Source organism: Xenopus laevis, chromosome 5S (genome assembly GCF_017654675.1).
Source record: "Xenopus laevis strain J_2021 chromosome 5S, Xenopus_laevis_v10.1, whole genome shotgun sequence".
Classification (NCBI taxonomy): domain Eukaryota; kingdom Metazoa; phylum Chordata; class Amphibia; order Anura; family Pipidae; genus Xenopus; species Xenopus laevis.
In genome coordinates, this window is record NC_054380.1 from 41,301,407 (window position 1) to 41,354,316 (window position 52,910).

General features: G+C 39.5%; 1 protein-coding gene across 4 annotated transcripts; it reads left to right on the forward strand.

The window, feature by feature from the left end:
• Positions 1 to 8,602: 8,602 nt before the first annotated feature.
• trim67.S (tripartite motif containing 67 S homeolog) lies at positions 8,603 to 43,533 on the forward strand. 4 transcript variants are annotated; one of them, XM_018265227.2, is made up of 10 exons: positions 8,603 to 10,155; positions 20,472 to 20,567; positions 24,746 to 24,868; positions 30,480 to 30,590; positions 36,274 to 36,433; positions 38,604 to 38,761; positions 39,434 to 39,572; positions 39,754 to 40,057; positions 41,493 to 41,655; positions 43,175 to 43,533. In XM_018265227.2, the coding sequence occupies exons 1-10, from the start codon at positions 9,274 to 9,276 to the stop codon at positions 43,235 to 43,237; spliced, it is 2,199 nt and encodes a 732-aa protein (XP_018120716.1). In that variant the 5' UTR covers positions 8,603 to 9,273; the 3' UTR covers positions 43,238 to 43,533. The 4 variants fall into 4 exon arrangements, with proteins under 4 accessions (XP_018120716.1, XP_018120719.1, XP_018120718.1 ...); XM_018265230.2 differs by having other exon boundaries at positions 38,616 to 38,761; XM_018265229.2 differs by having other exon boundaries at positions 36,274 to 36,427.
• Positions 43,534 to 52,910: the final 9,377 nt, after the last annotated feature.

Sequence of the window (52,910 nt, forward strand, 5' to 3'; positions counted from 1 at the left end):
ACAGTGGGGACACTGAGGACTGAGCACCTGGGTGAAGGAATTATGGAGAGCTGGAGCAGTCTTTTACGGTTTGTGTCTTAAGGTGGCCATAGATGCAAAGATCCGCTCGTTTGGCGATGTTGCCAAACGAGCGGATCTTTCCCCGATATGCCATTAGCAGGCATGGCTATTTCGGGGGTAATGGCCGAACGATCAGATTACGATGTGCCATGAGCTCCGGCGGGATCGGTCGGGTCAAAATCAAACCTGACCGATCGACCAGACGACCGATCTCCGCCGGGCGAAAGATGTCGGCACACGCCACACACGATCCGAAAATCGTACGAATCCTCGATTCGTACGATCGGATCTGTGTGTCTATGGCCACCTTTACTGGTAGCTATCTCCATACCTTCAAAACACAAGCGGTATTTGTATCATACATTTTGGAAGTTGAAAAAAATCCTGTCTGCAAATTTCATTCTGCATTTACACACAAGCCCATTTGCTTTATTCCCAAACGTGGAAAGTTCCTGATGGCCGAAGTCTTACTGGTGTGCACAGCATTATATTGGCAGATTATGAAGACTCCAGGCAGTGTCCCAAGGCCCAGAAATGTCTGCATCCGACTTGAGTTCTTAACTACATGCACATGTATCCGACACTGATCTGATTACCCTGAATATTGAAAATAGCCACACTGTGATCAGATAACTTAGGCAAAATTCTTTTATGGCATGCAAACACTGTGGTAAAGGATCCAGCTTGGAAGAGTATTCCTTCTCCATTGCCACATTATTGTTTTTATACTTATTTTGTCCTTTAATGAAACTTGTGAATATTCTTAGGCATTCTTTCTTGACTGAGGAAAGAACTCAACATTTAAAGGGCATGTCAATTCTAAAATAGAATAAAGCTAGAAATGCTGTATTTTGTATACGAAACATAAACATGAACTTACTGCACCACAAGCCTAATCAAACAAATAATTTATGCTTTCAAAGTTGGCTACAGGGGATCACCATCTTGTAACTTTGTTATACATCTTTGCAAGACCAAGACTGTGCACATGCTCAGTGTGGTCTGGGCTGCTTAGGGATCGTCATAAATACAGCTTTTCCCCTGCTGTTCATAAGTATGATTGTTTCCCTGCTCAGCAGTTAGGGACCATCTGACAATTCCTATCCACAGCAGTAAATGAAGGGAGAATTTCACTGCATACAGTCAGGTTTCTTATAAAAACTGTACACATTTTTAATTAAAGAATATTAGAGATAGGTTTCTTTTTCATTAAAGAAAGTAAAAATGGGATTTTATTTTTTTGCCTTTACATGCCCTTTAACTTTAAAATGAGCTAGGAAGTTTGGTGACTTCTTGCTAGCAGGTGCAGTATCCTCTATATAATTTTGTCAGCCAACAACCAATTATGATTTCATTTATGTATAGGTATAAGACCTGTTATCCAGAATGGTCAGGACCAGGCATTTTCTGGAAAAGGGATCTTTCTGTAATTTGAAACTTCATACCTTTAGCTTGTAGAAATCATATACCCAAATAGGCTTGTTTTCCCTCCAATAAGGATTAATTATAACTTGGTTGAGACAAGGTACTGTTTCATTATTACAGGGGAAAAACTGAAGTATGTTCCAAAACTTTGAATTATTTAATTAAAATGGGTCTATTGCACACAACCTTCCGATAATCAGAGCTTTTTAATAGATTTCCGAATAATGGATCCCATACCTGTACTATAAGGAAAAATGTTAACCTAAAACAGGATTGTTCTGTTCTCACTTCTCCAGCTGTTGACATACAGAGATTTCCAACATTTGTGAGGTTTTTAGAGTTTTTATTTCTTCTTCGAATAAACTCACATTTTAAAAAAAACTCGAATGTTTGTTTATTTATTAATAAATCTGAGAATAAAAAACGGTGACTGAATATAATCGTGAAAAACTTCAAAGATCGTAAACTTCAAATTTGTGAGTTTAAAAGCTAAAGAACTCAAAAAAAAAGCTTGAATTTTGCCTAGGACAACTACCCTACTTCTACATTCGAGTTTATCAAGTTTTTTTTGTGCTTAATAAATACCAAACATCTGAGTTTTTGACATCATTCGAATTTGTCCGTTTTTTTGTGCAAAAAGATTCTAATTCGAATGTTGATAACGCACTCCCAGGTAGATTGGTATTGTCTAAACCAGGCCCAAGTGGAATGCTTTAATTTAGCACCTAACATGCATTAGCTAGTCAACACCACCAGATGGCGACATGTTCTTTTCCTTTGGTTCTGCAGCTCTCAGCGTTTGCAAAAAATAATTTTTATATTATTTAATACTGAGTTGCAAATTTTTCAATTTGTTTAATTGCTTAATTTAAAAATGTAAATATTAAATGTTATTTAATTGTAGCTTAAAATGCTTTTTTCCCCCTCAGATACTACTCTTTAACTGCAGAAAGGAGCCAAACTGCACTTAAAGGAGAACTAAAAGCTAAAAATGAAAATGGCTAAAAATGCCATATTTCAAGGACTTCAAACTTGTCACAGGGGGTCACCATCTTGGAAAGTGTCTGTGACACTCACCTTCTCAGTGGGCTCTGAGCAGCTGTTGAGAAGCTAAGCTTAGGGGCCGTCGCAAATTATCAAGCAGAAAATGAATTTGGCCTGTAATATAAGATGATGCTACAGGGCTGATTATTAAATTCTGCTGCTAGTTGCACTGGTTTCTGAGCTGACATCTAGTAATTATCTGTATGAATTACTAATCAGCCTTATATTGTGATATTTATATTCTGTGTACTGTATATTGTGAGTGGGTCCCTAAGCTCAGTAAGTGACGGCAACACAGAGTATGTGCAGTGAATCCGCAGAAAAGTAGATGAGGAGCTACTGGGGAATCTTTAGAGACACAGATCTTCACTGCTAAAGGACTGTGTTCCCTTGGGGTGGTACAGAAGCCCAAAACATAATGTACAACATTTCAAAATGCATCAGTTAATAGTGCTACTCCAGCAGACTTCTGCACTGAAATCCAATTCTCAAAAGAGCAAACAGATTTTTTTTATATTCAGTTTCGAAATCTGACATGGGGCTAGACATATTGTCAGTTTCCCAGCTGCCCCCAGTCGTGTGACTTTTGCCTGCACTTTAGGTTGGAGCTACTTTCTGGCAGGCTGTTATTTCTCCTACTTAATGTAACTGAATCAGTCTCATTGGGACTTGGCTTTTACTATTGAGTGTTGTTATATCTACCAAGGAGCTGTTTGTTATCTTGTGTTAGGGAGCTGCGATCTGGTTTCCTTCCTATTGTTATGTTGTTAGGCTGCTGGGGGGGAGGGGGTGATATCACTCCAACTTGCAGTACAGCAGTAAAGAGTGACTGAAGTTTATCAGAGCACAAGTCGAATGACTTTGGGCAGCTGGGAAACAGTCAATATGTCTAGCCCCATATCAGATTTCAAAACTGAATATAATAAAATCTGTTTGCCCTTAAGTTTAATTACCATGTCCATTTTATAAAATTTGGCAGGTTATGAAAGTTTGAACACATTTCTGAGTTTTAAGGCCATGTTTTGTGTGTTATTATAGTTTTGCTAATGAAGCTGAATTTGCTCTTCAAGGTGTACGTCACAGTTTACCCAAGAGACCTGCTTATCTTACAAATTGGTACTTCGAGGTTGACTTTCTCGTTAAAGAATAAAGGGCCACTAGCTGCTGTCTGCACCTCCAGAAACCTCTACAAACAGTCCCAGGGGCAAAGAACTCCCCCTTCTAACTTCCTCAAATAAATCTGATGAACCTTGCCCCATTGATCTGTATTGGAACAAAGGAACCAAACTCAAGCACAGGTTTCACACAAATCTTGGCTTGATCCTCTATGTGGGCAATTTCAGAGTCTCCTCTGCTGTGGATTTCCATTCGCCAGTCCCCCTCCACCCTGACTGCCTGTGAACAGCTCCAAGTGTTCCCTCCTGAATCTTGCCTTCTGGGTTTTTATTAACTTTTTTTGTCCCCGCCTTATCATACTAAAAGTCCAAAATTCTGTGTGAAATATAATGTGGTGCTCAATCTGTAAATTTAGCTGCTATGAGTAACAGGAATCCGCATAAAACAAAAGTCAGATGACACTCCCGACAGAAAATGTGCTAAATCCTTTGTGAATCGAATCATTTTTGAATCGATCCGAGTGCAATACCGCCAACGATTTACATTCCAGCCAGTAGGAAGGCAGTTCGAGGAGATTAGTCGCACGAAGAAGAAGCGATTTGTCGCTGGGCGACTAATCTCCCGAAATAGCAGAGTATGTCTCTGCCCTCAAAGTATCTCACTTACAATTAGTGCAACTTCAACCAATGAAGTAAACATTTCACTTTCAGTATTTTTGGTGTTTTCTACTCTGTTCTGCTCTGTTAGATGCACTAATCCTCTTTTCTTTCTACTTCCTGTGCAGTGAAATCACTCTCAATCCTGCCCCTTTATCACAAATGATGACTAATTCATTCCAACACGTGTACTGGCTCTTCAGCATGAGTGAACACAGCCCCTCTTATTCTCTGCATCTGCTTTTCCTTATGGAGCATTTATGATGTAATCAATGACATGATCATGAACATCATGCAAGATAAAATTCATTTATACAGGGTATCCATGTGAGAACCCTATTATTTAAGATGCACAGTAAATTCACAAAATAGATACAGATCATAATCCGTCCAATCCCCGTGGCCATTGGTTTAGGAATTTTTTAATCTGAACATGTATTTTGTTGATTAATTTTTTATTAAAAAAATCCAATATCCACCCTTTTTTGGTTTTAAAACATATTCTGTAACAAAAAAACCTAACGTGGAGTTAAACTACCCTCTTCCTAAAATCTTTTTGTAATATGGATGCCTTGATATTGTGTTTTTGGCCTAAAAACCCCCTGTACCCATGTGTATCAGTCTTAATATTACAGGGTTAAAGGGGTCCTGTCACCTAAAATAATTATTCCAAATCCTATTTTATCACGTTAGTCAAGCAAAATTAACCTCAATTACAGTGTACACATTATTAGTTTCCTTTGGCCTGGGACTTCATAATTTTAGCAAGCAGGCAGGGCATTGTTATTAAGGCAAGCCTTGCATCATCTCAGAATCTTGTTTGTGCACCAGAATGGGGGACCTGATGTCCATCCCCATGCCCTGGTTACACAATTAAATGGTGAAGAGAACTGGGGGAATGTGGGGAGAGCAGTGACATCTAGAAAGTGCTGAATGGAAAGTAAAAGTAATTGCCTGTAATTGCCTTCTCTGTCTCTATGCCTAAGGTATAGAGGAGGGGCAGACAATATTTGATTGACATCTGAGATTTTTAAATGAGTTTAAAACATCTCTGAATGCTTTAATAAAAAATAGAGTTTGGATTTCATGTTTAATTTGAAAAGGACTTTTATTGAACTGTTTTATATGTTTGGGTGACAGGTCCACTTTAATTGCTTATAAATAGTGATTGGTGAATAAATTTGCCAGGCGCAAATTCACTGCAAATTTCCATGTTTCGCCACCAGCGAATAAATTTGTAAAACTTCCGTGAAAATTCACCAGGGTCAAAAAAAACTTGGATGTGCGTCGCAAAAGTCGACATTATTTGGACGCCCATTGACTCGAACCCAGCGTCAAAATTGATGCAATCGTCAGAAATGATGCGGGTGCCAAAATTCACATTTTGCCACATTTTGCTGGAAATTCGCTCATTTTTCTGCGAATCGAAACTGGACAGATTCGCCCATCACTACCTATACAAAACCAATACAAATACAAGAAGAGTAAACCTGTATATGATAGTGGCTCTTTGGGAAGTTAAACTACGGAGAAACAATAAGGGTTAGCGTCATGTGTAACAATACTAAAAGATTTAATAGGTGATGATGTTTTCTTTGTGTGATGATACCATGCTTAATACTACATTTAACAATCCCTATAGGTCAAAACTTTTCAAACATGCATGCACTCAACAGTTAACGTTTAATTCAACATGAATGTTGTGAATGAAGTGCAAGCTAGGGGGGAGAGAGTTCATGTGCTGCCCACTTTTCACTCAATGTAGGCAGAGCTGTATTCACAGTAAGCCTCCATTCTAATAGTCGCATGCCAGGTTACAAAAGGAGGGACAAGGTACAAAGTTCAAAACACATGGTACTTTTTCTACCATGATAAGTTTGTTTAGAGTTAGCAGCCTGACACTCTTTCAATTTTAAATGTCAAATTTTAAGTCCTGCATCTGTCTTTGAACTACTGTATACGTTCCACAGTGTATAAATAATTTTTCAATTCACAGTACATTTGCAGTCCAAGTTTATACTATTGAGTGTTCTTAGATCTACCAGGCAGCTGTTATCTTGTGTTAGGGAGCTGCTATCTGGTTACCTCCCATTGTTCTTTTGTTTGGCTGCTGGTTAAGTGTACAGATTTATATAAAGTGATTCAGTGCTGAATTGATACTTGAAGAAATAAAATTGATTTCTTCGTTGCTATATAAATTCATTAGGAATTCATTCCCAGTGCTTGTTTCAATTATGAACAGTGAAGGGTTAATAATTAATTAATATTGCATTAAAAGAGTGCTAAAGTGCCAAAAAAGTTAATTAAATTGCCCAATTCATCAAATTTAAAAAAAAAAAGGTCTAATGGCTCTGGTTTCGTGGTAGAAGTAGGAAAAGGAAATATAGATAGGTGGAGAAGGCTAACTACGGGACCCCACAAAGAGGGAGAAGTCAGTGCTTCTGGGACTGTGGTCTCGAAATTTACCTTATCTAGCTATTGTTGAGAGCTAACTTCCTATAAAACCACAAACCCCAGAGCACTTAGGGTCAGGCCACACAGAGCGTTTTGGGGAGATGTGGCAACTACTAATCGCCTCGTTTTTGACAATCTCCCCAAATGCCTTCCCTGAATATGCACTGGCTAAAATGAAAAAAAAATGCTGGCGCCAATCACACGCGGCGGTTCGTTTTCTGAAGTCGCCCGTAGTTGTCTCATGAGGAAACTTCGGACGACTTTGGAAAATGAATCGCCGCGTGTGATTAGCGCCGGCGTTTTTTTTTTTCATTTTAGCCGGCGCATATTCAGGGAAGGCATTTGGGGAGATTGGTCGCTGCAGAAACGAGGCGATTAGTCGCCAGGTGACCAAATCTCCCCAAAACACCCTGTGTGGCCTGACCCTGAGGTGACTTCGGAAAACGAACCACCGTGTGTGATTAGTGCCGGCGCAGGAACAGGGAAGGGGTTTGGGGAGATTGGTCGCCACAAAAATGAGGCAAGTAGTCGCCAAGCAACCAAATCTCCCCAAACACCCTGTGTGGACTTACCCTTATAGCGAAAACAGATTATAAGAATAAAGATAAGATTTCTTGAGTCAGAGCAAAAAAACAGGAGCAACAAATTTGCTTTCCAGAAAAATGGTTAAAAAGAACCACCCTAAGGTTTTAGCTAAAATGGTATGAACAGTCTGTATAAAATTAAGATGCTCTATGGAAATGAAGTAATCATCTTATTGAATAATAGGGTTAATTTATCGAAATGTGGAAATTATATTAATAATAAGGAAAGCAAAAACGAATTTCTGCTGTTGAAGGGTGGTGCAGTACATGCACAATAATCCAGTTCCTGTTTTATATGCAGCCAGTAATGTTCAAGGGAGTCATGTGTGTATTTTTGTGTACAATGATGTCACCCCGCAACAGAGTAGGGACAGTTATGGGTATTTTACAGCTGCACCAATCCAAGGGCAGGGATTAATGGAGGGATGGGCAGATTTGTAAATGGATAAGAGGAGTTACAGCTACTGTACTACACTGCTGAACAGGATTTTCATTGGATAGATTAATAAAGAGACCATGTTAGATAGAGAAGCAGGTGTTTCTTGTATGAGCTCATTCTGACCATACATATTGTTTGTCTTGCCCATCATGTTTAAATGCAAGCACCAATTCCAATTCAGATCTGACAGCAGCACACAAAGACATCCAGATAATTCTTTTTAACACATGGCGGTAACTGTATTTCACCAACAACAATACAAAACATTTCTGTAACAAAATGAATGTATGAGCTACAAATGTATATCTAACAATACAGGCCCATTTCTAGGGCTTTTATTCTTACCCATTGCAAGTAATTAATGCTCATGGGTATCTGATATTTGCCAGCATCAGGTGAGAACAGCAAAAGGGAACATAATTACTTATATCTAGTCCATTTGTCCAGTGTTGAGACTGATAAAGAGCTTACATTGTTTTTGTAGACTCCAGGGGCCTCACGTTGGTGCTTTTCACTGAACAGAGATGACTTGAAAAGAAAATCAAGCTATAAATACAAATGTGAAAACAAGAACAAAAGCCCCTGCTTGGTGTATGTGGAATAGAACATGCCACAAATATCTCCACCAGGAACAAAATGTAGGGAGTGTAAACCCATTTTAATGATATAGTTATGAATATAATAATATCAAACACCTTTTCCTGTTTATTATTCTGATGGGAGAATTTCTAGCGAGCCTTTCACTCTTTTCTCCTCCCTCCTGTCTTTTTAATTCTCTTCCCTTGGCAAGATCCCTCCTCCTCCTCTTCCCTTCGCTCATCTGCGCTGCCAGACAAATGATAACAGCTGGACCCATCACAGTTCGGCCGTGTGATTGAATGGGGTTTAGTCGCAGCGATCAGAAGACGCTGCAGCTGAAAAAGCCGCGACTCCGGCATCAGACAAGGTCAGTGAAACGGTGGGATTTGCCGGCCCTGCGCTGTCCCCCCGGCTGTGGTGCTGAAATCCACGTCCATTCTGTCTGTGTTGTGCGCTCAGCGCTGGAGGAGGCGCGTCCAAGAACAAGGGAAGGATTGAATATTCCACTGGATACATTCATTGATTCTTCCCAAGGCTGCACAATCATCATTGCTACATGCGATGCTCCACTATCAGGCTGTTTATTCTCTCTCTCTTCTTTATCCACCCTATCAGCTCTTGAAATGACTGTAGCAACGGCACCTGCTCTCCATGGTATGATCTCAGCAGTTTAGTAGCAGGGTTTAGTAGCGTTTAGTAGCAGGGTTCAGTAGCGTTTAGTAGCAGTACCGTCTTCTTTTCATCGTCTGCAGCCGTGTCATTGCTTATTGCTGTACTCATCAATCTCATCACACACAGTCCCCCCTCCCTCACTGTATTCCCTCAGGTGCCTGCTTTGCCCATTCCATGACCCGCCAGTAAGTCTGACCCACACACACACACACACACAGAGAAGGAAGAGGATCAGGCTGGGGCTATGGAGGAAGAACTCAAGTGCCCAGTGTGCGGCTCATTTTTCCGGGAGCCGCTTATATTGCCTTGTTCACACAACGTGTGCCTGCCCTGTGCCCGCACCATCGTGGTTCAGACCCCAGAGAGCGAGCACTTGCCTCATGCTGGCCGGCCTCTGATGCTCATGGGGGCGGATTACGATTTCCCAGACCACCTGGATAAAATGAGTCTGTACAGCGAGACAGACAGCGGCTACGGCTCATATACGCCCAGCCTGAAGTCGCCCAATGGTGTGAGGGTCCTGCCGCCTGCACCGGCTCCTTCCTTGTCTTCTTCCTCCTCCCGGGCCCTTCACGGGCCCCTTTGCAGCTCATCCTCCATCACGTGCCCACAGTGCCACCGCAGCGCATCGCTAGACGAGAGAGGCCTGCGCGGATTTCAACGCAACCGCTTGCTGGAAACCATCGTACAAAGATACCAACAGGAGCGCGGCTTTACGCCTGGCGCAGAAGGCAACGCTGCAGCGGCAGAAACAGCCTGTGGTGCAAGTACCAGTGCCAGGTGCCAGTTGTGTGATAACAACCCAGCAGAGGCGGCTGTCATGTGCGAGCAATGTGATGTGCTTTACTGCTCCTCCTGTCAGAAGAAGTGTCACCCTACTAGGGGTCCCTTTGCTAAACACAGGCTGGTGCCCGCCGCCCACATAACGCAACCAGGCCCTAATGCCCACAGACCCTCTACAGCTAACGCGACGCGCAAGTTCCCCACCTGTGCGGATCATGAACTGGAGAACTACAGCATGTACTGCCTGAACTGCCGGACCCCTGTGTGTTACCAGTGTTTGCAGGAGGGGAAACATGGCAAACATGAGATGAAAGCGCTGGGCATCATGTGGAAACAACATAAGGTAATCCTGCACCTCTTTACATAACACTGAATTCCACCTCCAGTGTCGGACTTGGACACCAGGGCCCCACCAAAAGACCATAGACCAGGGGCCTACTCTCAGAACTATTATAATTCTTCTCCTCACACAACCTCTATTCTGCTAGTCTCTTTTCTCTACATACTATAATTTATTATCCAATCTATTTAGTCTCTTTGTTCTCATAGAAATGTTTAGAAGCAAGAGGCCCACTGACACCTGGGACCACCAGGAGTTTATCTGTTATTCCTGTGGGCCAGTCTGACATTGTCCACCTCACCTGATAAAAAAGCCTTTTCGCTAATATTAAATAAATTGGTATTCTAAGTAACTTTTCATCACAAATTAAAGAGGTGGGTTCATCTTTAAGCTAATTTTTAATATTTTATAGAATGACTAATTCTAAGCAACTTTTCAATTGGTCTTCTTTTTCCAGCGTCAGACTGGCCCGCTAGGACACCAGGAAAACTCCCGGTGGGCCCAGGTGTCTCTCTTGTTTCTAAACATTTGGCCTATTTCATGGTCATTCCCTATTTCTTTATGGGGAAACATGCTTAATAATGGGAGAATATTGTAAGTATATATAAAAGACTAGGAGAATAAAGAGGTTGAGTGAGTAGAGGAGGAATAACAGTTTGGAAAGGTCCACTGTCTTAGGTTTTCTGGTGGGCTCACGGTTTTAGGTTTTCTGGTGGGCCCCTGGCATCCCAGTCCAACACTGATTTTTTCTTTCTTATAGTTTTTTTTAATTAGTTGCCTTTTTCTTCTGACTCTTTCCACCTTTCAAATGGGAGTCACTGACCCCATCTAAAAAAAAAACGAATTGCTACAAATGTATTGTTATTGCAACTTTTAATTACTCCTCTTTCTATTCAGGCCTCTCTTATTCATATTCCAGTCTCTTATTCAAATCAATGCATGGTCGCTAGGGTCATTTGGACCCTCACAAGCAGCTTAAATTGCAAACTGGAGAGCTGCTGAATAAAAAAGCTAAATAACCCAAAAAACACAAATAATAAAAACTGAAAACCAATTGCAAATGGTCTCAGAATATCACTCTCTACATCATATTAAAAGTTAATATAAAGGTGAACAACCCTTTTAATAGCACATTTTTCCAAATATAACTGCTGTTTAAAGGACCAGTAACATAAATTTTTATTGTAATTAACGAAAAAAAAAAAACCCACCAAGACACTTTAACTTTAAATTCACAAAGTCTTTATTAAGAAATAATGATGACAGGGCAACGATCCATCGTGCGGCAATTGATTTCTCCTCCCTGGCTATCTCCTATAGAAGGCAGGGAGGAGAAATCGAGCACCGCACGATGGATCAGACCCCTGTCATCGTTGGATCGTCGCCCTGTTGCCGTTTCTCAAGAGGAGTGCAAGCGGAGAATCGATAAGTTACTTGTTAATAAAGAGTTTGCAAATTTTTATGTTAAAAGTGTCTTGGTGGTTTTTTCTCTCTCGCTAAGTAGAAACAAATTTTAAAAAAAACCCATTATGTTACTGGTCCTTTAAAGCACTATCTTTGTGTCCCATTCCATTTTCTGTCCTGGTGGTAACTTCTAACTTTTGAACAATGTAGCAGAATCCAGCTGCTTAAAGGGTAAGTTAACTTTTAGTATGTTAAAGAATGGCTAATTCTAAGCAACTGTTTTAGATTTTGAATGATTTGCCTTTTTCTTCTGACCCTTTCCAGCTTTCAAATGGGGTCACTGACCCCATCTAAAAGCAAATGCTCCATAAAGCTACAATTAAATGTTTTTGCTACTTTTGTTATCACTGATTTCTTTATTGGGCCCTTCTCCTATTCATATTCCAGTCTCTTATTCAAATCAATGCACGGTTGTTAGGGTAATTTGGATCCTAGCAACCAGGTTGCTGAAATTGCAAACTGGAGAGCTGCTGAAAAAAAAGCCAAATAACTCGAAAACCACAAATAACAAAAAACACAGTCAATTCAAAAAAGTGAACAACCCCTTTAACAGGCCTGGGAAGTGTGCAAGGCTGACTCATGCTATTTTGTTTTAGGAGACAGAACAATAGTTGCAAAGGGAGAGAAAATGTTGCTTTTAGTTGAAATTACATTTTCAGACAAATGTAAAATGTAAATGTTTTTAACTAAATACTTTGAAAAGTTGTTTAGAATTGTATTTCCTTTCAATAGGCACCATTTTAAGTTTGGGGTTATGTCCATTTTAATGGGTCATAACTAGGGATGCACCGAATCCACTTTTTTGGATTCGGCCGAACCCTCGAATCCTTCGTGAAAGATTCGGGCAAATACAGAACCGAATCCGAACCCTAATTTGAATATGCAAATTAGGTGTGGGAACGGGAAAACATTTTTTACTTCCATGTTTTGTGACAAAAAGTCACGCAATTCCCCTCCCGCCTCTAATTTGCATATGCAAATTAGGATTTGGACTCGGTTCGGCCGGGCAGAAGGATTCAGCCGAATCCGAATCCTGCTGAAAAAGGCCGAATCCTGGCCAAATCCTGAACCGAATCCTGGATTCGGTGCATCCCTAGTCATAACATTAAACCACCTCTGGTTTATGCACCTGTTGGTACTGCCTAGATCGCTTGTGTCATTATGGTGTCAAGGGGACACTCACATGCTACCCACAGCCTACTGCTGAATGCAGCACTGCTGAACAAAGGCAGGGCAGTATTCATGTAAGAAGCGAATAGGGCGATAAGTATTGTACAGGCTGCAATTTGCAAAAACATAGCAGTTAGAAGTGCTCTTCACTTAGTAATGAGGCCTTGTATGCTATCATAACATCCACCAGGGGCGATCCTGGCCCCTCCGCCACCTGAGGCAGCAGCAGTTGCTGCTGCCCCCCCTCCCCTGGAAATTCGCTCTTAAAATACGAGGAGCAGCATTTTTGCTGCCCCTGGTACCTAGTGGGGCGCTGCCGCCTGAGGCGACAGCCTCAACTCACCTCATTGGCGAAGCACCCCTGACATCCACAATGTATGCTCTTATCTCAAAGGAGAAATCAACCAGTGGGGACTAACTACCCCCCCCCCCCGTGGAGATGCCCCATACTCCATACTTACCGCCGCCGATTCTTCCAGTGAAGTTCCACGCGTCCATCTTCTGTGTCCTCGGTAAGTTGACTGCGAGATTGTCAATTTCCGTGTAATTCTGCGCATGCGCAGTTGCGCAAACAGGCAAACTGCTCCGACTGTGCATGCGCAGAAATACCGATCTCGCAGTCAGCTTACAGAGGAGCTGGAAGATGGACGCGTGGAACTTCCCTTGAAGAATCTGCGGCGATGGGTAAGTATGGAGTATGGGGCATCTCCCCAGGGGGGTAGTTAGCCTGGGGGGAGGAGGGAGTGGGGTCTACCTGGGGTGGGGGGTATAGGTGTTTTTCAGAACAGGTTGAGTTCTCCTTTAAAGGGGTCCTTCACTTTTGAGTTAACTTTTAGTATTATGGAGAGAATGATATTCTGAGACAATTAGCATTTGGTTTTCATTTTTTATTAATTGAGGAGTTATTTAGCTTTTTATTCAGCAGATCTCTAGTTTGCAACTTCAGTTATTTGGTCGCTAGGGTCCAAATTACCCTAGCAACCATGCATTCATTTGAATAAGCCAGGATAAGAATAGGAGAAGCCTGAAGCAAAATATAAGTAATAAAAAGTAGCAATAACAATACATTTGTAGGCTTACAGTCTATCTGTTTTTTTTTTATAAGAAGAGGGCTCTGGCAACAAGGAGCAAAAGGGAAACTGTTATTATCACCTGCTCAGGGCACCAATTCCCTTTTTATATATGAAGTGGTTTTTAGCATGTTCTGGGCTGTGACCTTTCATGCTGTGGTCCCTAAATAAATGAGCCCAAGGTTTGTAAATTTGGTAACAGTCGCTTGATTAGAAAGGGCTGCTGGCCTTCCCCTGGGCCACTGCACATAACACACTGTAACAATCTGCCAACCTTGTAAGAATTTATATACATTTATTGCACAACAGAATACTGTCAATTTGTTTCCACTGAGTTCCATTCATATATCCAGTTATAACCCTTATATTTCTATATACACAATACCTTTGAATAGCCTTTAAATCATTTTAAACGGTGCTCATTCATGTCATTGGTTATAATCGGTGCTCACTGATGTCATTTGTGTCACAATCTACCCTATACTTTTAAAATATGAGGATATTAGAAGTCACCTCAGAGTTTCATGACCTGAATAAAAGCCACCAGCCTCCTGCCTTTATAAGCTCATGGAATTCCTTGGTGACTTATAATATCCTTATAATACACAAAAGCCATGAATATCTTGTAAATGATACCCTTATAAACGGTGAGTTCTGATGTCATCAGTTATAAACGGTGAGTTCTGATGTCATTTCTGTCACATAACTCAGTGAAACTTGTGTATTATAATAAATAAAGTACCCCCTGTTGTAAGATATGAGGATATTAGAAGTTACCTCGGAGTTCCATGACCTGTATAAATGTATATATGGTCATGAAACGCCTCGGTAACTTATAATATCCTATTTTACAAGGGGGGGTAGTTTATTCACTATATATTATACTACAATATTCACCATATAATTTGCATTGTACGAGTTGTATCTACCATAAAATGTCTAAAGTACAGTGAATATCATGTGTATTTGTGTGTTTCCTGTATTGCTCTAGTAGTCAGGGGACAGAACTAAGGGTAGGAAGAACAGGCACATGTCTAGCAGGGGCCCTAGAGGGGTTGTTGGGGCCCCTGGGGAGGCAGTTTGGGTGAGACTCCAATCCGACCCTTGTTCAGGGGATCGATGGGGTAGACAGTTTGCTGGTTGGGTACATGTCTACCTGATTACACAGGTACAGTTCTCTAACTCTTACATGGCATTCAGTTGGACAAATGCATATTTTTTCCTTACCACACCCATGTACTTACAAACACAATTAAATAGATTGCAATGAGTAGACATGTTTCCCAGTTGTAGGCATATTGCTGGAGAGCCTGCAATTGTCATCTTCTGAGCAAATATAAGAGAGTGTCCAGGTTTTCAGTCTGATCATTATGCATATGTGGGCACATGGGTATGTGTGAGACTGTGCATCTGTGTGTGTGTATATCTATACACAGGGGCGATTCTGTAGCAGGAGCCGTCTGAAGTGCCCTTGCCCCCCAGCACTTACCTTTCCTGCGTGGCAGGGTGTCTTTGGGGGCACATCTCTCACATTAGAAAAACAGAGTTTATGGTTTAAAAATTGAAAATTTGGCTCTTAAAGGTACCAGGAGTGGCTTTTTGACAATTCACCTCATTGGCACAGCTCCCCTGTCTATACATGCATATGCACTGGGCCAGTGGGGGTTAAAACTCTGAAAAACAACTGAAATTTCTAATGCCCAGTTATTGCTATACTGAAAATAGCAACATCATCAGTTGGCCTTATTCCAAATGGACATCCAGGTTAACTGGGGGATTAACCACTAAGAATGAAGCTTGATTTCAGGTCATGTTGTACGACACACAGCATCCTTAGCCTACTATCAGTTTGCAGTCTATGCAAAACCAAGTTAGCATAAAAGAACGCTTCTCTCATACTCATAAAGCTGAAACCAACCCTTTGGCTTTTTACAACTCTCCAGCCAACAGATAATTATTTTGATGCTCTACTCAAAGACATTTTATCTTGCTCTATTTAGGAACAGGGAAGAATTATCAAGCATTCCTCTAGGCTCATGTTTAAATTTTTTCTTGGACTATAGTCCACTGTCTATAGAAAAAATGAAGTCAGCAAAAAGGGGTAAGACCCCCTCATGTTTAAAAGGGCAACTAAAGTTTGTAAACAGATCAAGGCAGCAATAATGCACATTACACACAGGGTTTGCTGTAAAAGCCCATAGGCACAGCGGTACTATCACAATAAGATATTTAAAAGATAATTAGAGTTTGTAGTTCATCCTTACAACACTTGACTAATAAGTATTTAGTTCAGCATGGCTGCCTTTGAGCCAGTGCAGCCTTTACCTGATCTCAAAACGAACTAAGCAAGCAGCATGTGTATTCAGTTAAGGGTAAATAGGAGGTCCAATCCCTAAATACAATTATTTAACTGGGGAATATTTAACAACCTTTTCACACACCCATTTTACACTAGAGATTAAGATATACGATAGGGGGTTTAATTCTACGTGTTATAGAAATACTGTATATAAGCAGAATATGAATGTCTGTGAGGGATTTTGTTCTTGTACTGGAAAATTATTTCAACCAGATTTCATTATGTTCTCCATTACAGCCCTTTCTTTGTTCCTGCAGTGTTATCTGTTGGTAAAGGCCACTTACGTTTTTCCTTTCTACTCTCATGGAAAATCAATACATGATAAATGCTTTTAATAAAAGAAAGACATTCATTGTAGTAAAAAATGATCTAATCCATGTGTTTAATTTCAGTAATGCTTAGGTTCATCATTTCTAACTGAGGGCTAAATGGGTGTTGGGTTGTTATAAGGAGTCAAAGAGACTCTCTCCTCTCCATTGGGAGACATGGCTGGAGCCAACTAATATGTATTTCAAAATATTGCTTAGCTAGGCTTCATTCTCAAGGTAATAGTACCAGAACATCACACTGTCAAAAGCTCAACATGTCTGCCAGAGAATAGAGGACGGGACATGGTGGCCATTTAATTAATCTCATCCATAAAGCTTCCAGGTGTATGGGGTAAAGCAAGCATGTATGAATGTATGTTTATATTCAAGTAACTGTTTGTTGTCACACATAAACAAATAAATACAGCTTTGATGGTTCTAAAAGCCAGGATACAAACCTCTCTAGTAGTGGTGCGGAGGAGAACAGGGCCAGACCTAAACAGATTGTGGTTACAGGGGATTCAATTATTAGGAAAGCCGATAGGGTAATCTGTTGTATGGGTTGCTAAAATAAAATAGTTAGCTGTCTCCCTTCAGCAAATGTCAGCAAATTATTGAGTGTGGTTTGGAGTGAACAGCTTTCTTGGTATGTATTGGTGCTAATCACAAAATTAATGGTAGATGTTGGGGTAAAGCATGAGTTCATGGCTCTAAGACCGAAGCCTATATAAGGGTATTCATTTTTGGAAATTTTGCCTGCACTACTTACAACTTTAGGACAGTGAGATATTGCTTTATAATCTCTATAGCTGTGATGGAGTGTACCCTAATAGAATGGGGTCTGTTGTGCTAGGTGAAAGAATGGCTTAGAACAGTGATCCCCAACCAATAGCTTTGTGAGCAACATGTTGCTCGACAACCCCTTGAATGTTGCTCTCAGTGGCAAGTTTTGGTTGAATAAAAACCAAGTGTACTACCAAACAGAATCTCCTGTAGGCTGCCAGTCCACATAGGGCTACCAAATAGCCAATCACAGCCCTTATTTGGCACTGCAAGGGACTTTTTCATGCTTGTGTTGCTCCACAACTCTTTTTACATTTGAATGTGGCTCATGGGTAAAAAGGTTGGGGACCCCTGGCTTAGAGACTAAAGGAATGTTTAAACTAGGCAAAGCAGCAGGGACAGAGTTGTGGGATAAGAATTGGGTTATGGGGAAGAGTGATGAGGGGCACATAATATACCTGATAAGGAGTCACTGTTACAAAGAGATCTGGCAAAAAGTAAGTATAGATCTATCTCTCCATTGAAAGTAGTAGTATCTTCCCTCTTTGTGCAAATGCAGGGAGCTTATCAGATAACATGGGAAAGCTAGACTTAACTGCATGTACTGAAAATTAACTAAGACACTGAGGTTATGGGCACTGAAGGCTCCGGCTGTTGTCAGCCTGTGTATTTTTTGCAGGTGTGCTGAGGTCTGTAGTGTGTGACCACACACAGGCTGAACAGATTCAAATCAATGGAGCAAGGGCACTTAGCAGATCTGATTCTCTCAGCCTGCAAGAAATTTGCACACTACTGAAAACATTAATATTAACAATTTCTATCCAGCCGCCACATGAGGGCACAGGGTTCACAAAATGTTTGCAAAGGCAAAATTCTTTGCAATGCGAACATTTAGTGGAACAATTATTTTATTTATTTATGACCATAACTGCAACATTGCATATATTTATGTATGAACTATGTATCAGCTGTAATAGCTTGCTGCTCCATTTTGATCATCAAAAAGTAGTTGGGAAAGATGTTCTGTATCCCAGGGCTGACATTGTCAGAATGCTCACTTACTTATTTCTTGCATGATTCAGCTTTTCTTCAGCATAGATAACTTGATTGGTTTAACATCAGCAATGACATATAATGTATGTATGTTCAGGACTTGCATTTAAGTGATTTAAAAAGCTCTTGCTCAGTCACCTCCAACAAGGAACCCCAGGCAGTGGTCTAATCTGAATAAATGACCTCCCTACCTCTAACCTAAAGGCCAGGGCCACATGTATTTATATACTGGTAATGAGTTGGAAAATGAACATACTCAAACATAAACACGAATGGCCAATCCTACTGACCTTTAGCTATTGCTTCAATCAAAATATTCGTTTGTTCAGGGCCGGATTTAAAAAAAGTGCGCCCCTAGGCCACTTGGCTCACCCTCCCTGACCCACTCCCCCCCTCATACCCCACCTGCTCTGCTCGCACCTGAACCGCTTCCAGACTTATACACAACACCCAACCTGCTCTAGTTGCACAGCCTCACTGCTCACCTTTGCAGCTCCATGTTTGCCTACACTGGACTGGACAGGGGTGGGAGATTCAAACAACTGTCAAAATCTCCTGCCCAGAATGCGTCAAGCAGGCAGCATGCCACCCCCCCAGCTCTCTGCTGTCCTAGGCCCGGGCCTTACTGGTCTGCCTACAAATCCAGGCTGGTGTTTATTTCATTGGGTTATACATAAAATACCCACAACCCATCAAAACATGTCTGGAGGTGAAGGGACCCTTCCATCGATTCAAAGACAAAACAAAATAACGGTGAAACAGCTGTTTGTCAAAAATAAGCTACAATAGTGGTGAAATGGATGCCAAGGATCATTCTCCTTGCAGGGCTGTGGGTCCCCTTCCCCATGCTACACATTTATCCTGGGTGATATTAGGAGCCGAATAGGATCAATCAAACCTCAGCATATAAATATATCCCTGGGTGTTTACCCTGAGATGCTTTGTAAAAGACTTTTGTGACTTTGGGAATAATAAATATACACAGTATTTCACCTTTTATAATGTATGAAGTACATTGAACTAAGTATTTATTTGGTGTATTTATTGCACATTGGGTTTTGCCAGCAGTGTTTTATCACAAATTGTGGTCCCTATAGGACACTGTAAGGACACCATTTGCTCATTTAGGCGCTCTTTATAGCAGGACTACATTATACCAGTACTATTGACTACATAGCATATTTCCCAGGGGTTCCCAATTTTTTTTTTACCTGTTAACAACATAACAATGTAAAAAAAAAAAAGTTGGAGAGCAACATAAGCGTGCAGATAATTCCTGGGGTACCATAAAGTTTGTAATTGGCTATTGGTAGACTTTATGGAGACTGGCAGCCTAAAGGAGGCTCTATTTAACAGTACACATGGTTTTATGGTTTACCTTCAATCCTAGAATTCAAACATAAACACATTCTTAGGGGCCACCGGGAGCAACATCCCATGGGTTTGTGAGAAACATGTTGCTTGTGAGCCACTGGTTGGGAATCACTGATTTTACCAATACATGATACAGCACTGTTGTGGAGACTGGAGAGAGCTTGGAAAAGAGTATGTATCCACAAGCAATAAATATCCATATTAAGAAATGACTTTATTATAATCCAGGTAGTATTTTTGTATGGTCATACATCTGTTGCATTAAGTGGCTGTAGAAATCTTTTTTTAACTGAATAAAAATGGCCTCTCCCCTCCAAACGTGGTTTTATGGGTTGTGGGTATTTGATGCATGTCTCAATTAACATATAAAGGCTGAAATAATAGTGTTTGGTCAAACTAGTAACTGTATAATTTACCCACTTCTTGTTATGACTCTGAGCTGTAACAATGGCTATTACTTGTACCTTGATTATTGATATATGAAAACATATCCTTTGGTGCAACAAAATTAAACAATCTCATAAGAAAGTAATTCCTGAGGCAAATAATACACTATTGTGACTAACTGAAATGGGTTTCCAGAACTGTTTACAATGCAGATAAAACATAGTTCATTAGTACCAGAGCAGTGATTGATATTGGACCATATTGATATCAGTGCATAAGAATAAATGCTAAATATGTGCATTCTCATCCTTTCATTGATTTATACAACTATGGTTTTCCCATGTTTTGCAGGCGCAGCTCTCCCAGGCCTTAAGTGGTATCTCTGATAAAGCAAAAGAAGCCAAAGAATTTTTGGTTCAGCTGAAGAGTATTCTACAACAAATCCAGGTATTCATTTTCTTTTCCAAAAAATAGATAAGATGCTGAAAAATTTTCTCATGTACAAATGTTGTGCCACAAATCATTGTTGCTGTTGAGGGAATTAAGGCAAAGCAGGCAATAATCTTCCAACCTCTTTCTAATCATTGGTACTATCCTTAAATTACCTCTGTTTTTTTCCTCTATAGCCATCATAGTAGTATCTATGATAAACTGAGTCTGTGTAGTGATTCCACACATTCTGATTTTGCAATATTTGCTTTTAAAGGAAAACTATACCCCCAAAATGAATACTGAAGCAACAGATAGTTTATATCAAATTGAATGACATATTAAAGAATCTTACCAAACTGGAATATATATTGACATAAATATTGCTCTTTTACATCTCTTGCCTTGAACCACCATTTCGTGACTCTATCTGTGCTGCCTCAGAGATCACCTGACCAGAAATACTACAACACTAACTGTAACAGGAAGAAGTGAGGAAGCAAAAGACACAACTCTGTCTGTTAATTGGCTCATGTGACCTTACATGTGGTTTGTATGTGTGCACAGTGAATCTTACGATCCCAGGGGGCGGCCCTTATTTTTTAAAATGGAAATTTTCTATTTACGATTACCCAATGGCACATACTACTAAAAAAGTATATTATTATGATAATGGTTCATTTACATGAAGCAGGGTTTTACACATGAGCTGTTTTACTCAGTATCTTTTAATAGAGACCTACATTGTTTGGGGGGTATAGTTTTCCTTTAATTTTTGCTGAAGGTGGCAGTGAGGTACAAGCCTAAATATAACAACATATAGAGCAGGAGCTGCTCAGTTGCATCCCCATCTGCCCAGTTTTGTGGAGAGGCCACCAAGTCCCGGGCCTAGGATGGTGTAAGAAATATCCATTTGGGTATACTATGTTATGTTACATATGCATTTGTGAATTTATGCAGTGTCTGCAAAGTTAGTCTTCCAGGAAGCTTACATTCCATGTCACACCCTTACACAAATTTCAATATCAAAGGGTTGTCTTGGAGTTGTAGCTGGTTCCTACCGGAGCTATAAAACTGATTTTGTATGCAAAAACTTGCTCAACAGGATGTAGGCAAGTTGGGTGTTTATCATAGCATCTTGGCAGTTGGGAGGGTTTCTGTGGGGGCAGGTGAGAACCCAGAATAAAATAACGCTGGACAGAGGAAAAGGTAGCTGGGCAGCTGGGAGGAAAAAGGAGGCAGCTGGGGAGCTGGAGAAGCCGGAGGACAGGACAACATGTAAGGACTGCCGTCCAGAGGGGAAGCCATGATGCAGCTGACCTCTATTCCATTGCTATGGTGGTAACAACAATGTAGACTAGTGATGGGCGAATTTGGGGCGCCAGCGAAAAGGCGCCGGCATCCAAAAAAATTTGCGCCTGGTGAATAAATTCGGCCATCACTAATGTAGACTTGTATAATGTGTAACTGTAAATATTGTAATTATTGTTTAGTCTAAGTGTAATCATTTATGTCTAATAGTGATGGGCGAATAAATTCCCCTGGCACGAATTTGCGGCGAATTTCCACATTTCGCTGCCGGAGAATAAATTTGCGAATCTCCCACAAAAATTGAAAATATGCTGGCGTCAATTTCCGATTTTCGCGATTTTTTTTCGGGAAAACATTCTAATTGCTAGATTTTTTTGTGAAAACATTCAAATTGCTAGATTTTTTTGTGAAAACGTTCTAATTTCTTCATTTTAGTGAAAACGTTCGAATTGCATGATTTTTTTGTGAAAATGTGCGAATTTCTTGATTTTAGTGAAAATGTTCAAATTGCATGATTTTTTTGTGAAAATGTGCGAATTTCTCGATTTTTTCTTAAAAACTGACGAATTTCGCGATTTTTTCACGAACTTTCCGATTTCACGATATATTCGCTGACGCGAAACAGGAGAAATTTGCCCATCACTAATGTCTAACAATCCATGGATTTATTATATAATATAATCCTTTTAATATAGGCTTATTGGTGTGGATTCATTGTCTGCTTGCTCAAAAGAACCAGAACCCTAGTAAGATGGTTGAGGTATATATATATATATATATATATATATATATATATATATATATATATATATATATATATATATATATATATATATATATATATATATATACTATTAAATCTACAGCGGCGGGATTTTTGGGGGGCGGCATGCTGCCCAACGACACCCACATTGGTTTAGAAACACTAGGAGATATGATCATTTTTTTTTGAATTCCTGTGCACCAATCCCCCATTGTTCCGGTCCCGATGATGAAAATTTGAGTGAATAAAAGGGTGAATAAAAGGGAGGGGACAGGGCGACAAACGACAGTGGGCCTAGGGGTGCCTGCTATGTAAATCTGGCCCTGTATCTACCAATGCTGCTCCAAACAGGGTCCTGGTTAACTAATTACTTTCCTTCTCAAAGGGAAATCTCCCATTTCAGATGGGGAATCCTGTGAGGTCTGTACAAGATAGTAAAAGGATGGGGACCAGTAACAGAATGATATTTTTCTTGATAATAGCACAAGTGTAACAGGATTGAAAGAACTGGATCAACTGAACAAAATTATTTCAATCAGCTTGGATATCAGGTGTTAGCAGCATAGTTTGCCTATAGAATCTCATTACCTGCCAACCGTTCTCTGGCTGTTGCTATAGACCAGGGGTCCAGTCAGTGTCGGACTGGCCCGGCGGGACACCGGGAAAATACCCGGTGGGCCCCGACCCTCATGGGCCCCCGCCGGGCCAGAACCCCTCTCTAAATATTTATATTTAAAAAAAAAAAAAAAAATTATCGGCGCTGAGCAGCGCCGCCTGCGCATGCGCGCCAAGCGGCGCTGTTGCGCATGCGCACCGAGCGGCTTCCTTGCTCGTCCCCGGCGCGTCACAGTGGGAGGACGGGTGGCCGGAGGGGGGCCCTCGGCAACAGTCCCGGTGGGCCCCGGTCCCCCCAGTCCGACCCTGGGTCCAGTGACTTACCGTAACTAAGGCCCCTACAGGCCTTGAATATTTTAGCAACCTAGGGAGCAAGAAGGCAGATAAAGAGTGCGCCAAGTAAAGGAGAAAATTTGCTACTGGTATTCTGCAGGTACAAGGTAATGCTTTCAATCTATTCACTGATCTTTCTGGCATCTCAGGCTTTAAAGTAGTGCTCATTTGCCATTTTTAGCGATCTTACTGTTATGTGTTGAGCTGGATTGCTAATTGGACATTTTCTAGGGATCTTATTGGCATGTGTGGAGTAAATGGAGTGTCTAGTGGACATTTTCTAGTGATCTTACTGGCATGTGAGGAGTTAATCAAGTGCTCATTGGTCATTTTTCAGTGGTCTTATCGGCATGTCTTGGATTAATGGAGCACTTACTGGCCATATTTACAGCGATTATACTGGCACAGCCATATCTGTCACCCCCCCCCCCCATTTTCCCAGGAGTTGCCCTCCCTAGGAATTCCCCTAGTTCTCTGCAGGTGAAATTGGATGTGAACATGTGCAAAACTACCCCATGATGTCTATCTAGTATAGGTAAATCTAAAAACAACTGGACTTGTTTCGCTACTCATCTGAGCAGCTTCTTCAGTTCAACTCCATGTACGCTGGCTTCATGTGCACTTGTGTTTCTCCCAATGTCACTATTGGGTCTGAAAATTTTGCAGCAGCGCACTTTCTCCTGTAATCTCCTACTTTCAAGTTGACAGCTCTGCACAGCTGGTGTTAATATGCTGGACCAAATGTGCCCAATCCAGCCCTAAGCCTACGTTATTCATCAGAGGCCCCTGAAAATCCATCTGCAGGGGGGCCCACAAACTCTAGTTACGCCACTGCAGGGGTCCACAACCTTTTTTACCTGTGAACCACATTCAAATATAAAATAAATTGGAGAGCAACATAAGCATGAAAAAGTTCCTGGAAGTTACAAACCTTAGCAACATGAGAGTCAACTTATTCTGCTTTGGTAACATACAGAAAGTTATATAGAGGGAGCTGCCACAAAATGGAGACTGTCCAACTAGGAGGATTTTGTCAGTTCTCTCAGGCCATACCAATATCTTACTACAAACCAACATAAACGCCAGGCTTTTATTTAATATTACTCTATATTCTTTTAAATATTTATTCTGAATTTATCTAACACTGCTTGTGCCTTTTTTTAAATCTTTTTAGGAAAATGGATTAGAATATGAAGCTTGCTTGGTTGCCCAGTGTGATGCATTAGTTGATGCATTAAATCGTCAAAAAGCAAAACTTCTCACCAAAGTAACTAAGGAACGGGAGCATAAATTCAAGGTGAGTAATGTTTTCTGAACATTGAATAGCCAGGTCCTAATTAAAGGGGTTGTTCACCTTCCAACACTTTTTTCAGTTCATTTGGCTTCAGGTAGTTCACCAAAAATAAAGACTTTTTCCAATTGCTTTCTATTTTCTATGAGTGATTGTTCTGATATTAAAGTGTAAATCTAATTTTTTCACCTTTCTAAAGCAGCTCTGGGAGGGGGGGTCGCCAACCCTCTTAACTGTAGTTGATACATTTTGTTGATACATTTTGTTGATACATTTCATATCTTTGTCCCTGCTAAACAGAATCCCTGAGTTATATTAAGGATCTGGCCACACAGGCAGATTCGGGGAGATTAGTCACCAGGCAACAAATCTCCTCTTCTTCACAGCGACTAATCTCCCCGATCTGCCTTCCCCTGCCTTCAGCCGGCAAAAATTAAAATCACCTGGGGGCAGGCACACAGAGTGCTTCGTTTTCAGAAGTCGCCCGTAATTGCCTTACAAGGAAACTTCGAGCAATTTTGGAAATGAATCACTCTGTGGGGCAAATTCACTAAGGCGCGAAGCTCCGAACGCTAGCGTTAATTCGCTAGCGTTTGGCATTTTCGCTACTGCGCAAATTCACTAACAAACGCTGGCGTAGTTTCGCTAGTGTTAATTCGCAACCTTACGCCAGGCGAATCTTCGCTAGCGACGAAACTACGCAAATTCACTAACTTGCGCAGTGTAGTGAGCGCTACCTTTTACGCTAGACTTCCTTCACCACCTCAGACCTGGCGAAGCACAATAGAGTAGATAGGGATTGTTTAAAAAAAAGTCAAAATTTTTTCTAAGTCCCAAAAAACGCTGGCGTGTTTTCTACATGATGGCTGATAGGCTAAAAAAGATCGAAATTTTTTTGGGGCTCCCCTTCCTCCCCCCTACATTTCCTGACTCATGGCAACTTACCTAGACAGTGGGCACATGTGTAGGGCAAAATAAAATTTTTATTTGCAGATTTGAAGGTTTTCTAGGCATTTGTAGTGCAGATACGTGTTCCTCCATTGAAATTTGAATTTCGCGCCGTATGCAAATTAGCCTTCGCTAGCGCAACTTCACTTTATATAGCGAAACCACGCTAGCGCAACTCCGCAACCTTACGCTACCCCTGTGCGCAACTTCAGATTTTAGTGAATTTGCGAAGCGCTGGCGAAACTACGCCTGGCGAAGTGCGGCGAAGTGTGGCGAAGTGCGGCGAAGTTGCGCCTGGCGCAACTTCGCATCTAAGTGAATTTGCCCCTGTGTGCCTGCCCCCAGGCAATTTACATTTTAGCTGGCAGAAGGCAGGGGAAGGCAGATCGGGGAGAATAGTCGCCTCGACGAAGAGGAGATTTGTCGCCTGGCGACTAATCTCCCCGAATCTGTGGCCAGACCCTTAAGGCAACTGTTAGAATTGATACAATAGTTGCTAAATATTCCACAGATGCTGCTGAGAAATGTATCAACTAAATGTTGTAATTGTAACAGTTCAGAATCTGCAGCTGAATTTCTGAGCTGCCAGACAAACACCAGAGACAGGAACATTCAACTTTAAACTTAGATTTTGGAAAAACTATAAAAAATGGAGAGCAACTGAAAAAAAGTCTTGTTGTTGTCCTGCTAACAAAACAAAGGGTGAAGGGAGAGGTGTTTCACATAGATAATCTGATAATCAACCTCACAAGGACCAAACATGGAGTAGCTTCAGTTTCCTTGATTGCTCTGTTTAGCTCAAGTAATAGCAGAAACCATGGAATTTTTGTAATTAAAACAATAGGTAAAAAGTATGCTTAGCACAAGCCCTATTTCCCTCCAAGGGGGTGTACTGCCCCATTAAGTCATATTAAGGCACATGCATGACATAATTGAGCACCAAAAACACCTGATTCAAATATATATATTTATTAGTCATGTCGTATTGTGTGTATTTGCTTATGATGCAAATATATTTACTGTATAATGCAGCAGCTAAACAGTCAGTACTAAGACAAGAATGTGCTATTATTGGCCCTGGGCCAAAGTCAGTTTATACAAAAACATTTTCTCAAGATTTATATCATGAATGCTCCACTGCAGTCTAAAGAGCAGTGACGCCGGCGTCAGTTTTTTGGACGCCTTTGCACATTTGTCTGCGAAAATGCGCCGGCGTCCAAAGAAATGAACGCCACCGTCCATTTTTTTTGACCCCGGAGAATTTTCACGGCAGTTTTGCGAATTTATTGGCCCGCGGTGAATCACGGGAATTCGCCGCAAATTCTCGCCTGCCGAAAAGATTTGCCCATCACTACTAAAGAGTGATCTAAGAGTAAATCTGGGGATAGGAAGGCTCATTTACAAAGCACAAGTTAAAGTGCCCTGCGAATATATTCAGATAAACTACATACAGTGCACCGATACAGAGGAACCTTGAAGCTTCTGTCAGCTCAAAAGTGCTGACACCTTCAAGGTTTCCCCTGTACACTGCATCAAAATGAGCAATAATATTATCTTGCAGCAAAGTGCTGGGAATGATGCCTCTGGCTGACACAATGACACTGGAACTATGGGGAGGAAATGGCGCATTGTGGGTTAAAAATGTGCACATGTACATTCTGTACTTGCACTTTAGTTCTTTCTTGATTTAAGCTCACCATTTGGTTTATTATTCATTATCTACTGGAAACAGAAGCTTGTATTTACTTTTAAAGCACACGTCAACCTAAAAAATATTTTTAAACTAAGAAAAGGAAAACATGATTCTAAGCAACTTTGCAATATACATTCATTGCAAGTTTTCTATGGTTTAAGTTATTTGTATTTGTATTGGTATTGAAAGCAACGTTTGTCCCTTTCTATTCTCTGCCCTGGTAGTTCTTTTAAATTACTAACAATTTTTTAAAAATTCATATTGGAAAGTTTAAGCTTATAATTGTGTTTTCTTTTATTAGGGTTATTTGGGTTGACATGTTTAAGGCAATATAGAAGCAAAATAAAAATCCAAATTTATATAATTTAGAATAATAATGCTTCAATATGGAGCTATGATTTTTGACATTTGTAATGCCTTTTAATGTTTTTCTCACAGGAAACCGTCTTAAGCATTATGGGTACGGATCACTATAAATCCCCTATTGGTGTCTATGCTAAAATGCAGTGGATTAGAGATTAAGGTCAGGGCTTGGTAATAAGGAAGATTTGCCCTAATGCTAATAGCTTCATAATCATAAACAGAATTCAGGATGATTTGAAAACCAGTCATTGTAACGACTCTTCTTAGTCTGTTATCTTAGTCTGTGATCTAGGGGGCCCATTTACTAAGGGTCGAGATGAATTCGAAGTGAATTTTCGAATTAAAAAACTTCGAATTGCAAAGTAATTTTTGGATACTTCGACCATCGAATAGGCCAAAATTCGATTCGAATTGAAAAAACTTAGAATATTCGAAAATCGAAGTACTGTCTCTTTAAAAAACTTCGAATTCGACACTTCGCCACCTTAAACCTGCAGAATTGCTATGTTAGCCTATGGGGACCTTCTAAAACCTATAGCCAATATTTGGCTACGTTTTTAGAAGTCAAATTTTTTTTGAAAATTGTTCGAACGATCGATTAAATCTTTCGAATTGTTCGATACGAACGATTTCTACGATCAATCAAACAATTTTAATTCAATCAAATACAGCTAAATTCAAACAAAATTTAGCTTCTTTATTTTAAAAATGAACTGATGTTCATTGCCTTAGCATTTCAGACAGGTTCTATGTCCTTCCCCATAAATTAATTATTTGCAATACCGGTATGAGATCTATAATTCATAAACTTATTCTCTAGCATGGCAAACTGCTAATGCCATTTCCTGTAGTGTATTGTTTATATTATCCATTCTTCATTCTTGATCATGGGTTCCTTAATTCCTATGCAGAAATAATACAATCTATTGTATTATATTAGTGTTTAGCGGAATTTAGTAATTTAGTAATAGTCTCTATGATTTTTTTTTTTTAAACAAAAAAATATCTGACCATAATGGTAATGAAATTCATACAGTACACACCATTACCCTTTATCAAAATACGATTTTTCAGATTTTTTTAATAAAAAATGTCAGACCAAACTAGAATCCCCAATTTGCCCTTATTCCTTAATAAAATAACTCAAAAACAGTGTCAGACGGGCCAGACCCCCTCTCCAGATATTGTGATTTGAAAAAAAAATTCCGCCAGCGCATGCGCGCCCAGAGCGATGCCGTTGCGCATGTGCGCCCCGAGCGGCTCCCTCATGAATTCCCTCATGAATTCACGTGGAGCCGGCACGACACAGTAAGGGGGCAGGGGCCAGAGGGGGGGCCTTGGGCAGCAGTCCCGGTGGGCCCCGGCCCCCCAGTCTGACCTTGCTCAAAAATATCAGAACGGGAAAAAACGGAGACTTTTTCAGATCGTCATGTGAAAAACACACATTTTTTTTGCTTAACGTCCGAAAACCACGAAAAATACCCCCGAGCACTCTGAACATTTCGTGAGGGTTAAAACATCTTCATATAGTTAAGGGGACATCTGCCGTTGACTTTTACATGAATTCGGCAGATTTTAGATGGAGTATTTTCGAATTTGCACTTGGAACTGTGCAAAAAAAATCGAGTTTTTTCTGTATTTTCGACATCAAAACCAGGGTCGGACTGGGGGGACCGGGGCCCACCGGGACTGTTGCCGAGGCCCCCCTCCGGCCACCCGTCCTCCCACTGTGACGCGCCGGGGACGAGCAAGGAAGCCGCTCGGTGCGCATGCGCAACAGAGCCGCTTGGCGCGCATGCGCAGGCGGCGCTGCTCAGCGCCGATAATTATTTTTTTTTTTTTTAAATATAAATATTTAGAGAGGGGTTCTGGCCCGGCGGGGGCCCATGAGGGTCGGGGCCCACCGGGTATTTTCCCGGTGTCCCGCCGGGCCAGTCCGACACTGATCAAAACGGACGCTGCGAAAAAACATGTTAATAAATAACCCCCTTAATTGTCCTAGAATAATGACAGACGGTCCTATAGAAAACACCTCCGGGGGGTAGGGACCTCATGACGCCAGTTGTGTAGTGCGAGTGGAGGTAATGATTCGGGGTGCAGGGAGCACAGCAGCGAGGTAGTGGATTCTCTGCCTGTATTTCTGTGTCGTTCATATTTATTCTAAGTGTCTAATTTATGACTCTACCCCAGTTTGTGTTAACACCTTGTGGTGCTATGTAAATAAATATATACAACCCACACTCACACACACATATATATACATATGTGTGTGTTAAATTAAGTAAGAGTGTAACTTAATATATCAGAGGGGGAAAGGTGTAAAGCCAGAAACAAGTAAAGATGTTTATTTTTTTAGGATCATTAAAACCCTTTGTTAATCTGCAGGAGAACGTCCAAACACATGTTTAGTATGTGGATATCTCTGTAGACAGTTTGCAGGCATATGAATAAGGAACATGGGAATCTGGGTTACAAAAGACAAGGAAGACCACGTGACATATAAACCCCACATGGTACAGAGAATTTGCCTTGTTAAGTTATAGTCAGACCGGTACAATTTCTTGATCCCCTCTACAACCCAGGGATTATGTGAAATGTGGATTTTAATTCCAGGTTGTCTGGGACCAGATAAATCACTGCACATTGAAACTACGCCAGTCAACAGGCCTCATGGAATATTGTCTTGAAGTAATTAAGGAAAATGATCCTTCTGGCTTTCTGCAGGTAATATTGGTTTTCTGGCAAATAAAAAAGTACAGTCCTGTTTATAAAGCATGGCCTATTGTAATTTGTACCAGTCAAATATTCTTTGACTATGTGGCAGTAACAGCTGAACTAGGAGCACAATTCTTCTCAATAAATTTCCATGGTGTATGAAAACAAATGTGTTGTATATCTTCATATGTTTGGCCACACATACCTCCCAACTGTCCAGTTTTTCATGAGTTAGTCCTGATTTTCTGTTTACAGCCCACCGTTCCAGATTGCTTGGCTCCTCTTTGTTCTTACCTGCCTGCATCCAAGAAGAAAAATCCAAGATGACCGCGCATCCAACTGTGGCCTTCTTGGATTTTTTTTTAATATGTGTTTAAGCCAGGCAAAGCGAAAGAGCCAATCAGCATGTGAGCATTAGGATAGAAGAATTTTGGTGTTGGTATTCAGCTTGTGCAAGTGTAGGTGAGGTAATGCATTCATTATATCCATTTCTCCATTGATCTTATGATTGCTCATTGGCCATGTTGCAATTATCTTCCTGGTTTATTTGGGATAATGGAGTGGTCATTGGCCATTTCTAGGCTTAATATGCTGATTATTCATATTATTTAGTCATTCTACTGGCAAGTCTGGGTTCAATATGCCTGTTATCTATTTTATTTAATGATTATACTGACACATCAGGAGTTAATATGCCCTTTACCCATAATATTTAGTCATTGTACCGGCACATCTGGGGCTAATTAACTATCCGTTTTCTGAAGTAATTATACTGGCCCATCTAAGGGAGTATAAAATGGGTGTGGTATGTAGGGACATGACCAATACATTTCAATGTGCTACATGCAGTATCCCTCTCTCTATTTTTCAAATTTTTGGAGGTATGCCCGCAAGTTTATCCAGTTAAGGTACATCAAAGCATTGTACGGGTCATTTACTTCTGCCCCTGCTGCAAGTGCAGGAGCAACCTCCTCTCACCAGTGCTCCCTAACTTGGTGTCTGAATGATGTACACGTGAAAGGATGGTTAGAGGGTGTTAGGTGGATAGGTCTATGTGGCCCTCCAAGCACACATCTCATGAATACTGTGTTGCCTGCGTCCGTAGGTCAGACACAAGTCTTTGCACTCCAGGGGTAAAAAGGCAGGGTAAAAAGTGCAAAAAACATGACAGGTTGTGTCCATTTCTGCACTGTGTATGAGGCATCATATGTTTTTTATAAATTGTAACAAACATGGTCAACAGCAAAAACTCCAAGGTTGTTTCGCATGTTGTAGCTGCTCAGAACTTGGACAGTTACTTTATATACTACTTGTGGAAAGGATTTGCCAGTTGCCGCACAGGTGCCTCTGTTGCAGATAAACTGCTGATGAATTCATCTGTGCTTATGAAAGCAATATTGTCTTGGTGCAGCTGCAGATGCCTAGAGTTGACAAATAAATGCATCCTTTATGTGCGAACATTGTCACTTTTTAAAATAATGCATTTAAAAGCTCCATTTTGTATCCTTGTATTCATTTTCACTATTCTGCACCATTATTCAGTTGTCTCACATGCCATATTGGCATATGTAAATTAGGTGTGGGAAGGGAATTCATTGTTCCCACCTTTTCCTTTTCTGCCCCTAATTTGAATATGCAAAATAGGTTTCGGATTCGGTTCGGTATTCGGACGAATCTTTCACAAAGGATTCGAGGATTCGGCCGAATCCCAAAAAGTGGATTCCACGCATCCCTAGTTTTTTCTTATGGCGACTTTTTTGGCGAAATGCATTAAAGTCAATTGGCGGTTTTTCTTAAAGGGATCCTGTCATTGGAAAACATGTTTTTTTCAAAATGCATCAGTTAATAGTGCTACTCCAGCAGAATTCTGCACTGAAATCCATTTCTCAAAAGAGCAAACAGATTTTTTTATATTCAATTTTGAAATCTGACATGGGGCTAGACATTTTGTCAATTTCCCATCTGCCCCAAGTCATATGACTTGTGCCTGCACTTTAGGAGAGAAATGCTTTCTGGCAGGCTGTTGTTTTTCCTTCAGTGGGACATGGGTTTTTACTATTGAGTGTTGTTCTTAGAACTACCAGGCAGCTGTTATCTTGAGTTAGGGAGCTGTTATCTGATTACCTTCCCATTGTTCTTTTGTTTGGCTGCTGGGGGGGTTAAAGGGAAGGGGTGATATCACTCCAACTTGCAGTACAGCAGTAAAGAGTGATTGAAGTTTATCAGAGCATAAGTCACATGACTTGGGGCAGCTGAGAAATTGACAATATGTCTAGCCCCATGTCAGATTTCAAAATTGAATATAAAAAAATCTGTTTGCTCTTTTGAGAAATGAATTCCAGTGCAGAATTCTGCTGGAACAGCAATATTAATTGATTCATTTTGAAAAAAAAATTTTTTTTGTCTTGGTGACAATTTTGCCAACTTTTTTGTTGCGGCAAATGTTTCCACACCAAATTTTTGCCACAGTTTCACGCAAAAAATTTGCAGATGGCGAAATGCGGAATTTCACAGCGAATCCATGGCTGGTGAAAAAAATTCGGTCACCGCTTATCATTGGTTGTCTGAAATGTTTTTGGCTAAAATGTCCGATGCATCCACCCATTACTGACTGTGGCAACTTAAAGCAGCCCTTTTGGCATTTGCCAGAACCCACAGTTTGCCAGTCCAGGCCTGATGCAATTCCAATCCAACACAAAGTATATAGAGGGCAATTTGCATTGTTTTAGCCCAGCACAATGTATTAATTTTGTAGGTATATGTGTAAAATGCAATAAATATTCAAGTGTGAACCTGTTTATTGCACACTGCCACATGGTTTCGATGATTCCTGTTTTATGAGTTTCTTTTTTATTCCTTACCTTATTTTTCTGTTACTTAAAGATTTGTCTACGCCTGGCGTATCCATCATCTTCATCATCATAGTACTTAGATCATATAGCAGGAAAACAAGTCTTTAGCTGTTGCTAACCGACCATCTAGAACTCAACATAATTATTGGCTGATCAGGAAAAGATTAACATCTGTGACCTAGATCATGGTTTTGCTATGATTCATTCTTCAATTGTTGCTGAACTACATTTTCCAGCATCCAGTGACATCTATTCGCTTGCAAATAATCCTTTGAACAGCAGCAGCTTGCACAGCCATGACCTAGTTAAAATGAAGGGAATGTGTAAGAAATCTTAACCTAGAGCATGACTCAGAGAGTTTGTGTCCAACAATAAGGGTGGTGAATGTAGTAGGTCAATAACATAAAAGCAATGAGAATACTGATCATTTAATTTAATAATAAATAGATGAAACCTTATACAGAATATCAAGCAGGAAAATGAAAGAAATCTACAACTTGCTTGCTTACTTCTATTAATTATATGGACATTTATATTATTACTTTGTAAGGAGATGTAGCATAATAATGTCCACAATAAATTGTGCTAAAGAAATAATTTTCCCAATAATTGATCACAGTTTTTATAAGTTAGCAGTCACAGGAATTAAGTACCTCCCATTTTAGCCAAAAGATAATGGAATTCCATACCCTGTTAATTTTTCAGTGCAATATTCATATTTACACATACAATTACAATAGACAATGTATTAGGTTCTGCATTAGTACACATTTATCAACAGGAACCAGTTACCATTTATCTTTAAGTAAGCCAACGGCATGTTCAAAAAAGAAAGCAAAGATTTCATTGGTTGCAATGGGTAACTGCATTGGAGCAATTTAACACCTTTGCTGTAAACTAGCCCTGCAATGCTAAACTTTTAAGACTCAGCAGCTACCAAATAATAAGGGCTGAAGGACTTTGATTCCAACCACAGAAAATAAAATAAATTCACATTAGCTGCAGAAATCGTGAGACTGATTAAATCATCCTGCGGGTTCAAGGACATGGAAAGATATATTCCATGTCACCCCTAGTTAATATTATTCCTTACCTCAGATCCTGGACCTGTGCTTCGATTTACTGAAAAAACACTGGATAGCTGTATCTTATATGGGAGCTTCTGCGCCACCATCTTTAAAGAATTTCTCAGGACTTCCTTTTGAAGGAACTGGACTGGCCTATGCACAGTAGAGTTAAAGGGGTGGTTCACCTTTCAGTTAACTTTTAGCATGTTTTAGATTGGTTAATTATAAGAAATGTTTCAATTGACATCCTTTTTTAATTTTTATATGACTTCTTCTGAATCTTTCCTGCTTACAAATGGGACGGTCACTGACCCCATCTAAAATAAATGCTCTGTAAGGCTACAAATGTATTTGCTATGGCTACTTTTTATTACTCCTCTTTCTGTTCAGGCCTCTCCTATTCATATTCCAGTCTCTTGTTCAAATCAATGCATGGTTGCTAGGTTCATTTGAACCATAGCAATCAGATTGCTGAAACTTCAAATTGGAGAGCTGCTGAATAAAAGAATAAATAGCTCAAAAACCACAAATAATAAAAAAATGAAAACCAATTGCAAATAGTCTCAGAATATCATTTGCTACATCATACTAAAAGGTAATTTAAAGGTGAACAACCCCTTTAGGTTAGCTATTTTACTGTAATGCCCATGCACTGGTCCCAGATCACCAAGACAGAAGAAAGAAAAAAGCAGGCCGTGGATCTCTTGAGAAATTCTTCATATATGGCACCGTGGCATCTACCATAAAAGATACCCTGAGCTGATGTGTTGTACAGAAAAGAGGAGCACAGACCCAGGGTCTGAGATAAGTGGTTAACTGCAAGTTTTCTTATAATATACTGTATCTATATTATTCTAAATATTAATCCTAAAGTAAACTGTCCCTTAAAATGCATTGTTAATAATAAAATACATCTATAAAGAACTGGTCTACAATAAATGTAGAGATCTCAGCACTATAGGAGGAAAAAGTTTCACCATGCTGCCCAACAGTTACATTATTGAAATAGTGATCCTAAAGCTGGCCATAGATGCTGAGATTTTTAAAAGATCATATCCTGATCATGAGACCACGATCTTCTCGGAACGATCGTACGATCGTACAAATTTACCATCAACTAAAAAGATCGATTTGCCAGGAAAACAAAGGTGAGCTGCCTGCTTGGCCCTGCAAACATAGATAGGTTGCACTGGGACCGACAAAGATTTTTTGACCTGGCCGATCAATTTCCTGACAGATGTCAGCCGCAAAAATCGTAAGATGTACGATCGTTCGAATCCCACTAACCGCACGATAATTTTGAAGGATTGGTCGGGCTTCCCTAAAATTGGTCGTTCGGCAAGAGAAATCTTTGCGTCTATGGGGAGCTTAACTCAACCCAGCAGTGCCCACACCCTACCCTAACCCAGTTCTCTCCTGGGGATGGGCATGCATGAGCGAGTATGTAAAAGAGCGAGGACGAAGACGGAAAATGGGGCAATTATAAGGTCGTGCAAGGGATAGACGTAGGCTAAACTTCAGGCAGCACTTGGCCAGAACCTGAACCCATCTGACCCGTGATTCCTGTGGGCTTCAAGTCACATCACTGCTGAAATTAATGAGCAAGTCATAAACGTTGCAACTTTTCAGTAAGTGCATGGCTCATGCTTTACTCTTGCTGAAAAAGATGTAATATACTGTATATAATGTAACTGCTTTTATATTTACATTATAGGAATAAAAATGTCAAAATGTCTAAGCTAACAAGCTTTTACTCTTTGTTCTCTTTTGAAGATTTCAGATGCCTTAATAAAGCGGGTTCAAAGTTCTCAAGAACAGTGGGTGAAAGGGGCTTTGGAACCCAAAGTGTCTCCTGAATTTGACCTCACCTTGGACAATGAGCCTTTGCTGCAGGCTATTCACCAGCTGGATTTTATTCAGATGAAATGTAAGGGTGAGCTCACAGTTCCATTTCTTTTTTCTTTATGTTTGCTATCAATTGAATTTCCTTGATGCACTAAAAACCTGTGGTTAGAGACTCACTGTTATCATTCAATGACTGGATGAGTTGGAAAAAGGTATCCGCTGCCCTTGTAATTCTGTAAATTCTTGGTTCTTCCCCAGTCCATCAAGGTATTGACCTGTTACAGTATGTTTACCACCTGTTTGCATACTACTGCTAATTTGGTAGTAAGTCCCATTCCAGAAACCATCTTCATATTAAGGCGACATGTAGTGCAAAAGTCTTACAAAAATGAAAACACATATTGTAAAGATGAATGTAGAGCCAGAACTAGGGGTAGGCAAAAGAGGCACCTACCTAGGGCGCAATGATAAGGGGGCGATTGTCAGGTACCTATTAAGCGTCTTCTGCCTACCCCTAGTCCGTGTTCACTGCCCTCTGTAGTTCTCCACTCCCTCCTTCCCTCTCCTTCACTCCCCTCCTTCACCCTCCCTTCCCTCCTCTCTGCTACTGCTCATGTGCGCAGTTATGGTCAGGCGTGTGTGCACAATCGGGCATGTGCATGCACAGGGGTAGCGCATACCTCCCACCAATGTCCCCACTTTCTCTTTGATTTCCTGCACCTAACAGCCACAAAATGATACAATGTTTCTGACTTAATTGGCTTTTGGCAGAGAGCCCAGAACAGCCACAAGGTGCACTTGGATATTTTTGCAACAATTTAAGATAAGCAAATATGTAACAATTTATCAAAAGCAGGTCTCTTGGGGAAACTGTGGCTGTAGCTTAAAGGGCAATTCATTTTCATTCGCAAAACTGTAATAACACATAAAAACCGCAGAATGTGTTCAAACTTTCATAAACTGCCAAATTTTGTAAAATGAACATGGAACACGCTGAAAATCTTTTTGTCCCTCTTTCTATTTCCTAAATGTTGGGAGGTATGGGATAGCGGGCCAGCCGGGTTGCCTAGGGCACCTGGTCAGCTTGGCCCGTCCCTGGACGAATGAAGAAGGGATTAGATAACCTCCACCCAAACACCCAAGACTTTGTATTGCTATTTTTACTGTGATTTAATATGGATGAAGCCATCAGGATTTCACATGCTGTCACACTGTGTCACTTTTTAGTGCTAAGTCCTGTCTCTAGATAAGTGATCCCCAACCAGTGGCTCGTAACATGTTGCTCAACAACCCCTTGTGTGTTGCTCCCAGAGGCCTCAAAGCAGGTGCTTATTTTTGAATTCCAGGCTTGCAGACAAGTTTTTGTTGCGTAAAAACCAAGTATACTGCCAAATAAAGCCTCTTGTAGGCTTCCAGTCCACATAGAGGCTACCAAATGGCCAACCATAGCATTTAATTAGTACCCCCCGGAAACATTTTCATGCTTGGGTTGCTCCCCAACTCCTTTTACACCTGAATGTTGCTCACGGGTAAAAGAGGTTAGGGACCCCTGCTCTAGATGGTGTTAGAATGCAATCGTCTTAGCCCATCAGAAGCAATGTTCTGAAAAGGCACTCTAGCATCATCTAGAGGCAAGACTTAGCACTAAAATATTGTGTCTGGACATGGTGCGACAAAATGTAAAATCCAGATGGCTTCATCTGTATATGATCTATGGAATGTTCATACACTGTATATGAGTATTTAGCAGTTGTTTTCTTTTTGGGGTGGCAAAACTTCCTAAAATCCAAACTAATTCCCCGCACATCTAGATCATAGGAATTAATGAAAATAGGAAATAATAAATACACCAGACCCCCCATAGGACATGTTATGTTTGGCTTCTCACACAGTACAGCATGTTATTCCATTGCTCATTAAACTGTGATATTAAATTATAATGCTTTTGTCCTGACATATTTACAGTATGACCTTGTTAAATCACTTTCCCTGTAGCTTCTTAAATGCTGTCTCCTCTAGATTAGTGTCTCTCAGCTTCATTGGCCACATAAATATACATGACTCAATCAGACAGAGCCTGCCTAATTGTGACTAAACCAATTATGTTCACACGATTGCAAAAATAATGTTTTTCCTGTGACCCCTGTGGTGAACTTCAGTTTTAGATCTACTTTTATAATATTCCTCTGTTTGGCAAATACATATAATTACAAAGCTGTTTGTAGGGGAACGAAAGGGTTACACTAATCTGTGCGTAGTTCCCATTACAGTACCTCCAGTACCGCTGCTTCAGCTGGAGAAATGCTGCACTAGGAATAACAGTGTGACCCTGGCATGGAGAATGCCTCCTTTCACCCACAATCCCGTTGATGGATACATCCTAGAACTTGATGATGGAGATGGCGGTCCGTTTAGGGTATGTAATATAACTTTCTTTACAACATTTTATAGACACATACCTGAAATTCATTGTGGTATGGAAAAGAACCTGATGGTTTAATCGGTTTAACTCACCAGAATTCTGAAATTAAACATATGCTTTGGAATGGAACATGACAAAAAATTTAGCCACTTGCATCCAAAAATCTCCTGTACAAATAACTTTCCTGTTTCCTTGCATGTTATCAGTTCCCTAAATCTACAAGATTTATTTAGTGTTTTATTAGTGTGTTATACAATTATGTCACCCAGTTCAATGATGCCACCACTGTTATAATATGCTGGAAAATACCTTTAACAAGAGGAGGAGTAAGAATGGATGCAGTATGTGTCTGTTTAGGTTGCAGGGAGGGGCGAAAATGGAGCGGAATGGAGTTGGGTGTTTGCACAGTTTATCTTCTGTTCCTTGGGTGCCGATGGTTCCTGGAATATTAATGTGTATTCATTCTGATATTTGGCTAAAAGCTGAATATTTTTAAGATTCATTAGATTTTATTGGCCCTGACTGCCTTGAAGCCTGACCTGCATCGTCTACATTTAAACAAAACATCATTTTGAAGTATACTCTGAATTATTTCAAAGGACCGTGCCTTTTTACAAGTTGCAGACAATGGTCTAGTGAACTTTCTGTCTTCTTGACACGTTTTAGGAGGTTTACTTGGGCAAGGAAACCTTGTGCACGATTGATGGGCTTCACTTCAATAGCACTTATAATGCAAGAGTCAAGGCGTTTAATTCTACAGGACTTGGACCTTATAGCAAGACCGTCGTTTTGCAAACCTCTGATGGTAAGTGTTCTATGGAGGGACAGAAAACTTTTCAGTTGTTGTTCAAAAAAGGTGATGATAGATAGACAGACAGACAGATAGATAGATACTGTAGATTGATAATTCCAGTTCATGAGTTCAGAAATATTGATTCAGTGCCCACGTCATTTTACATTTAAATGTATATTTTGTTTTATCCTAGTGGCCTTTTTTACCTTTGACCCTAATGCTGCACATCGGGACATAGTATTGTCCAATGAAAATATGACAGCCACTTGCAGTAGCTATGATGACAGAGTCGTACTGGGCACAGCTGCTTTCTCCAAAGGCATTCATTACTGGGAGATACAAGTTGATCGATATGATAACCATCCGGATCCCGCTTTTGGTGTTGCAAGAATTAACGTTGTGAAAGACATGATGTTAGGAAAGGATGACAAAGCTTGGGCCATGTATGTGGATAATAATCGAAGCTGGTTTATGCACTGCAACTCTCATACCAACCGGTAAGCATTGAATAAATTTATATTTTCAGAAACTCAAATGTCTGGTATTTATTAAGCTAAAAAACCTCTTTAACCTGAATGTTAAAAAATTGGTACCTAAAAGCTGGCGAGTTCATGTAAAAGTCAGTGGGAGTTGTCCTACTGGCCGGCCCTATATCTGTGGGTGGGTCGGGTTTGGGCAGACCTTGCACCCCCATTTGCACCCCCATTTGCGGCACCTTATACTCCTGGCTTCCGACTGCCGGTTTTACAGCCACACGCCTGCTTGCCCCCGTCCCATCTGTGACGTCAGTGGGGCGGAGCGGGTCTATAAAAGGAACCCAGAAGTCAGGCGCAGGTGGAGGGAGGGCGGTTTTGGGTCGATCTGCACATCACTAATTCGGGTTTTTTCCAAAATATTTCACCTGAGGAAGGGGTTGGTGCCAAAGAGCTTGTACTTCAACTTCTGCAATAAAATGCGATAAAAACAATTGGAGAATAAGTTGGTGTGCTTCTTCCATCATATATGACTTGGTTCATAAATAAGCAAACATTCAAGTTTTTTAAATTGTGAGTTTATTTGAAGTAGAAAAAAAACAATTAGATTTTTGATAAAAAGCCCATAAATGTTACAAGAACGTGACTTTCTTACTTTCTTACCCATTTGTTGCTTTCATACCTATTTGTTGCTCTGAATAGGTTTCCATTTCGTATTATTGCCAGATATTTATATAATAATAATTATATATATATATATATATATATATATATATATATATATATGCCAGTTTTTTTTATAAAATTATCTAAAAATACTGTAAACCATAGTTAACTTCTGTTGGCTATTGGGGCATTTTGTAAAAATTTGTGAAGATTTATTTCAACCTCTGATAAATATGCATTAAATTCTTTCAGATCCAGAACTGTTGGCCTGTGTATGTGATTGTGTTCATGCTTTGAAACATGGCCAGAAAGGAAAGGGGTCGAAGGTGTATGATGATCCCTAAAAAAAGAGTAATTCCTGGAAACTTATTTGCTTACATATTGATAGTTGGTGTATATAAGCATTAGTGATGTGCGGGCAGGCCCGATACCGCGGGTCGGGCGGGTTCAGGCCGACCTCGCATTCTTCTTCGCGGGTGGCGGCTTGAGCTCTTTTCCGTTCTCCCTGCCTGCCACCGTCAAATGCCGGGTTCTTCTTTTATAGATGCTGCGCCTGCTCGCCCGCCCCTTTTTTGGTATGTCATCGGCGGAGCAGGGCGGCGCGGGTCTATAAATGGAACCCGGAAGTCGGATGCGGGTGGGCACTGGCTACGGGAGGACGGGTTATCCGCATCCTTGTAGATGTAGGTTTTAGATATTCTAATTGACTTAACAGTGGTCAACATACCCATTTTGTAATAAATTGAAGACAACAATATTTTATTGTGTTCCTTCTGCTTCTTTGGCTTTACAGGGCAGAAGGTGGTGTGTGCAAAGGAACTACAGTCGGTATTCTTTTAGATCTAGTTAAACGCCTATTGATATTTCATATTGATGGAAAGCAGCAGGGCCCAATAGCGTTTGAGAACATTGAGGGTGTGTTCATGCCAGCAGTAAGTCTCAATCGGAATGTACAGGTGAGCATTTACATTTCCTATATAAATATCTATGTCTATAATCTACGCCCACCTTTGACAGCAAACATCTACTTCCTAATAAAATATGTGAAATATATCTGATCATTTTCCTGCTTTTTACCATATCTAAGTACTATTTAAAAGCACCCATATTACTTTTGGGATGAGGTCTGATTAAAATGGTAATTCAGGTAATTCATGATCTTTTTTGTTTATTGGTAATATCTTTTTAATTTAAGATTCAAAATTGGGCCATACATACAGTATGGGGCATATTTATCAAGGGTTGAATTTCGAATTGAAAAAACGTTGAACTTCGAATTCAAAAAGACCAACTGAAATTAACTTGAAGTTTATTTTGGTCAAAGAGGTCCGTTTTCAATCGAATAGGTTCGTATTTGGCTGAATTCAAATTGTACGAATCATAGGAATAGCGCATGTGATCGAATTCGATCAGAAGTTTTCCCAAAAAAAAAACCCTTTGATTTTTCCACCAATTGACTCCAAAAGGGTTCTAGAAGGTCCCCCATAGGCTAAAACAGCAATTCGGCAGGTTTTAGATGGCGAATGGTCGAAGTCGAATTTTTAAAGAGACAGTACATGATAAATTTCGATATTATAAATTTTTTCAAATTCGAATCAAATTTGGGCTATTCCCTAGTCGAAGTACACAAAAAATAGCTCGAAGTTCGAATTTTTATCATTCGAAAATTCACTTCGACCTTATGTCTCAGTGATTATAATCTCTCTCATTCTGCACTTTATCATTACATAAGTTTTTATTGTCAACATTCAGAAGACTGAATCCTACTGTTAAATGACAGGCTGACACAAAACTGGACCACAGTTGATTATGTGCTGCTAGTTGCATAGGTTATGATTTAGTGCCCCATGTACGCATGAAACGCGTAAGGCTTTTATCTTTTTGCACAATGTAAGGGATATTGGAGCATCTTTTAAGCAAAAACTAAACAGCTGCAAATAATCGGCTGTGGTCCAGTTTTGTGCCAGTCTGTCATTTAACATTAGTATTATGATCCTTCCTGAACTGAAGGTCTGGAGTATGTGCACCTGAACCCAACATGCAATGTGGTGAGTTTTCTACACTCTACTATTTTACTTTATTTCCTAAAAGTGTTACATTGAGAAAACTTACTCTTATCACCAAGCAGTTAGTATCTGCAGTTACAATGCAAAAAACAAAAACAAATGGAAATAGTCATTTTTAGAAGGCAATTTTTTTCTAAAACTTTAAGAGGAGATATATATAGTGATGGGAGAATTTGTCCCCAAATTTCTTTTGGGTGCACCTGGGCCATTTCCCCAATATTGGGAGTTTGTTACAATCACATATGTAAAATATATTTAGTGGTAACAGAAAATATTGAATTTCTTATTCCAGGTTACAGGCAGTGATTGTTTGTGCCACTGACTTGGTATCTTGTTCTGTAACTATTAATTTAGTACAGTGTATAAATAACTGTATTTTTATATTATCTATCATATCTTCTTCCTACAGGTGACTCTTCACACAGGACTTGAAGTGCCAATGATCTACAGACAGACCAAGCCCCAAAACTGATTTAACCTTGAATCTGGTGCAGGCTTTTACATGTTTTTTCTTTTATAACCTGGATGCAACTGTCATAAAACTCTACCTTATGAACCAAATTATAATTTTTTTTAGGAAAATCATAAATTTTGTGTCTTCACAAGATGTATTTTTCCATGATGGAATTTGGAATTTTCAAATTAGAAAGCAAACAAGGAATAGGTGGTACATGGCATACAGCCAATAGTACGTTTTAGGGGCATATTGATTAAGGGGCATAGTTATCAAGGGTCCAATTTCGAATTGAAAAAACTTTGAAATTCAAATTCAAAAAGACCAACCGAAATTGAGTCAAAGTTTTTTTTGGTCAAATAGATTCGTTTTTGAATAGGTCAGTTTTCAGCCGAATTCGAATCGTATGAATCGAAGGAATAGAGCATTTGATTGAATTTGATTCAAAGTTTTTCCCAAATAAAACTTTGATTTTTCAAAGTCCACCAATTTACTCCAAGTAGGTTCTAGGAGGTCCCCCACAAGCTAAAACAGCAATTAGGCAGGTTTCAGATGGCGAATGGTGGATGTCGAATTTTTAAATAGACAGTACAAAATAAATTTTGAAATCCGAATTTGGACTATTCCCTAGTCGAAGTACACAAAAAATAGCTAGAAATTCGAATTTTTTTTTATTCGAAAATTCACCTCGAGCTTTGATAAATCTGCCCCTAAGTTTTGAATTTAGAGTTTATGGGAGTTTATAAAAACTCCCATAAACTCGAAATTCAAAAAAAATGATTAGAAATCAATTTTTTTAAATTCAGGTGAATAGGATTGACCTGCAAACTCGAATATAATTCAAATCACATTCAATTTTTTTCAACAACAAAATTTAAAAAAAAAAAGATTCAATTTTCAAAAGTCCACCAAATTAATTCAAATTCTTAAAGGGACAGTACATGATAAATTTTGAATTTTTTTAAAACTCAAATTTGGACTATTCTCTAGTTGAATTACACTAAAATAAACTCGAAATTCGAATTTTCAATTCGACCCTTGATAAATCTGTCCTTATTGTATAAAAAAAATGTCCAGTTGTGCACAATGAAATATGGATAAAATTGGTGATGCGGGATGTAAGTAAAACAGTGTAAGGTCTTCTGCATTAAGTATCAACTCTCCAAAGGAGACATAAGAATACTGGGAAGGGATGTGCACAAATGTTCTTGTGGGATGTAGCTTAAGCTCATAAAAAATTGTGATAATTGTCTTTGTGGTTAAGTGTTAACAAAAATTGTAAACCAGTTATTTGTTGTGTTGTTTGTGATAAGGTAGGTTTCTAGAGGCTGTGACAAGTGTTGATCCCAGCCTTTGGTGCTAAGTGTATGTATTATATAGACACCTCTGAATGAATAGTCTAAATAAATTCCATTTTCATGGGATTATTATTTGGACCAAGAAGTTGAGGTATTGCCTGGTTTACAGAAAACATGGAATACAGGGTGACCCATGTACATGGGATGATTTGGCCTAAAAGGCGATCATTATATTATCTCCAAGTGCTAAATAAATAGGGTCTGTATATACACAGAATTTTAATATACTCTTAAATAATTCTCACTGATTATTTCATAGAAGTGCACATACGGTACTGTGTGTGCAAACTGTATTACTTTGTAATGGGTAACATCAAAAACGAGAATGTGAAAAGCTGATTTGGCCGTATGTAAGAAAGGTTAGAAACCAGAGAATAAAATGAACAAATTTGCTAATTATTAACAGCTGTACACTGCATATGTTTTGATTTATATAATTCGATGAACATGGCTTCTTCCTGTAATTGGAATCTAAATAGACTGCAAATGATATGCATATGCAAACACAAACACATGCATGTGCACTCTCTCACGTGTGTGTAATTTCTTTTACTTTTAATCTTTGCAACAGTAAAATTAAGGAAAAGCTCAATAAATCATCATATTAAATAAATACAATAGAAAATCGTTTGCTGCAGTGAAAACAAACATACAGCAACTTTACAGCTATACAGAAATACTTGGGAGTTTTTGGGGAGGCTAGCCTCATTATGACAATGATTTTTTTGATGTGCGCTGGGTTTCCTGCAATACCCCCAAGTTGTCGGGCAAAAAAGCATAAGAAATCTGAGTTTTCGGGTGAAAAATCTGAAAAATAGTTTTTTCCCCTGCAAAGCAAATTTTTGGGGAAATGAAATAATAAATAAGCGTAAAAAAACAGAGCGGATTTGATTGGAGTTTATAGCAGAAAATGTTGAGATAAAATCGGACTTTGATAAATAACCCCCCAAGTGTTTGATCTGCTCCCATGGTAGAGACACAAAATTCTAAAAGAGCCACATACACTTTTATATGTGGTTGCAATAAATGGGGTAATCCCCCGATCAGCATGTCATATAGAGTGTGTGGGGCTCCTTTATTATTAAATTATAGACAGCGTCTTCACACAAGCGTGTGTGGATTATAGGTTGTGAGGCCACATATACAGCACCATCTCATTGTCCTCCCCTAAACAATTATGGACCAAAAATAAGAAGAAAATTAGGTTTTGCAATCAGTAATGTAACTAGAGGGGGGTGGGCCCTGGTGCGGGACGTGCAGCTGGGCCCCCCGCCCCCCCTCAGTACGTGATTTTCTGCCCGGATTTCAGTGTCGTGAGAGCTGCTGGGGGCCCTGAGAGGGTGCAGGCTCTGGCCCGCTCGCACCCCCTGCCCCCCCGATAGTTCAGCCACTGTTTGCAATAAAGATGAAGCAGGCACTCCAATTGCATTTAAGAACTGGGTTTTCTTTTGTTTAAGTTTGTAGTTACCAGTGTAAATATTTTTAAGGCCACCCTCCTTACGCATCCCCTTGTTTTGGAATTGCTGTTGGACAACCTCCCTCCAGTCTATTTTCAGTTGAATTGCAGTGGCCAGACTATAGTTGCTTCGTGAATAGTGATGGGCGAATCTCTCCCGTTTCGATTCTCTAAAAAATTCACAAAAAAATCTTGAAATTCTACAGTTTTCATGAAAAATTCGAATTTTCTCGAATTTATTCGCCCATCGCCATTAGAGAACCCAGACCATACAGACACAGAGGAAGGAACGATGAGCTTAGTAATGTTTATACAAATTTGTTGGTATCACATGATGAAAAATTAGCACATCATGTCACAGGTGATGGAAAAAGTAGACATGATTATGGTCTCTTTAAATAAAGTAACACAATAGGAAATGGTGATACACTCACTTCTGTTTCAGCACTGAGGCAAGGTGAGAAAACTGGAAATTGGGTGTCGAAGTAGAGCAGAGGGGCAACTGTGCTCTCTACAGTAGTAAAGTGGTAGCCCTTCTACCTGTGGGGCTCCTTTATTATTAAATTATAGACAGCGTCTTCACACAAGCGTGTGTGGATTATAGGTTGTGAGGCCACATATACAGCACCATCTCATTGTCCTCCCCTAAACAATTATGGACCAAAAATAAGAAGAAAATTAGGTTTTGCAATCAGTAATGTAACTAGAGGGGGGCGGGCCCTGGTGCGGGACGTGCAGCTGGGCCCCCCGCCCCCCCTCAGTACGTGATTTTCGGCCCGGATTTCAGTGTCGTGATAGCTGCTGGGGGCCCTGAGAGGGTGCAGGCTCTGGCCCGCTCGCACCCCCTGCTCCCCCGATAGTTCAGCCACTGTTTGCAATAAAGATGAAGCAGGCACTCCAATTGCATTTAAGAACTGGGTTTTCTTTTGTTTAAGTTTGTAGTTACCAGTGTAAATATTTTTAAGGCCACCCTCCTTACGCATCCCCTTGTTTTGGAATTGCTGTTGGACAACCTCCCTCCAGTCTATTTTCAGTTGAATTGCAGTGGCCAGACTATAGTTGAATTGCAGTGGCCAGACTATAGTTGCTTCGTGAATAGTGATGGGCGAATCTCTCCCGTTTCGATTCTCTAAAAAATTCTTGAAATTCTACAGTTTTCATGAAAAATTTGAATTTTCTCGAATTTATTCGCCCATCGCCATTAGAGAACCCAGACCATACAGACACAGAGGAAGGAACGATGAGCTTAGTAATGTTTATACAAATTTGTTGGTATCACATGATGAAAAATTAGCACATCATGTCACAGGTGATGGAAAAAGTAGACATGATTATGGTCTCTTTAAATAAAGTAACACAATAGGAAATGGTGATACACTCACTTCTGTTTCAGCACTGAGGCAAGGTGAGAAAACTGGAAATTGGGTGTCGAAGTAGAGCAGAGGGGCAACTGTGCTCTCTACAGTAGTAAAGTGGTAGCCCTTCTACCTGCTCTGAGGCAAGTGTAGTGTAATCAGTCTAAAGATATATTTAATGAGGAATGTTATAGGAAACCAATAAATTAACACATAGGGGGTTATTTACTAAACTCCGAATGCAAAAATACCAAAAAAAAAAAATATATAAAACCCCGAGGATGGAAAAGTCAGAATCAGAAAATCCGATATCTCAGACCTGTCAAAGTTGCATATAAGTCATTGGAAGGATGATTTTTGATGTACGCTGGGTATTGTGCCATACCCCGATGTTTTCAGGCAAAAAGCATAAGAAATCTGAGTTTTCGGGTGAAAAATCTGAAAAAAATTGTGAAAATCTGATTTTTTCCTGCAAAGCAAATTTTCGGGACAATGTAATAATAAATAAGCGTGAAAAACCCCGAATAGATTTGATAGGAGTTTGTAGCAGAAAATGTTGAGATAAAATTGGACTCCATACAGTATATAATTACATGCTGCATAATTCTATAATAATTCTATTTTATACAGGTCGGAGTTTCATGACCTGTATAAAAACACTCGGCCTTCGGCCTCATGTTTTTATATGGTCTTGAAACTCCTCTGTAACTTCTAATATCCTTATAATTTACAATAGGGGGTACTTTATTCACTATATATTTATAGAGAAAGAGGGGTAGGTATGGGACATGTTATCCCGAACACTCGGGACCTGGAGTTTTCCGGATAACAGATCTTTCTGTAATTTGGATCTTCATACCTCAAGTCTACTAGAAAATTATCTTAACATTAAATAAATCAAATGGGCTGGGTTTGCCTCCAATAGGGATTAATTATATCTCAGTTTGGATCAAATAAATAAAATAAGAATTTGGATTATTTGGATAAAATGGAGTCTATGGGAGATATAAATCATATCAAACAAAAAAAAAACCCGCTCACATTAAATACTCATTGGTATACAGTAAAATACCTTACCCCGGGTGTTGGGAAGATCTAACCTACCAATAATAAGCAACAACAAGAGCAGAATATTTTAAGTATTACTAAATGCTGCCTTGATGTTTTCTGCTGATGGTTTCTCAATAAATGACTTGATTCACAGAGTGGCAAGTTTGTGAATTTGCGTAAAATTGAGCTAAGCTTTGGTCCTGGTGACTATTATTACATTATTATGTTCCATAATTGGAATATAAATGACAACAGAGGGAATGACATATGGAAAATATATATAGAACTGAACTGTTTGAATATTTCTATACATCTTTAGGCTTATAGAATAAAGCAAAAAAAATAAAAATGCTACAAAAAAACACATAAAAAACCAAGAGTAAGGTAAAGTTGTTGTTTTGATAATGAAATCCTCTATTAATTAAAGCCATGGTTTAAACTGCCAATAAAAGCATATATATATATCCTATAAAAACATAATATAGACAATGAATCATATGAGGACATGCATTCTGTTTGGCCAGTGGATCTAGTATGTATGCAAATTATCTATAAATGCACGGGTATCTAAAACATTTATCCCAAAATGTTGGATGGTACAATTAAAAACATGGATCTTAGTAATGGAGAAGCTCAGCATAAAAATGACTTTAGGCCTTGTTGAAAAGAACACGACCATCAGCGATTTCTTATAGTTTCTTCATGCCCCCCAGATTAACAGCCTCCAGATCAGTGACATAGCTTGACCGTATTTTTATTGTTATAGCAGTTATATACTGTAGCACTTCTGTGCCTATATATATCCCTAACCTTACCGTACTCAGATAAATGATACTAAAAAACAAATCTGAGTTATGCTAAAATAATTGAGAACTGCAGTTATTGTGGCAGCACTAGATACGAAGGGGCATATTTATCAAGGGTTGAATTTGAAAAACTTCAACATTCGAATTCAAAAAGACCAACCGAAATTAAGTCAAAGTTTTTTTTTTAGCAAAATAGGTAAATTTTCGAACAAATAGGTCCATATTCGGTCGGGTTCGAATCGTACGAATCGAAGTAATAGCGCATTCGATCAAATTCGAATCTAAGTTTTTTCCAGAAAAACCTTCGATTTTTCAAAGTCCACCAATTGACTCCAAATAGTTTCTAGGAGGTCCCCCATAGGCTAAAACAGCAATTCGGCAGGTTTTAGATGACAAATGGTCGAGGTCAAATTTTTAAAGAGACAGTACATGATAAATTTCGATATTCAAATTTTTTTCAAATTCAAATCGAATTTGGACTATTCCCTAGTTGAAATACACAAAAAATAGCTCAAAATTCAAATTTTTTTAATTTGAAAATTCACCTCAGCCTTTTGATAAATCTGCCTTCTCAGTTTTAGCCAACTGACTAACAGATCTGGGCCTCACATAGTTTTTTGGAGGTCGCTAAAAGACAAAATTGGTAAAAAATTACTTGTATTTATTAAATTGTTGAAACCCTTGCATGCTATAAACACATGGTTTAAGTAGACAAAAGGACAGAAGCCTTTCTCTCCTCAGCTCACGAGATTTCTGGGTGTTTAACTTGTTTACAGTATTGCTGGTGGCTAAAGGGTGCTGGTTAAAAAAAGCCTGGTTCTTACTGGATTTAAACTTATCGCTCATCAAAGTGATATTGGGCCAGAGTTTTTAACAAATCATACTTTTTCTCAAATTGGTATCAATTGTAATTTTACATTATGGGGCAGATTTATTAAGGTTCGAATGGTATATTCAAATTCAAATTCAACAAATTCCAATAAAAGTACCAACTGGAATTTGAATGAGCAATTTATCAAACCTCGAACATGGAAACAGTTCTAATTCGAATATTCTCCAACTAAACCCTGCCGAGTTCATATAAAAGACAATGGCAGAGGACCCTTGAACTATTTGAAAATGTTAATAATAGTCATGAACCAAATTTTTGCCAAGTTTACCTGTGAAAATGATGCCACATAGATTTTAATGGCAGAAAAAAAATGTTGCACTCAAAAGTCGAGGAAAACTTGAATTGAATTCGAATTTTCGGGTCGTTCCTATTCGATTGAATATTAGACGTTTTTTCATAAATAACCTCCCATTTGAGTTGTGAGTACATTCGAATTTATTTGAGTTAAAAAAAATTCACATAACTTCAAAATGTCACCTTTGATATATCTGGCCCTATATCTTTATTACTGGTGCCAGTTCATAGCAAGATAACACAGATTCAACTTAAACTACGGTAGTTGCATTTTTCAGTTATTGGTTGATAGTATGGGGCAGATTTATCAAGGGTCGAATTTCGAAGTGGAAAATACTTCGAAATTCGACCATCGAATAGAATCCTCCGACATTGAATTTGAAGTGGAGGATTTTATACATTGTACGATCGTATTCCGATCGTAGTACGATCGTACTTCGAATCAAAGCTTCGAACGATTTTATCCTACGATCGTATGATTTTTCCAAAAAATCCTTCGACTTAAAAAAACTTAGCAAAACACACAGGCAGTCCCCCATAGGCTAAACAGCAATTCGGCAGGTTTAAATTGAAGTCAAAGTTTTTTTTAAAGAGACAGTACTTCGATTATCGAATGGTCGAATAGTCAAATGATTTTTATTTCGAATCGAATTCTAAGTAAATTCGAAGTCATAGTATCCTATTCGATGGTCGAAGTATCCAAAAAATTACTTTGAATTTAGAATTTTTTTACTTCAAAAATTCCTTCAAATTCACTTTTACCCTTGATAAATCTGCCCCTTTAAGTGTTTTGATGTAAGATACTTAATTGCCAGCTGCACAGAACAGCAGGGATCAGTCATGTTTTCAAATTCATAATATTAGCAGTGAAGCTCGGAAGAACTTTCTGAGTCATTTTACATTGTAGTTTGGGTTGGTGTATGTCCCCTTTAATAGTTTTTAGTTTCTTCTATACATCTACCAATGGACCACCACAAGACCACTGCCGTGACGCCTGCTGGAACATTGCAGATGCTGAATTATGATCAAACAGCCTATTCTTTCATCTTTTCATGGATCGAAACCTTTTAAAATTCTGGTGGTAGGGAAAATACATAAACCTGCTGTTATACTGTATATGGTGGGAACTGATAATGAATGACATCAATAATCTCAAGCTTTGCATCTCTTAAATGATTTCCAAGAGACCAGGTCTTGGCTGTGATTTGGGTCATATAGGAATTGGTTTATGCAGATTTTTTTTTAGGTGTGATTTCTCATCTGTATACCATAAAGTAATTGGCAATGCAGCTCAGTAGCTGCTACTAAACAACAAACTTTATCCAAAGCCACAAATAACTGGATTTTATACAGTTCTGCACAAGACATTTCATGTATTTGTTGAATACAGTAGAACCCCCATATTAAAGGGGATCTGTCACCCAGACATAAAAGCTGTATAATAAAAGTCCTTTTCAGATTAAACAAGAAACCAAAATTATTTTTTTATTTAAAACCTCCATAACGGTTATATACTCGTTTAAAATTCTCAGATGTCAATCATATATTGGCCGCCCCTTCTCTATGCCTTATTTGCACAGAGGTGGGGCAGGTAATTACTTTCACTTTCCATTCTTCACTTTTTAGATGTCACTGCTCTCCCCACATTAGCTCCCCTTCCCTCCACACCATCTAATTGTGTAGCCTGTGCTACACGTGCCCTATTCAGGCACATAAACAAGGTTTTGGCATGATGTAAAGCATGCCTTAATAAGTGTCCCCAAAATGGCACCTGCCTTCTTGCTGTAGTTGTGAATTCCAAGACTAAAAAAACAAAAGTGTAAACAATTTTTATAATGTAAGTTATGTGAATTTTGCTTGACTAACACCATCAAATAGGATTTTGAATTATTTCTTGAGGTGACAGGTCCCTTTAAGTTTTTCAAGGGGCCAGAAATAAATGCTGTAAAATCTGTGAAAATGTAAAATCTGTGAAATGTATTGTGTATATATATATAGTTTTATCAAACTGCTTTTGTGTGAGGCTTGATTTCTGTAATGCAATGGGGCTGCAAATGATTTGCAGAATAGTGAAGACATAGTCATAGTAGAAAAAGAAACTATAAGAGTATATATTTATGAGGCCATGTGCCTAGGAACTCCCAAAGCAATGGTTAGCAAAGTCAGTTAGTACACATATAGGGGCAAATTCCCTAAGCGGCGCAAATTCGCTAGCGACTGCTTCGCCCACTTCGCCAGGCGTAAAATCGGCAGGACAATGCTAATTCCCTAAGATGCGAAGTTGCTTTCAGGGCGCCGAACGCTGGTGAAGTTGCGCTAGTGTTACTTTGGCAAGCAAATCGAAGTTGCGAGAACGTTGGCTAATTTGCATATGGCAGGAAGTGAAAGTTGAATGGACGTATATGTTGCAGCAAATACATTACATTACACAAGCCCAGGGAACGTTAATAAAATAAAATAGAGTTGTTATATTGCCCTAC

Excerpts from the sequence above, each read along its gene's own strand:
- trim67.S (XM_018265227.2), top strand. The coding sequence starts at position 9,274 with ATGGAGGAAGAACTCAAGTGCCCAGTGTGCGGCTCATTTTTCCGGGAG. Across the intron at positions 24,869-30,479 it reads AACGGGAGCATAAATTCAAG|GTTGTCTGGGACCAGATAAA; the intron begins GTGAGTAATGTT and ends TTTTAATTCCAG. Across the intron at positions 39,573-39,753 it reads CGTTTTGCAAACCTCTGATG|TGGCCTTTTTTACCTTTGAC; the intron begins GTAAGTGTTCTA and ends GTTTTATCCTAG.